Here is a 72,089-nt window from a genome sequence, read left to right as displayed (position 1 = left end):
AAATGCTGAGTTTTTGAGAAATGGACTTGCCCATCTTAAGGGTAGCGCGCGGCGCGCTACGCGTTGAGGGCAAAAACCTGTTTTTTGACCAAAAAATTCAAAAATGACCAAAATTGCTCCAAATTATCTGAAATTTGAGCTGACGGTGTGTAATTTAGTACCATGCTCCTACAAGGAAGCCTCAGCCAAAATATGAAGTGGATCGGGCCTTTTCCTCCATTTTAGTGCCTTGGCCAATCGTCCTTTGAGTACCTTCATTCTTGCTTTGCACACATGCATGTGAGACTAATAATGCTGTTTCAAGTGATTGGCCTTCGCCAACAACTTCTCTAAATGGATGTTGACCATCTCAAGATTAGCTTCTCGATCCTTACTGACCTGTTGCTAATGAAACTGCTTCCGGTGTAAGAGTAACATTGACTCCAGCTAAGGTAACTTGGTCTCCATGTAAATGCAAGACAAAGAGGCGAGCCAATTCATGATGAAATTGGACCTCTGTCACCTTTGTGATACCTCCTTGGCACACTTACCTCTGGTGTAGAATCACTATCAAAATCCTGCTCATAATCTGTTTCGGTTTCTGACATAGTTTTGAAGGCAAGATAGCTGAACTGTATATGCTGACTATGCACAAAATTAACTGCTTTTTGACTTTTTTCAAATCTTGTATTGTCTTGAGCTAAAAGAGGATTTTGAGAGCTTGCAGGCAGGTGACTGGGCGAAAAACCCAACGTGTAGCGTGCCTTTCCCAACACGTAGCGCCCCTCTGATGCGTAGCACACTTGTAATTTTGCACTGAGAAATGTGGCCTGATGCGTAGCGAGCTCCTGATGCGTAGCGCGCCTGGTTCAACGCGTAGCGCGACTTTCAGATGCTTTTTGGAGGCCTTCCCGATGTCCACATTGGATTTAGGATAGCTTATTGGAAAGGTATTTAAGTCTAATTTCCAACACAACAGGAATTTTTCAATTTGGAGTTCATTTTCCCTGTCAAAAATCAAATCCCCCAAGACTGGTCAAAATATGCCAAATGAGGCTGCCTCAAGGCAGAGTGCTGTTGCAGTCAACTTTGGAATGCCTTCCTCAACTCCAAATTGAGCTCATGATAGCTCATTGGAAAGCTATTTGTGTCTAGTTATCATTTGACTCATCAATCAATTCATTTGGCCAACCCAACTAGGAGAAAACTTTATTTTACTAAGGTCACTTCAGAGATGCATTTGATTCTCTCGAGGCGATTGTATTTTTAACATTTCTATAAAACCGTGACACCTGTGTAACAAGTGAGGGAGGGTTTTCGTCCTTGGCATGTTTTGGACAAAAACCTCTCTCATTTTTCCAAAATTCATCTTTGGTTGCTCAGAAACATCATGTGAGTAAAACCTATCCCGATGTGTGAAACAAGGAATTTTGTGGAAATGAAGCGAAATGAAGGGGATAAGGGGCTTCTAAATTCTTGGGGAAATTTTTGGAAGTATAGAGGGATGTTAGGAAGTAGGAGAAAGTGGAATTGTGGAGATAGAGTGAGGGGAAGGGGTCCAAACAGGCAAAACACAGGCCCAACCTAGAAAATTGCCAAGTTGTAGCAAGAAACTAGGGTTTGTGCGAAAATGAGGAATTTGGGGGATCTCAGTGATGTGAAGTGTTTGATAAGGTACTTTAAGGATAGGGGAAGGTGTATGAACATCAGGATACAAGTTTTGCCGATGATTTGACCATCCAAGAAAAATTGCCTTCAAAACCCTAGGAGAGGGAAATGACCTTGCCTAGGCGCAACTGAAGCATGAACAAGGTGTAAAATGACCCAATGGAACATGACATGATGAGGAAAACCCTATGAATGATGATAGGCTCAACTGCATGATGACATGGACCGACATTTGGGCAATTTTGAAAGGAGTGAAAGCAAACCCTAGACCTAATGCCTAGTGACCAAATTTTGCTTGAAGACTCACTGAAATGACAAAATTTGACCTTGACACTCTGAGACCACTTTGTAAGAGCATATTTGATCACTGGAGGAAGGCTGGAAAGACTGACACTAACATTGGATCCAATGGGGATGGTAGCTCCTTGGAGGTGCCAAGAACGGCAGATCTTTGGGATAGCAGACCAACGCCTTATCCATTGTGCAATGGAGTCAAAAACTCAAACTACAATGCATGACTGAAAACCGACACAAACTAACTTAACAACAAGACTGAAAATTGACTCACAAAGGACTCATGACTCAACTAAAAACTGACTCGATACTTAAACATAATCGACCAACTGAAAATGATGCTCAAAGTGGATCTTATTCATCAAAACCTACTCTAACAGTTTCATTCATCACCTGATCAAGTGAAATGAAACAACCAATGCAACCAAGTAAGTATTCCATCTGCTGTTCGAATTCTCTGCAAGTGCTCACTTATGAACAACAAGAGAGAACTACTCAAAGGACACTCCCATGACAACTTGGAAACAGATACGTAGAATGATATGAATTCTCTCTCCACCTCCAAAAACACTGCATAAGGATCTTGAAATTCAAGCACACTAGAACCTAGCTCATCTAATGGATTACTTCTCGTTTCCTCATACCATGAATGCAAACTTTGATCTGAGCCTTGTGATGAGACCTCTGCTAAAAATGACAAAGAAACTGGCTGCCGGATCAAGTTCATGTCAGCACATGTTTCAAGCTCACATGTAGTCAATGGGGAAAGACTTTGAATGCAAACCTCATCCAAAACATCAGCTATTGGATCATGAAAAACTTGAAAAGATTGCTGTAATGTATCCATTGAAAATGCATGACATCCTTCTAGATGTTCATCTTTTCTTGAGATATTTTACGAAGATTCTGCCTTATAAACTGAAATGCTTCGAAACAAAAGGGTATAGAATCTTCCTGCATCATCAAATCATGTATTTCATCTTCCACAACTTCATCTGTAATCTGCCCTTCAATTTCATTTGGTGGCTGCACATCTGATGCTACAGGCTGCTCAAGAATTTTGTTATCTGTCTCATCATCAACATTAACACTGAGAGATTGCTGATTTGTTATAGGCTATTCATTTGAAGATTTACTGTGCAATCTACCCTTCAAAAACTGAAATGATTCAAAACAGAATGTTACGGAGTCTCCTTGAAACATTAAATCATGTGTGTCCTTTTCCAAGTTTTCAGCTGCAACTTGACAATAAATGGCTTTCGGGGGTTGCAAATCTGAATATGAGAAGTCTTGAACAAAATTTTCTTTGCTCTCAAGATGCTTCAAATCAAGACTTGTTGACATTTGATTTCGGATTGCATGGTAGTTATCTCTGATGAACTGAAACGAATCAAAACAAAAAGGCAAAGATCCTTCACTTACTTCAAACTTTGATGCGCTTTCCTCGTCAATGTCATAGCTGATATGTGATGGCTGAACATTGTATTCAAGCTGCTGAAAATGAACTTTTTCCTCCCACAAACTAGCTACTTGTTTGATTGCAAGATTAGCTTCTGTTTGGAGAACATAATCATCATCATACTGATCAAACTGAGGTAATTCATCGGTATAAAACATATCATCAAGCATGTAGGTAATATCAACAGTTCTTTCTTCGCCAAGGTGATCTACAAAACAATCATTATCAGATCTATGACAACTAGGATAAGAAACAAAATGTTTTGGATCAACAACTTGTTCTTCTTCAATCAGCGCGCCATTAGCTTGAACATCACAATCATTTATCGTGTTGATCTTGTCCATCATCTTTTCCACTGCACTTACCAAAATGTCAAGCTTCACCTCTAGAGATGTTGATTTTTCCGGATCTATGTTTTTCATCTCTTCTTCCTTCATCCTTGCCCTTCGGATCAACAGATGAGCCTCTACATTTACTGCACTGTTTTGGATCTCGTGAAGTGTTGCAATATTCCTTTCTCTCAGCTGAAACTCCATTTCCGGATCAAAGGCACCCGGATAGTGCAAGAGAGCAGATCTAGGAGTAGGCCTTATATCAACTGGCATCGAAAAATAAACTTGATTAAATCTGGCAAAAAATTGTTGTACTGTCTCCCCTCGTAGTCTTTTCAGCTGGTTGTACTCTTCTACAATCAAGAAAAGGTTCTGCCCGATCATCCACCTATCGAGAAAAACTTTGATGAACTACCGGAAATTTGAGATGCTTGCATCAGGCAGGGTTTTGAACCAACTCTTGACCTTGGCTTGCAAAGAAAGAGCAAAAAGCCTTATACTAACATCTTCTTCATCAACTTCAAAAAGATCTAGAAAATTCTCAAAATTTTGCACATGTTGCTCAGCGTTGACATTCTTACTTTCACCATCAAACCTCGGCAAGTATAGATCATAGTTCTTGGGGAAAGCATGGAGAACAGAAGGTAAAATAAGAGGTTTATACCGATCTGGAATTTTACAAGGTGTAGGGGTATGTACAGCAGGTATAGAATCAGTCTTGGTCTCTTGAGGTTCATCAATTTGAAGATGGTCATCACAAAATTTAGAAGAAAGGTCTTGATCAAGCTCAAAGGTATGCAAATCTTTGGTATTCACAATCTTCAAAGGGAAAGAATCAACTGCAGACCGAGGATCTTTTCTCAAGTATAGTATACTTTGCAAAGCCTTCTTGACATTCTTGGGAAAAGAGAAGAAATAATTTATGACAAAGAACAAAATGTCTTGGATGAAATTCCAACTTGAATACCTGATCTGCCCATGTTGTCCTTTCATGTTTTTGCTGATCAAGATCATCCTCCAGTGGAGTCTTTGGATCTGATCTCGAAAATGATTTAGAGTCGCCAGGTGAATGATTTCAGCCTTGGAAGTGTCTGATCGTTGTCCACCATCAACAATCAGATCTGAACTTGATACATGTACTGGGGTAATTAACAAGTTAGATGTCACGTTTACAAGCTAGACTGGAGATTGACTGAAGCAGCGTTTATCTACTTCCGCTAATGCAAAGCAAAAGCGTTTCGAAGGCTACCTGGCATAACTTCAGGTTCCGTCTGTAGTTTATAAAACAAACACATCAACCCACAAACAAGTTTGTTCTCCCCAGTATGGTCGCCAATATGTTAGCGCTTGAATTTGGCCTCAGGCTGAAAAAGACAAAATCCAAGGCAACATCAAACCACTTAGCCTCGTAGCTAGCCCTACGGGGCAGGAGAGGGCTCTCTCCTGGTCTATCTCGACAAAAGATCTTCAAAGGGAAGAGATGACCAATAAGAACACTGATTTTAGGTTAGTAAACTGATTGAGAAGGTTTGCTTTCAGATTTTTAGGGTTTTCGTGGAAAACAGGGGGAGAGCAATTTTGGGTGCGGGGATGGGACACAGCTTTTGCAGAGGTCTTTTTGGGGCGAGGTAGGAGATTGTCTTGATGCCTTTGAATTAAGTGAATGGATAGGAATGACCGGTGAGGAGATAAAGAGAGCAAGAAACCATCGAGAGTTCTCTTTAGACAGAGGAAAACATAGATATTAAGCAAACTTAAAGGCAGAGCATATAAATTATGAATTCTACCTTAACACTTCATTTACTTAATGTGCAGAAAAGAGAAATAGGAAATTGATACACATAAAAAATCTTACAAGTACATGAGAGAACACACCATCAACACAAATAACCACATGAATCCCAAATAGTGCTGCAAAACCCTGGTCTTTCCTTTGCCAAAATTGCAGAGATACAAAGTGTAATACAATAGAAGCTAATCCCTCCAGAGTCCAACCATGAAAATGACTAAGAAAATACATAATATAGGCAAGCTAACACCTTTCCTTGCCTCTAGGGGTTGAGCTCATCATCCTAGGAGCTGTTTCAACCAATTCTAAACTGAGCACTACAATCTAGGCAATCAAAACAACTTGCCTCTATAAGCTAGGAAACCAATTCATTCATTAAATTTTTGACTTTTTATGAATGAATCTTCTAGAAGAGATAAATAAGTGCCATGAAATCATAAAATTACATCAATTACATCAAGGAGGATGAAAAACCACTCCAAAAAGTCAAAACTAGTCAAATCTGCGTTTCGCTGAGCTGTAGGTGAAAATCTGGCAAACTTCCCTGATGCGTAGCGCCCCAATCCTCAACGCGTAGCGCGCCTTTGAGCCAACTTTTGAGGCACTTTCCGGCATCCAAATGAGGCAAAAGTAGGCTTGTTGGAAAGGTCTAGATGTCTACTTTCCAGCGCAAGTAGAATTTCTCAATGTGGTGGTCATTTTCCTCTCAAAATGGCAATCTCCCAAGACTGCTCCCTGTGTGTCCAAAAAGTGGCAGAAAGTCATTTTTTGCATGTTTTTTGACCTTCTGAGGGCTCAAAACCTGATGAAATGTCTTGATAATTGCTGAGAAAGTGTAATTTGTCATGAAAAATCCAAAAATGCTGAGTTTTTGAGAAATGGACTTGCCCATCTTCAGGGTAGCGCGCGGCGCGCTACGCGTTGAGGGCAAAAACCTGTTTTTTGACCAAAAAATTAAAAAATGACCAAAATTGCTCCAAATTCTCTGAAATTTAAGCTGAAGGTGTGTCATTTAGTACCATGCTCCTCCAAAGAAGCCTCAGCCAAAATATGAAGTGGATCGGGCCTTTTCCTCCATTTTAACCAATCGTCCTTTGAGTACCTTCATTCTTGCTTTGAACACATGCATGCGAGCATAATAATGATGTTACAAGTGATTGGCCTTCGACAACAACTTCTCTAAATGGATGTTGACGCTCTCAAGATTAGCTTCTCGATCCTTACTGACCTGTTGCTAATGAAACTGCTTCCGGTGTAAGAGTAACATTGACTCCAGCTAAGGTAACTTGGTCTCCATGTAAATGCAAGACAAAGAGACAAGCCAATTCATGATGAAACTGGACCTCCGTCACCTTTGTGATACCTCCTTGGAACACTTACCTCCGGTGTAGAATCACTATCAAAATCCTGCTCATAATCTGTTTCGGTTTCTGACATAGTTTTGAAGGCAAGATAGCTGAACTGTATATGCTGACTATGCACACAATTAACTGCTTTTTGACTTTTTTCAAATGTTGTATTGTCTTGAGCTAAAAGAGGATTTTGAGAGCTTGCAGGCAGGTGATTGGGTGCAAAACCCAACGTGTAGCGCGCCTTTCCCAACACGTAGGGCCCCTCTGATGCATAACGCACTTGTAATTTTGCACTGAGAAATGTGGCCTGATGCGTAGCGCGCCTGGTTCAACGCGTAGCGCGACTTTCCGATGCTTTTTGGAGGCCTTCCCAATGTCCAAATTGGATGCCGGATAGCTTTTTTGAAATTTATTTGAGTCTACTTTCCAGCACAACTAGAATTTTTCAATTTGGAGTTCATTTTCCCTATCAAAAATCAAATCTCCCAAGACTGGTCAAAATGTGCCAAATGAGGCTGCCTCAAGGCAGAGTGCTGTTGCAGTCAACTTTTGAATGCCTTCCTCAACTCCAAATTGAGATCAGGATAGCTCATTGGAAATATATTTGTGTCTATTTATCATTTGACTCATCAATAAATTCATTTGGCCAACCCAACTAGCATAAAACGTTATTTTACTAAGGTCACTTCATAGATGCATTTGATTCTCTCGAGGCGATTGTAGTTTTGACATTTCTCTAAAACCCTGACACCTGTGTAAAATGTGAGGGAGGTTTTTCTTCCTTGGCATGTTTTGGACAAAAACCTCTCTCATTTTCCCAAAATTCATCTTTGATTGCTCAGAAACATCATGTGAGTAAAACCTATCCCGATCTGTGAAACAAGGAATTTTGTGGAAATGAAGCGAAATGAAGGGGATAAGGGGCTTCTAAATTCTTGGGGAAATTTTTGGAAGTATGGAGGGATGTTATGAAGTAGGGGAAAGTGGAATTGCGGAGATCAAGTGAGGGGAAGGGGTCCAAACATGCAAAACACAGGCCCAACCTAGAAAATTGCCAAGTTGTAGCAAGAAACTAGGGTTTGTGCGAAAATGAGGAATTTGGGGTATCTCAGTGATGTGAAGTGTTTGATAAGGTAATTTAAGGATAGGGGAAGGTGTATGAACATCAGGATACAAGTTTTTCCGATGATTTGACTATCCAAGAGAAATTGCCTTCAAAACCCTAGGAGAGGGAAATGACCTTGCCTAGGCACAACTGAAGCATGAACAAGGTATAAAATGACCCAATGGAACATGACATGATGAGGACAACCCTATGAATGATGATAGGCTCAACTGCATAATGACATGTACCGATATTTGGGCAATTTTGAAAGGAGTGAAAGCAAACCCTAGACCTAATGCCTAGTGACCAAATTTTGCTTGAAGACTCACTGAAATGACAAAATTTGACCTTGACACTCTAAGACCAGTTTGTAAGAGCATATTTGATCACTGGAGGAAGGCTGGAAAGACTGACACTAACATTGGCTCCAATGGGGATGGTAGCTCCTTGGAGGTGCCAAGAACAACAGATCTTTGGGATAGCAGACCAGCGCCTTATCCATTGTGCAATGGAGTCAAAAACTCAAACTACAATGCATGACTGAAAACCGACACAAACTAACTTAACAACAAGACTGAAAATTGGCTCACAAAGGACTCATGACTCAACTAAAAACTGACTCGATACTTAAACATAATCGACCAACTGAAAATGATGCTCAAAGTGGAGCTTATTCATCAAAACCTACTCTAACAGTTTCATTCATCACCTGATCAAGTGAAATGAAACAACCAATGCAACCAAGCAAGTATTTCATCTGCTGTTCGAATTCTCCGCAAGTGCTCACTTATGAACAACAAGAGAGAACTACTCAAAGGACACTCCCATGACAACTTGGAAACAGATACGTAGAATGATATGAATTCTCTCTCCACCTCCAAAAACACTGCATAAGGATCTTGAAATTCAAGCACACTGGAACCTAGCTGATCTAATGGATTACTTCTCGTTTCCTCATACCATGAATGCAAACTTTGATCTGAGCCTTGTGATGAGACCTATGCTAAAAATGACAAAGAAACTGGCTGCCGGATCAAGTTCATGTCAGCACATGTTTCAAGCTCACATGTAGTCAATGGAGAAAAACTTTGACTGCAAACCTCATCCAAAACATCAGCTATTGGATCATGAAAAACTTGAAAAGACTGTTGTAATGTATCCATTGAAAATGCATGACATCCTTCTAGCTGTTCATCTTTTTCTTGAGAGATTTTACGAAGATTCTCCCTTATAAACTGAAATGCTTCGAAACAAAAGGGTATAGAATCTTCCTGCATCATCAAATCATGTATTTCGTCTTCCACAACTTCATCTGTAATCTGCCCTTCAATTTCATTTGGTGGCTGCAAATCTGATGCTACAGGCTGCTCAAGAATTTTGTTATCTGTCTCATCCTCAACATTAACACTGAGAGATTGCTGATTTGTTATAGGCTGTTCATTTGAAGATTTACTATGAAATCTACCCTTCAAAAACTGAAATGATTCAAAACAGAATGGTACGGAGTCTCCTTGAAACATTAAATCATGTGTGTCCATTTCCAAGTTTTCAGCTGCAACTTGACAATCAATGGCTTTCGGGGGTTGCAAATCTGAATATGAGAAGTCTTGAACAAAATTTTCTTTGCTCTCAAGATGCTTCAAATCAAGACTTGTTGACATTTGATTTCTGATTGCATGGTAGTTATCTCTGATGAACTGAAACGAATCAAAACAAAAAGGCAAAGATCCTTCACTTACTTCAAACTTTGATGCACTTTCCTCGTCAATGTCATAGCTGATATGTGATGGCTGAACATTGTATTCAAGCTGCTGAAAATGAACTTTTTCCTCCCACAAACTAGCTACTTGTTTGATTGCAAGATTAGCTTCTATTTGGAGAACATAATCATCATCATACTGATCAAACTTAGGTAAGTCATCGGTATAAAACATATCATCAAGCATGCAGGTCACATCAACAGTTATTTCTTCGCCAAGGTGATCTACAAAACAATCATTATCAGATCTATGACAACTAGGATAAGAAACAAAATGTTTTGGATTAGCAACTTGTTCTTCTTCAATCAGCGCGCCATTAGCTTGAACATCACAATCATTTCTCGCGTTGATCTTGTCCATCATCTTTTCCACTGCACTTACCAAAATGTCAAGCTTCACCTCTAGAGATGTTGATTTTTCCGGATCTATGTTTTTCATCTCTTCTTCCTTCATCCTTGCCCTTCGGATCAACAGATGAGCCTCTACATTTACTGCACTGTTTTGCATCTCGTGAAGTGTTGCAATATTCCTTTCTCTTAGCTGAAACTCCATTTCCGGATCAAAGGCACCCGGATAGTGCAAGAGAGCAGATCTAGGAGTAGGTCTTATATCAACTGGCATCGAAAAATAAACTTGATTAAATCTGGCAGAAAATTGTTGTACTGTCTCCCCTGGTAGTCTTTTCAGCTGGTTGTACTCTTCTATAATCAAGAAAAGGTTCTACCCGATCATCCACCTATCGAGAAAAACTTTGATGAACTGCTGGAAATTTGAGATGCTTGCATCAGGCAGGGTTTTGAACCAACTCTTGACCTTGGCTTGCAAAGAAAGAGAAAAAAGCCTTATACTAACATCTTCTTCATCAACTTCAAAAAGATCTAGAAAATTCTCAAAATTATGCACATGTTGCTCAGCGTTGACATTCTTACTTTCACCATCAAACCTCGGCAAGTATAGATCATAGTTTTTGGGGAAAGCATGGAGAACAGAAGGTAAAATAAGAGGTTTATACCGATCTGGAATTTTACAAGGTGTAGGGGTATGTACAGCAGGTATAGAATCAATCTTGGTCTCTTGAGGTTCATCAATTTGAAGATGGTCATCACAAAATTTAGAAGAAAGGTCTTGATCAAGCTCAAAGGTATGCAAATATTTGGTATTCACAATCTTCAAAGGGAAAGAATCAACTGCAGGCCGAGGATCTTTTCTCAAGCATAGTATACTTTGCAAAGCCTTCTTGACATTCTTGGGAAAAGAGAAGAAATAATTTATGACAAAGAACAAATTGTCTTGGATGAAATTCCAACTTGAATACCTGATCTGCCCATGTTGTCCTTTCATGTTTTTTCTGATCAGGATCATCCTCCAGTGGAGTCTTTGGATCTGATCTCGAAAATGATTTAGAGTCGCCAGGTGAATGATTTCAGCCTTGCAAGTGTCTGATCGTTGTCCACCATCAACAATCAGATCTGAACTTGATACATGTACTGGGGTAATTAACAAGTTAGATGTCACGTTTACAAGCTAGATCGGAGATTGACTGAAGCAGCGTTTATCTACTTCTGCTAATGCAAAGCAAAAGCGTTTCGAAGGCTACCTGGCATAACTTTAGGCTCCGTCTGTAGCTTATAAAATAAACACATCAACCCACAAACAAGTTTGTTCTCCCCAGTATGGTCGCCAATATGTTAGCACTTGAATTTGGCCTCAGGCTGAAAAAGACAAAATCCAAGGCAACATCAAACCACTTAGCCTCGTAGCTAGCCCTATAGGGCAGGAGAGGGATCTATCCGGGTCTATCTCGACAAAAGATCTTCAAAGGGTGGAGATGACCAATAAGAACACTGATTTTAGGTTAGTAAACTGATTGAGAAGGTTTGATTTCAGATTTTTAGGGTTTTGGTGGAAAACAGGGGGAGAGCAATTTTGGGTGTGGGGATGGGACACAGCTTTTGCAGAGGTCTTTTTGGGGCGAGGTAGGAGATTGTCTTGATGCCTTTGACTTAAGTGAATGGATAGGAATGACCGGTGAGGAGATAAAGAGAGCAAGAAACCATCGAGAGTTCTCTTTAGACAGAGGAAAACATAGATATTAAGCAAACTTAAAGGCAGAGCATATAAATTATGAATTCTACCTTAACACTTCATTTACTTAATGTGCAGAAAAGAGAAATAGGAAATTGATACACATAAAAAATCTTACAAGTACATGAGAGAACACACCATCAACACAAATAACCACAGGAATCCCAAATAGTGCTGCAAAACCCTGGTCTTTCCTTTGCCAAAATTGCAGAGATACAAAGTGTAATACAATAGAAGCTAATCCCTCCAGAGTCCAACCATGAAAATGACTAAGAAAATACATAATATAGGCAAGCTAACACCTTTCCTTGCCTCTAGGGGTTGAGCTCATCATCCTAGGAGCTGTTTCAACCAATTCTAAACTGAGCACTACAATCTAGGCAATCAAAACAACTTGCCTCTATAAGCTAGGAAACCAATTCATTCATTAAATTTTTGACTTTTTATGAATGAATCTTCTAGAAGAGATAAATAAGTGCCATGAAATCATAAAATTACATCAATTACATCAAGGAGGATGAAAAACCACTCCAAAAAGTCAAAACTAGTCAAATCTGCGTTTTGCTGAGCTGTAGGTGAAAATCTGGCAAACTTCCCTGATGCGTAGCGCCCCAATCCTCAACGCGTAGCGCGCCTTTGAGCCAATTTTGAGGCACTTCCTGGGATCCAAATGAGGAAAAATTAGGCTTGTTGGAATGGTCTGGATGTCTACTTTCCAGCCCAGGTAGAATTTCTCAATTTGGTGGTCATTTGCCCCTCCAAAATTGCAATCTCCCAAGATTGCTCCCTGTGTGTCCAAAAGGTGGCAGAAAGTCATTTTTTGCATGTTTTTTGACCTTCTGAGGGCTCAAAACCTGATGAAATGTCTTGGTAATTGCTGAGCAAGTGTAATTTATCATGAAAAATCCAAAAATGCTGAGTTTTTGAGAAATGGAATTGCCCATCTTCAGGGTAGCGCGCGGCGCGCTACGCGTTGAGGGCAAAAACCTGTTTTTTGACCAAAAAATTCAAAAATGACCAAAATTGCTCCAAATTCTCTGAAATTTGAGCTGAAGGTGTGTCATTTAGTACCATGCTCCTCCAGGGAAGCCTCTACCAAAATATGAAGTGGATCGGGCCTTTTCCTCCATTTTAGTGCCTTGGCCAATCGTCCTTTGAGTACCTTCATTCTTGCTTTGCACACATGCATGCGAGCCTAATAATGATGTTTCAAGTGATTGGCCTTCGCCAACAACTTCTCTAAATGGATGTTGACCCTCTCAAGATTATCTTCTCGATCCTTACTGACCTGTTGCTAATGAAACTGCTTCCGGTGTAAGAGTAACATTGACTCCAGCTAAGGTAACTTGGTCTCCATGTAAATGCAAGACAAAGAGACGAGCCAATTCATCATGAAACTGGACCTCCATCACCTTTGTGATACCTCCTTGACACACTTACCTCCGGTGTAGAATCACTATCAAAATCCTGCTCATAATCTGTTTCGGTTTCTGACATAGTTTTGAAGTCAAGATAGCTGAACTGTATATGCTGACTATGCACACAATTAACTGCTTTTTGACTTTTTTCAAATGTTGTATTGTCTTGAGCTAAAAGAGGATTTTGAGAGCTTGCAGGCAGGTGACTGGGTGAAAAAACCAATGCGTAGTGTGCCTTGCCCAACGCGTAGCGCCCCTCTGATGCGTAGCGCACTTGTAATTTTGCACTGAGAAATGTGGCCTGATGCGTAGCGCACTCCTGATGCGTAGCGCGCCTGGTTCAACGCGTAGTGTGACTTTCAGATGCTTTTTGGAGGCCTTCACGATGTCCAAATTGGATGCAGGATAGCTCGGTGGAAAGGTATTTGAGTCTGCTTTCCAAAAAAACTAGAAATTTTCAATTTGGAGTTCATTTGCCCTATCAAAAATCAAATCTCTCAAGACTTGTCAAAATGTGCCAAATGAGGCTTCCTCAAGGCAGAGTGCTGTTGCAGTCAACGTTTGAATGCCTTCCTCAACTCCAAATTGAGCTCATGATAGCTCATTGAAAATATATTTGTGTCTTGTTATCATTTGACTCATCAATCAATTCATTTGGCCAACCCAACTAGGAGAAAACTTTATTTTACTAAGGTCACTTCAGAGATGCATTTGATTCTCTCGAGGCGATTGTATTTTTGACATTTCTCTAAAACCATGACACCTGTGTAAAAAGTGAGGGAGATTTTTTTTCCTTGGAATGTTGTGGACAAAACGCTCTCTCATTTTTCCAAAATTCATCTTTGATTTCTCAGAAACATCATGTGAGTAAAACCTATCCCGATGTGTGAAACAAGGAATTTTGTGGAAATGAAGCGAAATGAAGGGGATAAGGGGCTTCTAAATTCTTGGGGAAATTTTTGGAAGTATGGAGGGATGTTAGGAAGTAGGGGAAAGTGGAATTGTGGAGATTGAGTGAGGGGAAGGGGTCCAAACAGGAAAAACACAGGCCCAACCTAGAAAATTGCCAAGTTGTAGCAAGAAACTAGGGTTTGTGCGAAAATGAGGAATTTGGGGGATCTCAGTGATGTGAAGTGTTTGATAAGGTACTTTAAGGATAGGGGAAGGTGTATGAACATCAGGATACAAGTTTTGCTGATGATTTGACCATCCAAGAGAAATTGCCTTCAAAACCCTAGGAGAGGGAAATGACCTTGCCTAGGCGCAACTGAAGCATGAACAAGGTGTAAAATGACCCAATGGAACATGACATGATGAGGAAAACCCTATGAATGATGATAGGCTCAACTGCGTGATGAAATGGACCGACATTTGGGCAATTTTGAAAGGAGTGAAAGCAAACCCTAGACCTAATGCCTAGTGACCAAATTTTGCTTGAAGACTCACTGAAATGACAAAATTTGACCTTGACACTCTGAGACCACTTTGTAAGAGCATATTTGATCACTGGAGGAAGGCTGGAAAGACTGAAAATAACAGGTTGAGCCGAGACTCAACTACCTTTTGACATGGGAGCTGATTGATCTGTGATCATGGGCAACACATGGATAGATGAGACAGGTGTATACTTGTTTCTGTGGCAGACTTGAGGGATGACACATTGCAGATATGATGGAGGTTGCTTCATGGACCTGGATGTGGCACACCAAAAGTTGGTGTTTCATGAGATGGTCTCTTCATATGGAGGAGATACACATATGGATGATGATGTTGGGATAGATGTGGCTGATTTCGTGTAGCACATTGACACCAAACATCATGGATGAAATGTTGCAGATGAGATGAGGACTACTTCATGGACCTAAGCATGGTTTACTTATATGGATGTATTCTTGATCGAGTTGAGGATGTGGCGGGATGTTTTTGGAAACAATTGATGGTGGTATGAGAATGTGCATTCTCATGGTTTGAGCGCGACAGTTGGATTAGCTACCCAACTAGTTCATACATGGGGGATATCAGTGTACAGAGATGTGTTAGCATTTGTGTTGGAGTATCATGGCAGCAGTTCACATGATGAAACATGAGGAAGTCGACATGATATGTTGCAGTGAGCATGTAGCTTGGATGGAGGGACCAACCTTCCATGGTGGAGAGCAGCATGTGGAGATTGTGACAGGGTGATCGATGGTCATGGATTGAGATGATATCTGATGGATGACATACCGATGAGGTGCAAACCTTGGTATGGTGATCTTGGAGACAGATGGTTTCCGGGGCGAGACATGGTGGAGATGGAGTCCTACATATGTTGCAGGGATGTTTGCCATATGTGAGGGGAGTTGACATCATGGATATTGATGCTTGGAGGATGGTATGTTTTCGAGGATGACAACGACTTCAGGTGGAGGAGGATGTAAGGTCCTCGAGTTCTAACTGAGGCGAGCATACGATGGGTGCACGATGGGCGCGCAGTGAACAAAGGCACGACAGGCGCGCGGTGCATGAGCTCGGGCAGAGAGGCGACGAAGTGCGACGGTAAAAATGACTAAGGGAAAATATGCGATGGAGACTTATACCCCGTGTGCGTGGAGAAGATATGGGCGCAGGCCGACTTATGAACATGGGCGGGCCGACGCATATCTGGGCGCATAAAGGGGTGTGTTAACCTCACTTTGGGGGTCGGCTGGAATGCCACCACCCACACATAGAACGCATATATATTAATGCGTTGGAACCTCATTTGAACAAGGCAGTTTTGCAAGACAACTCGCACTAGCTCAGGGGTAAAGGAGTGTGCGCAGATTTGAAGAGGAGTGCGCATACCTCATGCGCATTATTCAAAGGCGCAATCTTATTGTTACTTAGAGCCGGTTAAGGGTTGGGCAAGGTGTGCCCAGGGCTGTCTTATACGCAGGTTTGTGCCGGGATTTGGCAAGGGTGTCTTGGTGGCTCGGGTGAGCACCCACCCATTGTGCAAAGGCGTGCACAAGGTTCTTGTAAAGGCTGATGTGCCTATGTTGTAAAAGAAGCTAAGTATTGGCTTGGAGTTTTCCAAGCATTACTTGTGATGATTGTATTATTATGAATAAAGATTGATTAATATATCTTGTCGGGCAGACTCATTGTTCAGGGAGTTGCCCCTCCCTTTATACTGTGCAATTGTTGTTGTCTTTTATAATTGCTGTTGATAATGAATGAGTATGGGTGTTCATTGGTATAAAGGATAAACTTAATTTTACTTGGTTGCGAAACACAAACTAAGTAAGGACAAGTGAATTAGGCATAGTCCACGAATGTTAGTATTGGTGAATTAACTTACAATTTTTAATTATTTATTTCTAACTAACTATTATCATGAATGATTTTTAAATACTAATTTAACATAAAATTTTAATTATTTATTAATAATTTTTAACTAACTATTATCATAAAATTATTTTTATTTATTTTAAGGGATTGGTCCCCCTAGGGTAACTTTTTTTCCCTTAAATTATTAAAAAAGTTTTGATCCCGGTACCATAGTCAAAAGTAGCTGTTGGTCTTTTTAGCCGTTGGAGGCTCTGCTCAGTCTATTTAACTTGCTAAGCTGGATCTGTTTCTTCAACTTGTCCTGACGATGAACCACACTGGTTGGTTCGAAACGCGTTGACAAATGGTGTTTCATGTGATCTTCACCGAAAAATCTTGTAAATTATGCAACTGTCTGATCAAGCCAGAACTAGTGATTTGTACTTGTACCAAAACTACACTGAAATAAGAGTGTATGGCTATGAGTTAGCCCCCTACAAGCTGCCAAAGTTCCTCCCCATGAGGATCTTTGCATTGGAGTACATCAGACAGATGATTAGCGTAGATGAGATGCATTTTGTATCATCCAGGAAGAAATACCAATTCAGGATCAAGTCCCAAATTGGTCCCAGCATTTGTAATAGCAGAGCTGCAGGAGAGGAGGCAGACAAAAGATTAAGAGAGATGAATTTCACCGATAGCTTCAAATGGTCTTATGACCCATGGGGCATTATTTCCAAGAAGAGAGTGGAAAATAAGTCCACTACCTACATCCATACTCAAAGGCCCGAAATCGAGAAATATATGAATAAGATAGAATGGATGCTTAATACATTATAGGAGGCCGAGGAACAAGTAATTTCCTCTTCTAGTGCATAGACTCCAAGATAGTAGGAGAAACAAATTACTGAAGAAAGGACTGAAAAAGGAAAAGAACAAGAGCAAGGGATAATAGGGAAGAGGTCCAAAGAAGATTAGTCACCAGGAACTGATATTTCCATGAAAGAATTCAAGTTGAAGTACATGAAGAAACCTAGGAAACATATGGACATAGATAAAGGGTCACCACAGCAGACGGTGATCAACATAATTGATATTCTAGATTCCTCCCTCGCTGGAGGATAATCATTTCCTTCTACTTTGATTTTAGAAAGACAACAATATCTTCAAGTGTCCTCAACTTCAAAGGTGACTGAAGAGAAAGAAGAGACAATTTTTGATACCTTCAGAGAAATCAAAATGAGAAATGAAATACTAAAGAAGAGCACCTATGCTCAGTTTTGGAAGCAGAGTGAAACTGCACAAGGCAAACTTCTCTCTGCCTTTGACTGTTATGAAACCAGCTCACTAAAAGATAGTAAAGAAAGATCAATGCCTTAGAATTCAACCTCTTCGAGGGGGCAACCTCCTTTACATTACACAAATGAACAATTCTTGGATGATACAAATGACAAAACCTCCTTTCTATATATAGGAGTCTAAGGGGTCACAATATAACCAAAGCCGAACTAACAATAATAATATAAGGGCACAAAAATAACAATAGTGGGATTCTATGGGGCACAATAATAACAATATGGGGATAGTAGGGCACAACAATAACAATAAGAGATATAATGACAATAGTAATGGGGGAATCACTAGCATTATAGGGACCTAACATGCCCCTCTCCTTCAAAAAAGTGTTGTCCTTAAAGCTTGAGTAGTTCTGGATGCTTCTGTATAAAATTCTCATCCTCCCATGTGGAATCTTTAATGGGTAAGTTATTCAACTTGATGAGATACTCTGAAATTGATCAATTTCGTAGCTGTCGATTTCTTGTTTTGTTTGACTGCTTCAGGTTCCAATATGATTTTTCCTTCATCATCAAGTTCTGGCAATATTGTTTGAACTGGGAGCTTGTCACCTATAACCTTCTTTAAGCACGACACATGGAAAATTGGGTGCCTCAGGAAGCTGCAGGAAGCTCCAATTTGTATGCCATAGTACCTATCTTTTGCAACACCTTGTACGGACCATAATACTTTGGTGATAATTTATTATCCTTCTTAGCTTGCTTGAGGGAAATTTGTTTATATGGTTGAAGCTGTAGGAATACCCAATCAACTACATCACAACTTTTTTCGCAGTGATTTTGATCTGCCTATTGTTTCATTATATTCCGCGCAAAGGCGAGGTTATCCTTTAAGAGTTGGAGAACTTGTTATTGATGCTTGATGTGATCTTCCACTACTTGAACCTTAGAATTTCCTCTTAAATATGATGTGATGGATGGTGGATGATATCCATAAAGTGCCATAAATGGGTTCATTTTTGTTTCCATATGGAAGTGTTATACCACCATTCAGCCAGAGGCAACCATTTGATCCATTTTGTCTGTTTATCAGATACAAAGCAATGAAGATATCCTTCCAAACATTTGTTTACTATCTCAGTTTTCCCATCAGATTGAGGATGATAAGATGAGCTATGAGCTAACTGAGTACCAAGACAAGAAAATAATTTTGTCCAAAAATTTCCAGTGAAAATGGGATCTCTGTCGCTTACAATAATATTTGGGTTTCCATTTATCTTTTGAATTGTTTCCATAAATTCAATAGAAACTATACTCGCTTTAAATTGATGAGATAATGCACAAAAGTGTGTATACTTGGTAAGTCTGTTAACTACCACCATGATAACACTCTTTCCTTCGGACTTGGGTAAACCTGTGATAAAATCCATTGAAACTTCCTCCCAACATTCGCTTGGAATGGATAAAGGTTGTAATATATCTGGGTTCTTAATTGTTTCAACTTTATTTTGTTGGCAAACCAAAAATTCCACCACAAACTTTTTAATATCCGATTTAAGGCCATCCCAAAAAATTCCTTCTTAACCCCGTGGTAAGTTTTTAGAAATCCCGAGCGCCCTTCTAAGGGAGAGGTGTGCAATTCCCTAAGAATCTTTTGTTTGAGTTGGGAATTCTTACATAGGTATAACCAATCTTTGTACCATAACGAATCATTTTTCTAGCTAAATGTATCAGATGTACTGGGATCTTGTTGTAACTTTTGAATGAGTGCCCACATTCCTTTGTCATTCTTCCCTTCATCTCTTGCTTCGTTTATCCAATCTTGTTGGATAATAGAAATGGCACAAAGAAATTCTTCCACATCCTCATCTTTTCTTGAGAGTGCATTCGCCACAACATTTTGCATCCCTTTTCTGTAGATGATTTCAAAGTCATAACCAAACATCTTTGTGGCCCATTTTTGCTTCTCTTCTAAAGATAATCTTTGTTCTAAAAATTATTTAAGACTATCATGATCTGTTTTTACCTTGAAGTGTCTTCTCATTAGGTATGGTCGCTGTTATCACTCCAAGAAACTCTCCTAGGTTGTAGCTCGGAGATGCCTGGAAACATATAATCTTCAATATTGTTCTCTGAACTATTGGAATAAATGATGGTTTGGATCAAGTTAGATAACCATTTCAACTTTGTTTTCACTCAATGCATGCATGAACGCTCTCACCAATACAAGTCTTTAGACCACTAATGCTCAATAAGTTATAAATTCAAAGGATAGACGGAGAATACTGACTATACCCACAGATTGCATACATAAACATACATCAATGGTTAGCTACATGCAACAAAAGAGAATACTGACTGTACTGGTAGATGCATATATGACCACATATGGATGGCTAGCTACAGGAAGCAAAGAAGCTTGCAAATCTAATATATCAAAGCAGAGATAAGATGACAATTATATGGCCTTAGACACAAAGAAAACATGAACAAACTGTTCAAGTGCAAGCATAGAACAATGAAGAGAATGGAAATTGAACATATAATGGCAAAAGAAGCTTATATTGCTATAAATAAGATGAGAAGCTTGAATGGACAAAGGAGGCATAATCTCCAAGAGTTGAACCCTTATTACATCTTAGTTTCATCTATTTATATTCTCTTTACAATGCTCCTGATCTCTCTAGAAGGCTCAGAGTCTTAATCTACCTGATACACATGGTTAACTAATTTGATGCCCCTTTATCTCTTAACCGTTTGATTCCCTGAAGACAAGCATGGCTTGGAGGTTTTTCCTCCTTCTGACAGAGGAATAACTGCTTTAGATATTTTTCCTACTTGTTGCGCTGTCTGGGAGTTCTCCTGTGCCAGAGAGGCTCCATGATGATTCTGTTATTTTATGGATGAGCTGCGCTGTCCATTGATGCTTTCTGGCCTCTGTTGGGTAGTGGAAAGGGTCTGCGTGCCTTTGTTTTCTTATTAAACTGCGAATTGTGATTGTTTCTGTTATAAACAGAAAGCACAACCATACTATGAAATCCCACCATTCCTTTGTCCTTTTCGGACTTCAAATATCTTCAAACATGGTTCATTTACCCATTGGGTCCACCCTTGTCACTGTCGCAAGTCACATTCGGCCCTGTCCACAGTCTTCCTTTTATATTTTGAAATGTGTTAAAAACACAAAAATGTATGCAAAATAGCTTTGGCGCGGATCTCAAATATTATATATTTTGCTTCCTAGACCCTTTTGGGTCCGGGTCTCATCGCATATCGCAAACCCAGCTTCCCTTTGTATTTCGTTTATACAATGAAAATACACCAAAAACCATTGAAAACGGCCCTCCACGGATCTCAAAATATATACATTCCCAGCTATAATGCCATTGGGTCCGGCTCTTCGGGTCGCCCGTATGTATGTGTGGAGGTCCCGCCCCATGGTAGTACACCGATGCGATACAGCGATGCGATCCGATCGCAATCGCTGATCGCTCAATACCCGGGCCCTTTATATATATATATATATATATATATATATATATATATATATATATATATATATATATAACCAATGCCACCCACTGATCTGATCATCGGCGATGTCATGCACCCACCTTTAGACTGTCCCCTCTACCTGGTTGATATGTGATTTTACGCTTAGATTGGGCCGTTGATTGGCCAGATCTAACGACTGCTATGTGATGCCCAATTTAAGCCTGAAATAATGATTTTTCATGGTTTTAAAGGGATTTGAGCCTCCCGATAGTGTATTTTCTCCCTTCCAAGGGGTTTCCTCTTGCACGGATTTTGATCGATGGACAATTTTAAGAACTTTTGAAGACTCAAAGAGAATTTTTGGATCCCTTTGCGTGATTTTAAAGCACAGTTGGAAACTTCAAGAGTGTTAATGGATCCATCTGTGGGCCTTTTTCCAGCAAGGCTAACATTGGCTCCTCCTAGGGATGAAATCCTCCCTGTGAGGTTTCAAGGATCTCAGATCAATGCCTTTCCTGTAAAACAAAAATTAAATATTCCTTCTAGTGTTCCATTAGGCATGGAGTCTTTTTAGCATAAACATAAAAACTGAAAGAAAAACATATTTACAATACCAAGGCTTTAAGGCCTTAAATGAAATAGAGTTTCAAGAATTGCCCATTTACTGGGCTACCAAAAGTATCTCCTCCTTCCAGATTGTGCAGGATGAATTTATTGTTGTTCTAAACTTGAGCGATGACAAAAGGACCTGTCCACAAGGAGTCAAACTTGCCGTGATTACCTCTCTTTTCCTTAAATGCATCCCATTTAAGCACCCAATCACCAACTTGGAAATTGTCCACTTTTTCCTTCCTGTCAAATGTTTCTTTGATTGCCTTCTGATAAGCCTTTGATTTCTCAACTAGATGCTCTCTTATCTGATGCATTTCAACCAGGTTATTCATTCTTCTTACCATATCATTCTCTTCATCTTGTTCTTCTTGCAACAACTTAGCCACAGGGAGAATGAGCTGGATGGGGAAGACAACATCAGCACCATAAACTAGTTTGAATGGAGAATTCCCTATGGAATTTTTGATGGTAACTCTGTTAACCCAAAGTGCAAACTTCAACTTGGAATCCCAACTCTTTTTGTTGTCCTCTAACAACTTTTTGATTATCTTTACCAAACTCTTGTTAAATGATTCCGCCAGGCCATTTCCTTGAGGATAATAGGAGGTAGAATGTACCACCTGAATGGCCATGGATTCAGTCATGTCCACCAATTCTTTTACCTTGAAAGCTGCTGCATTATCAGTGACTTGTTTGGTTGGGCAACCAAATCTAGTGAAAATATTCTCATTCAAGAACTTTATGACAAATTGATGATTGGAATTCTTAGTGGGTATAGCCTCAATCCACTTGGTGAAATAATCAGTGGCTACTAAGATCCATTTGTGTTGGCCACTGGAATGCGGGTTGATCTCAACTATAATGTCCAAGCCCCACTGCTCGAAGGGACCATTGACATGTATTGGCTTCAAGGGCATATATTTTAGCTGTTGTCTTCCTGCAAACCTTTGGCGCTTGTCACAAGCTTTTACAAAATAAAACACATCAGAAAATAGAGTAGGCCAATAATATTCAACCCTCAAGATTTTGTGAGCTGTAGTTTTCCAATAATGATGCCCTCCACAGATGCTAGAATGGAACTGGTGTATGACTTCCTTATATTGTTCTTTATCTAGACACCTTAAGAGGATTCCTGATGGTTCTTTCCAATAAAGTAGATTTTTATCAATATAGAATTTGGATGATATGAGTTTAATGGCACGAGCTTGACTTGAGCTAAGCCCAGGAGAGACTTTTAGCTTTTGCAAAAAATGAACTATGCTGTAATACCATTCACATATGGCTAGATTTTCAGCCAAACACTGATTCTGCATTTTCTCTTTTGCCATTCCCTCTACCTACTCATTATCTGAATTAATACTCATGGAATTTATATCTAAGAAGCTGTAATTTTCTTCAGCGATAAGTTTAGCCAAGCCCTGGCCTTTGACAAGATTAGTGGGCTTCACCTCTATGTTATACTCTATGAATTTTGCAATCCATTTAGCTCTCTTCCCATCAATATCTTGCTGAGTTAAGAGATCTTTTACCGAAGCTGAAGGTACATATGCAAGTACTTTGGAATGAAGAATATAAATTCTGAATGCCTTTAAAGACTTTATGAGAGCATAAGCTTGTTTTTCAATAAGGTCATACCTTAGTTAAGCATCCCTTAAGGTTTTGATAAAAAAGGCCACGGGGTGCTCTATGCCTTCATCATTTTTCTGCAACGGAACTGCTGCAAGTGTATTATAAGAGGCAAAAGAGAAGATACAGAAATCCTTAGTGTAATCCGGGCTGATTAGAGTGGGAGCTTCCATGATGACTTGCTTGATGGCTTCAAAAGAGCTTCTTGAAGCCTCTATCCATTTTATTTTTGATCCTTTCTTCAGCAAGGAAGTGATGTGCTTTACAAGCTCTGAAAAGTTTGGAATGAACCTCCTTACAAAATTAATCTCACCCAAGAAGGATTGGATGTCCCTTTTTGACCTTGGGATGGACAATGTCTAAATGGCTTGAACCCTTGCTGGATCAATCTTCACACCTTCAGCAGAAACAATATGTCCCAGAAGTTTGCCTTCTTCTAGAGCAAACTGTGACTTCTTTGGGTTCACTGAAATTCCAAATTGTTTACACTTTAGGAAGGCCTTCCTCAAGTGCTATAAATGGTCTTTGTGGCTACTGGAGAAGACTGCTATGTCATCGAGATAAATAAGGACAAACTTGTCCTTATCTCCCATAAAAGGTATGTCCATGGCACTTTGAAAAGTAGCCCCAACATTCCTCAGTCCAAAAGGCATTTTGGAGTACATGAAAGTGCCCCAAGGAGTAGCGAAGGCGGTCTTTTCCTGATCTTCAGGGTGTACAACTATTTGATTGTAACCTGAAAATCCATCTAAGAAAGACATGACTCTAGCCCCTGATACTCTTTGCAGCAAGTGTTCCATCTTGGGCAGGGGGTAGTTATCTTTTTTAGAGCACTTCTTCAGATTTCTGAAGTCGACACAAAGCCTGATTTCTCCATTTTTATTTCTTACCACCACAAGGTTGGCTATCCACTTTGAATACCTTAGGGGGACTATGATTTTGGCATCCAACAGCTTCTTGATTTCTTTCTCAATCAAAGGCGATAAGAAAGGGCTGATAGGTCTTAGTTTTTGCTTAAAAGGGATGGTGTCCTTCTCCAGTGGGATCTTATGCTGAATGATGTTTGTGTCATAGGTCTTAAGATCATTGTACTCCCAAGCAAAGATATCAGTAAATTGCTTCATCAGGGTGCATTACTTAGAACTTTGGGCAGCAGACAAGTGGGTGGACAAATTTATGTACTTTGGATAATCTGGGCCTCCTATATTATGTCTATGAATGACAGACTCACTTTCTTTTTGGGCAGGCTTATAAGGTACATCATTATGATCGAAAAACCTCTCTAGAGGCACCAATCCTTTTGGTATGTGATTGCTGGGCAGCTGGATGATGCTTCTTTGGCCGATTTCGCTTTTCAGTTTGGACTGACCGCATTCTTCCATGGTTTCTTTTTCTTGATCGATGTGCATTTCAGAAAATTCCCCAATGACTTGAAAAAACCTGTTAAATGTGAAATAGATTTGGTGCGGATCTCAAATATTATATATTTTTCTTCCTGGACCCTTTCGGGTCTGGGTCTCATCGCATATTGCAAACCCAACTTCCCTTTGTATTTCGTTTATACAACGAAAATACACCAAAAACCATTGAAAATATCCCTCTATGGATCTCAAAATATATACATTCCAAGCTATAATGCCGTCGGGTCTGGCTCTTCGGGTCGCTCGTATGTATGTTTGGAGGTCCCACCCCATTGTAGTACACCGATGCGATCCGATCGCAATTGATGATCGCTCAATGCTCGGGCCCCTTATATATATATATATATATATATATATATATATATATATATATATATATATATATATATATATATATATATATATATATATATATATATATATATATATATATATATATATATATATATATATATATATATATATATATATATATATATATATATATAACCAATGCCACCCACCGATGCGACCCGCCAATCTGATCATCGGCAATCGCTGATCAGTGATGTCATGCACCCGCCTTTAGACTGTCCCCTCTAATCAATCAACACTATTACCTTTTTCTTCTTGATATGCCCTTCTATCTTGATAGTTTGAGTGGTAATTCCAGCCAATGCATTACAAGATATGGTTGGATTCATTTCTTCTTTCTCTAGGGTTTGTTCCTAGTGTATATCCTCTTCTTTTGACATTTCTTCTTCCTTTTTTTCCTCCTCTTCACAATCTATGTAAAATAATTTCTTCTTAGCACACTTACGACCTTTAATGTATTTTCTATCACAACTATAACAAAGCCCTTTTGCTCTTTTTTCTTCCAATTGTTGTGGTGTGAACCTTGTAGGTTGTGGATGGCTAGGGGCAACAACACTTCCGTCTTCATGATTGTGAGTGGTAGGCTTCCTTGTTGTCATAATTTTTCTTTCCATTTTTATTGCCAACCCGAATGCCTTCTCCAATGAATCAGGTTCCCAAAGGCGAACCTCATGTTGGATGTTATCCTTTAAAGTCCCTATGAACACATCAATCCTATGCTCTTATGGAATATCTTTTACACTTATATTCAATTTTTGGAAGTCCTCAATGTGCTCCATCATTGAACCCTTTTGTTTGAGATTTATCAATTGGCTAAAAAAAGTGTTTCTTTTTGTATCCTCATAATGTGCTATCATTTCATCTGTAAAAATAGCACAAGTGACAATTTGTTTACGAGAGCAAAGCCATCGATACCATACAAATTGATTTGGTTCCAAATATAAAGTTGCAATGCGTACCTTTTGTGTGTTTTGGACATTATGGAGATCAAAAAATTGCTCCTTCTGTAGTATCCATGTTGCGGGATCCTTGCCATCAAACTTCCTCATATCGATCTTTGGAACATGGTGGTTCTTCGATCCAACGTTAGAGTCTACGAAATCACGATTAACATTTATTTTGTTCTCATCATGTGTTTCCTTTACTACCATTTCACCATTAGTAAGCATTTATTGTATAAATTTTGTCAAATATTCCATCTTAGCTTCCACACCTTTCTTTAAATCATCCATCTTATCTTCCACACCATCCATCTTAGCTTCCACATCATTCATCTTAGCTTCTACGCCTTTCTTTAAACCATCCATGTTAGCTTCTACGCATTTCTTTAAACCATCCATATTAGCTTCCATGCCATACATCTTAGCTTCTATATCTTTCTTTAAACTATCCATTTTAGCTTCTGTTACTTTTTGTGCGAGTGACATTTGTTGCACTTGGTCTTGTAATTTTGATATATCATGTTGCATTTCTTCCTCTTCTTCATGAGTCATGTTAGAGCTTTCAAGTTGCTTACTTGGTGTTTCCATTTTATTTCTTCGGGGCATCAATTACTGATAATAATGCTTTACTATGCCCTTTGAATTCCTTCAAGCTATTTTTTCAAACCAAACTTATGAAAAAATTAAATACTACACACCTTTTTCACTTTGTAGGAGCTTGATATTGAAATCACTGTAATTCTATAATTTTGGATCTCCAGGGTCTTAAATTGTGACCTGCAGTATCCCTATAATACCTCTTTCCAATGCTACCAGTCTGATAGAAATTGGATTCTCCAAGAAAGCGTTATGCCCCAACTCCCAAGATGACATGCTCATGTACTTTTTCAGTAGAGAGAACTTGTACAAAGTGCCACGTGTTACTGTTTCAACCTTCACTCCTAAAAACAATACACAACAACCCATATGCTGTCCTCCTTCTGTAGCTTTTACAAAATTTCAATCTGATGCTCAGAGAGAAAGTTATGACGATTTTCTCAAGGTCACCTGTTTAGAATGTAATTCGAGAGTTGGAAAGAACCCTAACTTCCTCAGATTATATCTCTGAACATATGGTGAGGAAAGATTTGAAATTATGATCCTAGTTTGACCACGATTTTTGCTCAAATGGGTTTTAATTTCAGAGTTTGAACTTTCGTAGAAAACAAATTATAGCGAAACTTCCACGATGACCTGTTTGAGATGAAATTATGGAGCTTTCAAAAACCCTAACTACATTAGATCATAGCTCCGAAAATATAGAGAGACAAGACCTGAAATTTAGACCCTAGGTTTAGACCGATTTCTTATCAAATGGGTTTTTTTTTTTAGCTTCTGAAAATTCGTAGCGAAATTTCCACGATGACCTGTTTGGAGCAGCAAAGCCCTAGAATCCAAAGTTATGATACCAAATGTTATGAAACCAGCTCACAAAAAGATAGAAAAGAAAGATCAACGCCTTAGAATTCAGCCTCTTCGAGGGGGCAACCTCCTTTACATTACACAAATGAACAATTCTTGGATGATACAAATGACAAAACCTCCTTTCTATATATAGGAGTCTAAGGGGTCACAATATAACCAAATCTGACCTAACAATAATAATATAAGGGCACAAAAATAACAATAGTGGGCTTCTATGGGGCACAATAATAACAATATGGGGACAATAGGGCACAACAATAACAATAAGGGATACAATGGCAATAGTAATGGAGGAATCACTAGTATTATAGGGACCTAACATTGACTCAGAGAAGGGAAAAATGCATATGGCATTTTTGGAGGCACAAACATAAGAGCCAAAAACTACAATAGACTACAAGAAGACTTCCTTTGAGTTTGATGTCAAGAATTTCCATCTAATAGATCAGCTGGAGATGCACAAGAAAACAGGGGAAATGATTTCATCTACTTTAACCAACACTTCGATGAATTTATTCAAAATGCAGGTGGCCGTATCAAATGCTCAGTCTCATTTGAAGATGGAGAAAATGTCATCATTGTCAAAGGACACCAGGATTAAGTCTTTGGAAGACTTAATAATAAAAATTGGATATGATCCCTTAGATACAAAAGTAGCTGAAGAAGTAATAAAGAAAAAAGAGTTAGACATTGCAGCTCTGAAGAAGTAGCTCAAGTTGCCTTACTACACATGACCCACTGACCAAGGAAATAGAGGAAACATGGAGCATAAAGGATGACATGATGAAACTAATAGTGGAGTAGTCCATCCAAATCAAACAGATGGAGATAGAGATGGAAAATATGGTGCAGGAGAAAGAAAAAGCAACACAGATGGCTAGCACAATAATGGAGGCCCTTCCTCTAACAACCCTACCCATGACTACTCCAGCAGGTGTAGCCACAAGAGTAGGAAGTAGTGCAGAACAGTTGGAAAGATCTATGGAAGGAATGAATCTGCAGAATGAAGAAATCAAGAGGCTAGAATCCCAAGTTGGTGTGCTACAAGATCAGATTAAAAGAGCTGAAAACAATCACTTGGTAGAGATGCAAAGAGAAAAGGCATTGATAGAGAAGCTTCAAAAGTCAGAAAAAGAATCCTCCATTGGAAATACTCTAGGGAGGGTTAAAGAGATCATTTGGCACAAAGTAATAGATCGTATGAATGAAATTTGGCCTAGCATCCAAATTATTTTTGAGCAGAAAGAGTTAGTAGAGAAAGCTAAAGAAGCCATTTAAGCCACCAAAACAGAGTTGGGAGATATACCAACAAAAACAAACAGAATTATCAAGTTTCTGAATGCAAGAAACATATATGAGCTGGAAGAATTGGGAGTAGCAGATAGGACATAGACCATACTACAAGTCAAAAAGCTGTTGATAAAGAAAAGTTTAAATGTGCAGCTTCAAGAAAAATGCCAAGTTCTAGAACTGACAGTTAACAGGTTTTTCAACAGAATGCAACCTCTACATCAAAAAGGCCTTCCCTCTTTGTTTGTTATAAATGAAAATCTCATGGACAGAGGGGATAATGTCAAGAAATTACAGGACATAGCCATAGATGCTGCAAATCTATCCAACATCAAAGGTGACATAACAGGAAAGGCTTTACTAGAAGCAATCGAAAATCAAATTTACATTGAACATGAGCTGAAGCATGTGTTTTTGGTCAAGCCATCATTTGCCAAATACATTGATGCTGATGAGGTTTTTTGAATATTAACCAAGATCAAGATCCCAGAGGGGGAAGCATGGAGTGACTTATGTGACTACCAGGAAGAACGAGACAAGGATGAATAAAGTGACCATACAGGCATGAGTCAACACCATCCACGTTAGCATAACCAATCCAGTCAAATAAATACTTTACGCAACAACATCCTAGGAAAGAGGGACACCCGTCCTAGTTTTCTTAGCGTGGCCACTCCTTGGCTACATTAGTCGATTTTTCCTTCATTGTAATAAATAATAGATTTCCAAGTGTACAAGGCAAATCGTTGTAGTTTTTGTTTAAATATTCCATGCATTGGGAGTATTAGGGGTTTGACCCTAGTCATTGGAACAACTTTTCTATTTGGAGCATTGTAATTTTGAGCTGGAGCATCAATAAAAAGGACAGTTTACAGGATACTTGATCTGTTTTGACCTGGTGATGTTTTTCCTTCTATGTTTAATGCATTTCTATTTATCCATCCATGCATCTTTCATTCTTATTGTGAAACAAAATTATAGTTTAAGATATGTCGTTGGAGCACCTTACTATTATCTATTTTACAATCTATATGGTTTCCTCTGAAGTATGATTAAAAAATACTTGAGTGCTTTTTAATCTCAACAGATATCATTTTTTTGCCATTCCATTTATCACTCTGCTTTAAATATCTAGTAGTAACAGTTAGCTTGCCCTGCAAACACTCTGTAAGATTGATGCTACCAGCCAACCTGTGACTCCATAGCCCAATGGAAAATATTAAAAAATGACGTTTTCTCCAACCAAATGAACAAACAAACAAACAATATTTTATTCTTAATATCTAGCGTAAAACATTATAGCACTAAAAACAAAGTTAAATCATAATTACATAAAGAGAACCCTCTCTGAGTCTAGGAAGGCTGGGTCCTTGACTTACAAGTGGTTTGATGTATCTTTTATGACTTTTGTCTTTCCAATCTTCAAAATAATAGAATGATAACATAGTGGTGACCATTTTGGGGACACATTGAAAAGTATCCTTTCATTCAAATTCAGAGTACCCAGTTAAATAGATTTGTATGATATTATAACTCCTAAGATTGATTTATATTTTGCTTTTGAATATTCTATTTGTCTGTGTGTTAGATCTGAACACTGGCTCCTAAAAGAATCTCTACTAGATCCCATCCAGATCCTAATCCTCCTATCATAGTAGATAATCCTGAAAAGATCCTAAGGAAAACTCCTAGAACTGAGAGTCAGACAAGCAGTAGATTTCTTCACAGAGCCAACTCACTCCCTGAAAAATTTATCACCTTCCAAGATATCTAGTTTGATTTACACTTTGAACAAGGCCTATTCAGGACTAAATCAGAGAATTGGAAAGACCATATCATCTTTGATCCATCAATCTTACCTAAGATCCCAGTAAGAGAACTTTCCTCACAGATTGAATCAGATCTTCAACTGTTACAACATTTTGATACACTGCAAGATCTAGTGACAGATCTCTCCTCAGAAATTGATGATGCTTACCTTCGTCAATTAGTAAAATTAAGTGCTTTAAACCTCACAGCTTCCTCCTTCACATCTCCACTTGCATATATTCAGTCACTAAGTCCTACTGCCTCCATAATCCCCACCCCTTCTTTCATCCTTCAACATAAGGTTGCTTAGATTCCCATACTCTCATTCCCGCCTAGCACTAGTCCAACTTCATCCACTGTTCAAATTCCTTCATCCACTGTTCAACTTCCTTCATCCATTGTTCAACTTCCTTCAAGTGGTCCTCCACCACCACCACCAATCATGGCTGCCAGATATGCTCCTTTGGTGCTACCTACACCATTGGCCAATATGCCACAAGACTATCAATCCAAAATTGTATTGTTTGATGGGACAGGTCCTTTAATAGCCCAACAACATGTGGACAAAATTAATGACCGTTTTGACCTATAGGAGGTAGATGATGAAATTATTAAGCTCAGAACGTTCACTCAAAGTTTATGAGGAGAAGTCAAAAAGTGGTTCAAATCTTTGCCTACAAATAGTATAATTGATCTCCCTGCATTTCACCAAACTTTTCTCAATAGATGGGAAGTCAAGAAGAACCCTTTACAAATTCTATCAAAATATGAAAATATTAAAAGGGAGGTAGGTGAAAGTGTACAATATTATTGTGCTAGATTCAACAATGCCTATAATGCAATACTGTAAATCTCAAACCACCCCAGGATTTAGCCTTGATAAAGTTCCCAGATGGTTTTGATGCAGATATTTCGTACCAGCTTAGGGAACGAAATTCTCCAAAATTACAAGTAATTCAAAGAGACACTGTGAGTGTAGAGGCCAATTTACAGGCTAAAAGAGCTAGGATGGGAACTGAAAGACAAGTGACTTTTAAGGAAGAAGCTTCAACTTTCGCTGCAGAAGCCAAAATTGATTCCTTAGTAAGGTCTATGGAAAGGATGATGGAGAGAACTAGTAAAATGATAGGAATGTTCCTAGGGAAAATACACCTGCCCAACAGAATCGATATCCAAACCCTAGGAGAAACAATCCACAAATTAGACAAAGAGATCAAAGAGGCCCAGATCAACAAATTAGGCCACCATTTCAAGAAAATTATGTTGATGATACAAGTGTAGTTGAAGAAGTGGAGGAGAATTAGATAAATTTAATGGGAACTAATGAAGATGATTATGTTTTTCTTACACAAGAAGAACATGAATTTTTTTTTTTGACTCATACAGAATTGGAATCTAGAGAATCTAACGATTATAAACATGGTTTTGAAAATGCTATACTGGAATTCCACAGAAAATATAATCTTAGGAGCAAGAAAAATAATGTTGAATCAAACAGAAAAGATCTGAATAATTCTACTAAGAAAAATTTAGAATCTGATCCTAAGAAAACAACTGAAAGCTCAAAGAGAAATGACAACAACTCAGAAAAGAGAAATACAGAAAATATTATCAAGAAAACAATTGATGTCTCAACAAAATCTGTCCAAACTAAAATACCTACTACAAGTAAACAAGCTGAACTTGTAACAAAGACCATAGCTGACAAAACAGATTTCTCAAACTTGCTAAAGAGTCAAATACCCTTCAGTATTGAGAATGAAATTGCAAAACTCAAGATCTCTATCCCCCTTACTGAATTGGTGAATACGAATATCTATAGGTCTCAAGTCCTAGAGGCACTCAATGTGGGTGAGAAAATAGATACAGTGAATTTAAATGATGACCAACCTGGACTCTTGTTTGGACCAGAAGTGGATGGTAAGCCTCAAGAAGGGGGTGTTCCTCCATTTTATGCTAGTCTTAATATTCATGATAAGATCCTTCATAATGCCATGTTGGATTCAGGTGCATCACATAATCTCATGCCAAAGACTGTTATGGAAAAACTTGGACTGGAAGTTACTAGACCATACAAAGATCTCTATTCTTTTGACTCCAACAAGGTTAGATGTCTAGGTCTAATTAAGGACCTTTGTGTCACACGAGCCCAGATACCAGTGAAAAGTTTAGGGATGGGTATTCTAGTAGCAGATATTCCTCCTAAGTATGGTATGTTATTATCAAAGTCTTGGGGGGCTAAGTTGCAAGGAACACTTCAAATGGATATGACATATGCCACAATACCAGTATTTGGTCAATCAAGGAGACTATATAGAGAAACATTAATGAAGTACATGGTGAGTAGTCAAGAAAGACCAGACAATTATCTCCTCTACTCAGTTCACACTGATCTCGATTCCTTTATTCTGAATAATGACAATGATGGAGACATAGATACGCAGGTAAAACAAGAAGAAAATGAATTCAATGAAAAACATGATACTCAAGTGCCTATTATGTAGCAAAACCCTGAAACAGAACGTCTTTGGAATACAACTTTTGATGGCTCATGTGGTAAAATAGGATCAGGGGTAAGAATATGGTTATATAATCCAACAACTAATCAGGCTCAAGGTTACTCTTATAAACTGAATTTTCTATGTAAAAACAATATAGCAGAATATGAGGCATTATTATTAGGCTTGAAGTTTCTTAAAAATATAGGTGCTAAAATGATTTCTGTCCAGGGAGATTCTGAGCTTATCATTGGACAAATTAAAGGACAATATTCGGCTAAACACCCTAGACTGAGAGAACATCGAAATGCTATAATTGATTTCCTCAAAACATTTGAAGAGTATGACCTTGCTGTTATCCCTAGGCTCCAAAATGCTCTGGCCAATGGACTAGCTTTTTAAGCCAGCACCTACAAATTACCTCATCCAAACAAACAATACACAGTTGAAGTAAAGCATCATCCTGCAGTTCTTGATAACATGAGATACTGGCAAGTTTTTGGGAAAAACAAACAAATTGAAAGCTTTTTGCTATCAAAAGATGAATTTGAAGATTGCAACATAGATTTGGAAAATGAAATAGACAATCACACTGCTGTACATAGTGATTTGGATCAAATCGCTACCGATTTAAAATGAAACTGCTGTTTATGAGGAGAAATTTCCTGTGAATAAAACTGTACAAAAAATCGAAATACATAAAGATCCAGAGAAAGAAGAATTCAAAGTATTGCAACTCAAAGATAATGTTCTGCCTATGGGACTTGCTCCTTTAGAGGAACTATTTGATTTTAATGATGTTTCTATAAAACCAAAATTGGAACCAACAGGAACAAACATAGAGGAAAGCAATATAGGTAGTGAACAAAGCCCCAAAATCCTAAAACTGTCAAAATCACTACCTCTCATGGCTAAAAGAAAATATATAGCTCTATTCAAATAATTCATAGATGTATTTGCATGGAATTATGAATATTTAAAATCCTATTGTACTAGCATTATACATCACAAGATTCCAATCAAAGAAGATGAAAATCCCTTCAAATAGAAATTACGCAGGGTAAATCCTGTCCTAATGCCTCTGGTAGAAAAAGAAATAAAAAAGATGTATGAAGCTAAGATCATAGTTCCAATTAGATATTCTAAATGTGTATCCAACATTGTGCCTACCAGAAAGAAAAGTGGTGAAATAAAGCTATGCATTGACTTTAGAAATTTAAACAAGGTTTCTCTTAAGGACAACTATCCCTTACCGAAAACGGATCACATATTGCAGAGGGTAGTAGGTTCTAGTAGGATTTCCTTGTTAGATGGTTTCTCAGGATACAATCAAGTTTTAGTACATCCTGATGATAAAGATAAAACTGCTTTCACTACCCTTAGGGAACTTTCATGTATGTGAAAATGCCTATTAGATTAATGAATGCAGGTGCTACTTTTGTGACACAAATGGACATTGTTTTTTCAGAAGAGATTGGATATTTCATTGTGATTTATCTTGATGACATCACAGTGTTTTAAAAAAATGATGAAGAACACTTAGCACATCTAAGAAAAGTATTTTAAAAGTGCAGAAATTTTGGTATTTCACTCAATCCTAAGAAATCATTGTTTGGTCATGAAGTAGGAAAGATTTTAGGCCATATCATCTCTAAAGATGGAATTAGGATTGACCCCAGTAGGTTTGAAGGCATCCTTAAAATCAATCATCCAAGAAAAGTGAAAGAACTTCAGTCTTTTATTGGAAAAATCAAATTTTTAAGAAGATTCATACCAAATCTGGTTGAATTACTTAGGAATATAACAAACATGCTAAAAAAGGACACATAAATCAAATGGAATGTGGAAGCCAAGCAATATTTTGAACTAGTCAAACATGCATTAACACAAGCTCCAGTTTTGATTAGTCTGAATTTCACTAAGGATTTCATTATATTTTCTTTTGCATTTGAACATACTATTTCTACTGTGTATTGCAGAAAAGCAATGATGGACATGAACAACCAATAGCATTTTTTAGCAAAGCTCTAAGAGATGCTTCTTTGAAGTACAATATCATGGAAAATCAAGCATTTTCTTTAGTTAAAGCAATCAAATATTTCAGTGTTTATGTTTTACATTCTGATATCATTGCTTATGTGCCAAATATAGTGGTCAAAGATATTCTTACTCAAAATGGACCAGATGGGAAGAGAGGCAAATGGATAGCTATGATATTGGAATATGATATAGAAATCAAGCCCACCAAGTTGATCAAAGGACAGGGATTAGCCAAATTGATGGCTGAATCAAATTTCAATGCTTTAGACATCAACATGGTGTTTGCTTTGGATGATCTTGAGGAACTGACGACTCCACCAATAGATGAGGCATATTTAAATTCTCCCTAGTATGTAGACCTTTTATATGTTCTTTTCAATTTAAATGCTCCTCCTAGATTATCCAAAACCAAAGCTAGATTTCCCAAATTAAAAGATGTCAAATTTTGTATTGTTGATGGTATATTGTATTCAAAAGATGTTGGAGGTGTTTTACTTAGATGTTTTTTAAAGGATGATGCTGACAAAGTTATGCAGGAATTCCATGAAGGTGTCTGTGGAGGCCATATTTATTGGAAGACAATTGCTAATAAAATCCTTAGAGCTGGTTATTATTGGCCTGCATTATTCCCAGACATCCATAAGATGGAAATTTCTTGCCACAAGTGCCAACTCTATGAAGGAACGAGAAAATTACTACCTCTGCCTTTGAAACCTATCTTTGTTGAAAGCCCTTTCCAATAGTGGGGATTGGATTTCATTGGCGAAATTAATCCTTCATTCTCTGCCCAACATAAATGGATCCTAACTACCAAATATTAATTCACCAAATGGATAGAAGCCACTCCTTCAAGAGATGCTACTGATTCCGTCATAATAAAGTTCCTTGAAACCAATATCCTTTCTAGATTTGGATGTCCTAGGAAACTAATCGCTGATAATGCTATAGCTTTCAAGTCAAAAAAGATGGTGGATTTTTGTCACAAGTATCATATATCTTTGGGACATTCAACAACTTATTACCCTCAAGATAATGGGTTGGCTGAATCTTCCAATAAAAGTTTGGTAGACATTATTAAGAAGATATTGGAAACAATAAGAATTCATGGCATAACAAATTGATCTATGCATTATGGGTTGATAGATTGACTACAAAGAAATCAATTGGCATGTCCCCATTTCAGTTGGTTTATGGTATAGACTTAGTATTTATTTCTTCCATGGGAGTACCAGTTATGAACATCATCCAGGAGATACAAAGTGAGCCTAATGATATACAAAGGAGGATATATTAGACTATTCAAGTACATCAATCCAAAGAAGAAGTATACAATAGAACTCAAGTTGTCCAAGAAAATATAAAGAATTTTTTTGACAAAAGAACCAAGGCTGATGATTTCAAAATAGGAGACAAAGTGTCAAAGTGGGACTCAAGAAGAGAAGACAAAGGAAAACATGGAAAATTTAAGAATCTTTGGAAAGGTCCATATATCATTTCAACTTTTAGAGGGAATAATGCATTTTTTCTTAAAGAATTGGATGGAATAGAATTATCAGGAGGTCCTATCAATGGCAGGATGCTGGAACATTATTTTTCATAAGCATAAAGATTTCCTGACTATATTGTAAATATCACAATTTTCAGGTTTAGTTGGTTAATTCTTTTAACAAGGAGAAATCAGATTGAAGACAAAATAGATTTGAAGGACTCAAGGCTACTGGTCATGTGTTCTTGACACTTCAAGCTGAGAAGTGCCATCCCCAGCTGGAGCCAATGTTAGGGTCCTATAATTTATAGTATCTTAAGGTGATTAAGAATTTCGCATTTTGCAGCTTTCAAATTGTTCGTAAGATGTCAATTTTCAATCGATTTCATTTAAAAAAAAGCGAGAAAAAAGAGAAAAGAAATGAAAAGAGGGTATATAAAAAAGAAAAAAAAAAGAAAAAGAAAAGAGAACCCCAAATATTGTTCAAATCATACAGTCTAAGCATGATTGAAAAAATTTCAATTTATGTTCATAGGTTAGAAAATAAAGATTTTCCAAACAACTTAATCTTGGAAAATCAGTAGCTAGGTAGAAAATAAAATTGGTTCAACTGTTTAATCTAGACCAAGAGGAGAAATAAGTGATAGAGTAGGTTTAGGGTATGCAAGTCTAAGTGCACCCTGCAAATGGAAAATAACAAAATGTTAGGCTATAGAACAAGGGTAGGTAGATTGAGAATAGAAGGACATAGGCTAATGTTGTCCTGAGGTCGGAGAGAAAAAAAAAACCAAGGAAGGGGCATTATATTACTTTGATATCATTATTTCCCTAAACTTTAAATATTTACCACCTTATACCTATAGTCTGTCCCTCATTTATCACCCGAACCCACCATGCACTCACCCACCGCATCGTGTTTAATCCACCCACCAACTATCACTCCATCCTTGCTCACTCCAATCGATCTAATGGCCCACATCCTCTTTCGGCCCCCCCTCACCCTTCGAAAGTTAATCCTTTGGTGGGGGGGGGAGGGGGAGGTCTAAAGCCGACAGTTTCTGCTCCCATATGTGTAACACCCTCATGAGTTCACCCCCCCCCCCCCCCACTCTCATACCACCTACCACTCCCCAGGTCCCCTGAAAATCTGTGTTCGATACCACAAACCGCTCACCCATTCGATCATTGGACACCTGCCACCTCACTGCGCCAAACCATCCCATCCACCCAATCACTTCCATTCCCACCGATGGGAAATAAGTGGGTTGGGCCATTAGCCAACAGAACCACACCAAATCTGGCCAATCCAATGACATGATTGCAAATCATAAAACCACCAGTACATCGATTTCAAATTTTACTTGTTATTGTGCACTTGCAGGTGTTTTTCCACTCCATTCAACCATTACCAAGAATGCACGGTGAAGACAAAAGCACAATAATACAGTGCAAGATAACTCATTTTCCTGTAACGATCATCATTTCGCACTCTTGAATCCCATTTTTTTTTAAATCCCTATTCTTTCCAACTCACTGAAGTCCCGCTTCTTTTATCCCTTTCTATTATAGATTTAGCATAGAACAATTTTCAAAGGAAAGCTATAGGGAAAACAACAATGGCACCAAAGAAGAAAGAACTAGAAGTATTCAACCCAATGGTGCACCCACCACTGGATTTATATTATTTACCGTTGGCCGATAGGGATTACAAGATCCATGAAACCCTCTCAGAATTTAATCTGTTTAATACATATTTATGGTGGGAGGACAAATTCATGGAGGAAATGGATGACATAGGACTTTAGGACACCAACCTGCCTTTGTATATCTTCCCTAAAACACATAGTTTTCCAAAATTGATCAGAAAGTTTCATTCATGTTATAATCCACAACAAAGAGCAGTGATGGCCCCAATAGGACATATTTTATTCACAATTGATGCTCAATCCATCATGTAGATGATGCAAGCCTCGATTATTGAAGGAGTTGTTCCTTTTTCACATGAAGTTCTGATTGAAATGTACCAAAAGCTGGATTTCTCCAAGAGAGCTAAAACATTAGAACTTTTCATCGTTGAGAACACACCTTTGCCAAGCAAAAGCCCTCCTTATTCCTCCTTTGTTTTCCCTGACAGAACCAAACATATTGCCATAGTTCTTTCCTATTTACTTGGCTATTATTCTGATCAATGGATTGATGAAGCTATTATAGCTTTCCAATCTATCCTCTTAACTGAATCCAAGCCTTTTATCGTTTTCAACTTCAACCAGTTTCTAGCAGATGCAATCCATGAACAACTGGTCAATTTCTTCACAGATGAAGTTTTCCATTACTCCTCAGTGTTGGTTTACATGGTTTTGTATTTTCAGTGCAGACAGATTCTAGTTCTCATTAACCAAAATGAATGAGGAAGGTGAACCTCAATCAATAATATTTTTGACAACATTGGTAATGAAAGATCAAAAGGACTTCAGTTACAAGACATTTGTGGAAATGTTTGTCCACCCAGTAATGAGCCTCCTTAGTGGGACAACAAAACTAAGGATAAATAAAGATATAAATAGAATTATGCAACTGTCTTATCACCGGTGGAGTAATAGCACCGGCGGAGTAACAGCACCGGCGGAGTAACAACACTAGCGGAGTAACAAAAACTGTGGAGTAATAGCACCGATAGAGTAACAACAACTAGTGGAGTAACAACAACAGTGGAGTAACAGAACCAATAGAGTAACAACAACCAGTGGAGTAATAGCATCAGCAGAGTAACAACAACAGTGGAGTAACAACACTGGTGGAATAGCAACAACTAGTGGAGTAACAATACCAACGGAGTAACAGTAACAGTGGAGTAACAACACTGACGGAGTAACAAAAACAATGGAGTAACAACACCGACGGAGTGACAACAACGACTGTTACTTGAAAAATTTCTCCATTTCTCCTTGTCATAATTTAGTTCTTATTCCTGCAAAAAGACAAACAAGTAAGTAGTAACAACATATATTATTATTTTATTATTTTTATTTTTATTTTTTTATATTTTTTAAAGCGCAGAGGGAGAATTCTTTGCACCAACAACCATCAAACCAGATGTATCAGAAAGATGTTATATGAAGGCATCTTTAGACGTTGGATGGTGGTATAACTTCAGACGGTCTCCGTTCACTAGGAAGGAAGTACGATTTTCATCTACTGTAACCAATCTGACTATTCAATTAGCGAATACAATGTCCACTTCATAGGGTCCCATCCAACGAGTGCAAAGCTTTCCTTTAAAATCCTTGAACCAGGAGTCATATAACAATGCCCAGTCCCCTATATGAAACACCTTATTCTTGATAAATTTATCGTGCCATTTCGTTCTCTGCTGTTGGACAACAGTAGTTCTCTGGACAGCTTCTGAACGAATCTCGTCTAACTCATTGAGTTATTCTAGCCGGTGTTTCTGGGCCTCTGATAAGTTTAATCCCACTTCCAAAGCTATTCTGAGTGTACTGATCTCGAATTCAACTGGAAACAAGGGAGATTTCCCATAGACTAGCTCAAATGGTGAAAACCCGGTTGTATTTCACCATGTCATCCTATACGCCCAAAGAGCTTCTGGGAGTTTCTGTGACCAATCCCGGTGATGACTTGCTACAGTTTTTGTCAAGATATTCTCCAACACCTTGTTTGTACTTTCTACCTGTCCATTCGCTTGGGGATGGTAAGGAGTTGTCACTCTGTGTTTGACCCCATATTTTTGCATAAGCCTCTCTATCATGTGGGATGTGAACTGTGCTCCTCCATCTGAAACAATTTCTCTTGGGGTACCATATCGGGCAAAAATCTCTTCAAAAAGGAAGTCTGCCACCACCTGTTCTGTTGCTTTCGCAACCACTCTGGCTTCCACCCACTTAGTCACATAATCAGTATAGACCGAGATGTGACACTTCTGATGGGAAGGTGGGTTGATGGGTCCAAAAAAATCGATGGCCCATTTCTCAAAAGGTTCCAAGACTATTTGGGGCTGTAATGACATTTCATCTGATTTCCCAGGTTGTCCCATATGTTGACAGCTGTCACATCTTCGGACATAATCTCTAGCATCTCGAAAGATAGAAGGCCAGTAGTATCCCATTTGCAGCACCTTGTGGCCTATTCTTTTATCTGCAAAATGTCCTCCACAAGGCCCACTATGGGCGGCCTTCAATATCTCATAGATATCATCCTCTGATACACAACGTTGAATCTGTTGATCCACCCCCATATGAAAGAGGTATCCTGCCATCCATGAATATCGGGTACTATGATGAATAATTTTCCGTTGGTCCTTGTATGACAAATGATGAGGTACCTTTCCTGTAGCAAGATAGTTAGCAATATCTGCATACCACAGAGTGTTAGTGGAAATTGCAAAAAGATATTCATTTGGAAAGCTATCTTCAATAGGTGTACCTTCAGTATTGTTTTCTAATCTAGACAGAAAATCTGCAACCATGTTGTCCTTTCCTGGTTTATCTACTATGGTAATATCAAATTCTTGAAGTAGCAAAAGCCATCTTGTAATACGACTAGGAGTAACAGGTTTATTCATCAGATACCTGATGGCTGCATGATCCATGTGTACAAAGGTGGGGTAACCAATGATATAGTGTCGAAACTTGTTGATGGCATAGATGATAACGAGGAATTATTTCTCTGTCACTGTGTAGTTTAACTTGGCAGAGGCCAAGTTCTTGCTAACATAGTAAACTGCATATGGTACCTCATCCACATGTTGCCCTAACACTACCTGAACTGCTGTTTGGGAAGCATCAACATGAATATGGAATGGTAATGCCCAATCTGGTCCTCAAAGGATCGGAGCACTACAAACCAGTTCCTTGATCTTCACAAAGGCTGCATCACATTCATCTATCCACACAAAGTCTACATCTTTTGTCAGTAATTGAAAAAGCGAATGTGCTGTTTTAGCAAACTTTTCTATAAAGCGCCTATAATAACCAGCACAATCGATAAATATACGTACCTGAGTGGGTGTTTTGGGTATTGGAAAATGCTGTATTACCTTTATCTTGGCTGGATCCATCCAGATTTCTATAGCCGAAAGCAAGTGTCCTAGGACTATTCCTTCATTCATCATCATATGGCATTTCTCCGTACTTAAGGAGACATGCACCTGCTTGCATCTTTCAAGAACTTTTTCTAGCTTCCCCAATGCTTCTTCGAATGAATCTCCATATGTTGTGAAATTGTCCATGTAGATTTCAACACTATCATCCATCAAATCAGAGAAAATCCCCAAAATTTCCCTCTGAAACATTGCAGGTGCATTACAGAGACCAAATTGGAGGACTCTGTATGCAAATGTTCCCCAGGGGCATGTAAATGTGGTCTTATCCTAATCTTCAGGAGCTATCTGGATCTGGTTGTACCCACTAAATCTGTCCAGGAAGGAAAAAAACTTCTTCCCCGCTAATGTATCCAAGACTTGGTCAATGAATGGTAACAGAAAATGGTCTTTCTGAGTTGCCTTGTTTAATTCTCTGTAGTCCACACATATTTTCCATTTACCATTTTTCTTAGGGACCATTACCAATGGGGAAACCCATTGGCTGTCTGAAATGGGGTAGATAAATCCCACATCCAACAACTTTTGGAGTTCTTCCTTAACAACTTTTTTAAGGGTAGGGTTCATTCTTCTACGGGGTTGCCTTACAGGACAACGATTCTCCTTAATGTATATGTGATTAGTGCATAGATTAGAAGGAATTCCCTTAATATCTGAGTAGTCCCAGGTGAAGGCTTCTTTGTGTTTCCGAAGAACATGCAGGAGTTGTTTTTTTCTGGAAATTTGATAGCTCTGGATTGATATTCAAGGTTTTTCCTGGTTCTATTTCCATGGAAACACTATCATGGGGCGTAGCTGTAGGTAGCTCCTCGAATCCATCTGTTGCTCCAATACTTTCCTGAGTCTCACAGCTCAAGATGGACTCTAGGATTTGCTAATTCAACTTTGAAACATAACAAGGATCAGTGATAAAGGTAGTAATTGCGTCATCTTCTGTTTCATCTTTCAACTAGAGGGCCTGCCCAATAGTGAGAATTGGTCTTAACTCCTCATTTTCTAATTCAGACTCTTTCTTGTGTACAAATTTCTTGTGTCCTGCTGATTTTGCTGATGGGTTAGGTTCTGTAGGAGGATATAACACTATATTCTTAGTGTTTTGTCCATTTGAGATGATCATATGCTTAGACTGACACCCAATATAAGTGTCTGCGGTTGCCAATCACGGTCTTCCTAGAATCAAGGGATGGCCTCCAGCTAGAGATTGCATTTGGAGTACTAGGAAGTCCATAGCGTAGTGCCATGAATCCAATGAAATCGTGATATCTTCTAATTTCCCTACTGGTTTTACTGTAGATTGATTTGCTAGTTCTAACACCGTAGGTGTATGTTTTAAGTTGCGAAGTACTAATGCATGCATGGTTTTAGCAGTGATGACATTTATGGCAGTGCCCAAATCTACCAGTACATTTGGAATTTCTACCCCATTAATGTGCACAGTCAAAATTGGGTTCCCAAGATCCCCATACTTTACAGGCATGGACCTTCCCATCATGAAATCTGATAATTTCCCCATTTAGTAATATCTCTTATAACCTGAATGGCTTCAACAAGAGGAATCTTGGTGAATAAGGACACTACATCAAAGCTAACAAGGATGTCATCACGTTCTATCTTCTCATTTCTAATTCTTGGGAAGATAGATTTACCACTTTCATTTTTAGTTTAGTCTCAGATGTGTTTTTTAGGCCCTGATTGCTGTTGTTAATTCTGGTTTCGACTGTGGTATGTGTATTACTTTTGTCTGAGTTCTGATTATGCGCCTTATCATTAGACAAGTAATGATTATGCGTATTATCATCCTTGTTGATGATGCTGGCTAGTTTTAGGTGTGCTGAGAACGCTGAGCATCCAAGATTATCCAAAACAGTTCTCATTGCTTCCCATGTGGTGATAGACCTTCCCCCAAGACCCATAAACCACCACAGGGCTGTCCCTTTTAGCGTAGCAGGGAAGATTTTCAATTTCTGAGCATCCATTATGTAATCATACCCTCGACACACAATGTCAAATTCAAACAAAAACGTGTCAGGGTCTTCTGAAGTAAGCCCATGGAAACTGGGTAAAGTTGTTAAAGGGATGGGCTTTGTTGGTGCACTAGTCCCCAAATCCCCAATTGGGAAGTCAATAGTAGAGGTTGTAGGTGCCATGAATATCCTCCAATACTCACTAGGGATTTCAGCTGGCTCCGCAGGAAGGGCTTTTATCATAGGGGTTCGAGTTGCCTTAATAATGCTTCCTCTATCCTTTGGTGATAGAAATGTTTCTACAATCTCTTCCTCCCTGTCACCGTGGCTGGACCCTTTAGATCTCCTCTCTGCAATTCCTTCTTCCCTACTGGGATGGAAAGTTCCCCCGGATGCTTTACTTGTAACTTCTTCTTCTTCTGTTGCAAGCAATGGGATTCCTTTAGCAGGCGTACTATTGCTTGTCTCTCCGGCTGCTGGAAGGGTCTGTTGTATTGAACCGGTAGGGGGTGATGTGAACAACACTGGTTGATCTAAAAATTGTCCATCCGATTTTGTTCGTGCACCTAGCTTCACGGCTACACAGGAAGACTCCTTCGACTTAGCTTTTGCAATGATTTGCTGGATGTATGTGTTCCTTCCCAAATCCTATCTTCCCTTCTTTGGGGCTCTCCCTTTGGCCCTTTTATTTGGCTCTCTGTTCATACAGTTGGTGTGGCTACAAAAATCAAACCATAATGCTCAAGGCCTGGAGTAGGGTGTCAAAAGACCATTCCCTCCCTAGGACAAGAGATCATGTTGAAGGGAGGGCAGTTGACAAAAGAAAAAAAAGAAAAGAAAAGAACACAGGAACCTAGGGTTCAGGACATGGAGCAGGGCGTCAAAAGACTCCTCCCTCCCTGGAAAAAGACCCCAATCAAGAAATAACACACACACACAAGAAAACCTTAATACTTCAAGACTTGAAGTAGGGCGTAAGAGGACCCTTCCCTCCCCAGGGCAAGAGATTGGGCTTCTCGAAATCAAAGCAAAAATTCTAGGGAAAAATCTAAGCTCAGAGCCTGGAGTAGCGTGTCAAAAGACTCCTCCCTCCCCAGGGCAAGAGATCGACCCTACTAAAACAAAAAAACAATAAAAGCTCAAAATAAATGAAATACCTGCGCTTAGACCTGGAGTAGAGTGAAAAAGCTCGTTCTCTCCCCAAGACAAGAGATTGACCCTCTGGTTAACACAGATCGTGTCTTGCACCTCGTTAGCCTCCCCGACAATGGCGCTAAATTGTTGGTGTCCAGGTATGAACAAATTGTCCACTCCTTTTCCTACATTAATGTATCAATCCGAGTGCGTATTCTTTTCAAGGCAACACGCAAGGTATATGCAGGGGCAAGGTTATGATCTGCCCTCAACCAAGGGTTCGTGATTGGCAATCAAAACATTGCTGAAACAGAAGTAAAACTCAACTGCAGAACGTAAAAAGGTATTCATAGTTATCTAAGAGATCTGTAATAGCGACAAGAAATAAACACAACAATAGAAAATACACACAACACAAGGAAACATGCAGCACCTGATCAGAAGAGCGGGCCCAACTCTCTGATCAGGGCTACGTTACTCACAGCAAGCGATAGATCAGCAAAAGGGTTTATATCTTATTAATCTGAATAATGCTGTTACAATACCATACCGGGGTATCCTCTTGATACAGGAATGACCCATCTTTTATACAATACAAAGGAGAATAATTCTCCCTAAAACCTAGCAACTATATGCCCAAAGATATACATTAGTTGTATCGTAGCACTAGCACTGAGAGAGCAAGAATAGAAATGGTCAAAAATGGGTTGAGCAGCTACAATCAGCTATGTTGCTTTTTCATGGTCGATATGCTGCTGTGAATCACGAAACTGCTGCGATATGTTGCATGGTCAACACCTGTGCTCCATAATCTACAGTCATCACAAGTTTTAGTGATTTGTGTAGGTAGAAACCTTCATGACTCTACTTCATTAATTAAATATCCCAAGAGATGATAAAGGGGAATTACCTCATAATGTTACACAGTAAATATATGCGAATGAATGAAAAAAGGATGAAAATAGGAGTGGAAATGTAGGGAAAAGATAGGCCAATTTGGTGCCCAACAGTAGGGCCAAGCTCTTTGTGTACCTATATATAGGCCCCATTTTTGAAATATCAAGGGGGCATAAACCTTGGTTATAGGGGAAACTTTGCCAAATTATTTAGTGAATTTCTAGGAGGTCTTGAAGCATTTTCGTAAATATTTCTGAAGAAACTCATGGGCTGTCTATTTTCTTATCATGTATGTTTGCTTACCACCTTATGCTTTGAAGTTTACAACCAATTTTCATGGCATTTTGAGTTGTGAACGTGATATGTTGTGCAAATTGTGTATAATTGTATTAAAATTTTAAGTTGAAATTAATTATGGCATTAGAATGATGGGTTTTTTAAGTTTTACAATATCTATCAAGTTAGTTTGAAGAGTATCTTGGCTTTCTTGATATTTCTTGCAAGGGTTTTAAAAAGAAATGGTAAATTTCAAAATTACGTGTTTCTAATGGCTGAATTCTTAATTGCTCCTTTAAATTGGGAAAGTTCTAATTCTCCATATCTCATCCATATTTTATTTTTCAAATTTTTGTGTCAAATCCAAGGGTTATGAATGCTCCTACTCAAAATCAACAGAAATGCAACTCAACAAAAACAGTTAATGCATGGTGTTTTCCCCCAACCTTGATTCCCAAACAACTTACTGATTAATAACAACCTTAAGCATGATTTAAACTGAATTTGAAGGATTTTCTCATATGTGTCACGTTTTCTTGAAAAATACTCAACGAGGGTTGAATATGAATAATTCTCTAGCGTACTGGTGATTTCATTTTCATTGATTTACTCACTTGCATCTCACTATTCGAAGAACTATATATGCATGAAGATTGAATCAAATGGTTGTGATAAAATTCATTATGTAATTTCCTTTTCTTGTGACATTTAAAGGGGAAAACGAAATGCATGTATCTTGAATGTGAAAGAGAATGTTGTTATACTAGCTAATTCAAATTTGAATGGCACAATCATACATAATTGATTTACATAAATGAATTAATATACAGTTTATCCGCGTGCTTTAAAATGATCCTATATTGACTATCATCAATTAAAGAACGTGAGCTAGCACAATGTAGCAAGAGTCTTTAAAATAGAAAGAACATCTCCATAATGATAAGATGATCATTAATAAAATTCAATTCCAAACCTTTTCCATTAACCTAACGGAAGGTAGAATCACACTTAGAGGTTCCCAAGCTTTCATTACAACATAACGTAGTGTGACTCTGGGGAGCTAACATGATCTTTATTTTTCTTCATTCTAACATTCAAAACATTTTTAACATCATTTTATGTGATCTTGAATATTATGTTTGAAAATTTTGTTCTTCCTGGAACAACTTGGTTCCTAAAAGCTTTGTCTAAATGTTATATGTTTTTGAGTTTCTTGCTAGAATATGGCGAAATATTTTTTAGTCAAATCATGATATTTTGTTTTTTAAAGTGTGTTTTCCACTGCATGTATGGATTCAACAAGTGAAAAACCTTCAAGTCACTTGGATTGTGAAAAGTTCACAACTCAAAATTGTGATTCCAACTCCAGAAAATATATCCTAAAAAACTCCAAACATATGATAAAAAAACTATAACATCTTAAATGCTTCATGAATTTTATTAGGTTTCCAAATTTTGTTTATGTCTAGTGTTTTTTTATTTAGGACTTTTGACTCTGGCTTTTTGGAATTTCCTCTCACAAAAACTTCTTCACATATAAGTTCTCTTTTTCGAAAAAACATGGTAACACATTTAGCTGAATATTCTTTCGAGATTGAGTGTTTAGTACCATTAAATTTGCAAGCGGCCATAAATTTTTGCTGGACTCCACACATATATATATATATAGATATCACGTCCATGTCCATGCCCATATATATATATAGATATATCACGTCCATGCCCAACATGCAATGCATCCTGCGTAGGGCTTGTTGCATATAATTCCAGATTCATAGCAAAGATGCTGTGTGGATTGGATAATAACAGGGTAAACATTCAAAGGCCAAATTTACACAATACACTATTTATTTATTTATTTTAGGTTAATATGGTGAATATGGATTTTCATCAAAGCCAAGTGAGACATGTTGCTATTCAAAATTTTGAAATCCCCATAATGCATACGTCTTCATAGAATTAACATGTGTAGAATCGAAATGACCTGTTACAATATTGAATGTGGGGATTGCTAACATTGGCTATTGAGTAGATTTGGAAAGGCAACATTGGTTATTGGGATAGAGCGTTTTATTTTAATAGAATATGGTAAATAGACTTTATTCTATGGAATTAATTTGAATGTTAAAATTGAAAATATTAATCGAAATTATTATAATGGAATATGCTAATTTACAAACACATATCTATGATAATTAGAATAATAAATATGTTAATTGGAACTTTCAAAGTATTATTGATTTTATATTAATTTATATTAATTTAGAGATAACAAGTTAAATGTTAAAATCAATAAAACCTATTTCGTAGACTAAAAATAAGAACTTATACAATGAATTTAGAAATAGACACAATGGACATTAGTCTTTGATCTTAATACATTGTCTTTGTATGAATAGAAAAGTAAAATGAATTTAGACATAGACACAATGACACATCAATTAAAGGCATTAATATTTAATTTTAATGCACCTTCCTTCTATGTATAGAAAAGTAAAAAGTGAGGTGTGATACACCTTCATTTGAGATAAATTGAGGCATCCAAGCATGTGTCATCCTAAAGATATGTGTTATTTATTGAGATTGATAATACGTATTCATGATTGCTTCGTTTAAGTAAAATTGTGTTTGTGCCCTCTAAATGTGTGTGCATAAACTTATAGTGCATGCATAATCTATATTTACTTCTATAAAAGTGCTTGCATTTTCGTCATTGAAGTACAAAATTGTTGAAGGAGAATTATATGAAATTATTGTATTGTTGTACACTCTTACTATCTACCTCACTGGAAGAAGAAAAATGTCATATTTAAAACACTATGCAAGCAACACATAAGTAATGTTAATGCTTCCCCTTAGTGGGAAAAACATTCAAGGAATTTTGAGGTGAAAAAATGGATTGAAAACAATAAAATATATTATCAACATCAAGTTTAAAAGAGCTAGTTGGGGTTAATATGATGATATCATTTATATGGGTAAATAGTTTTGGAGGGAAAGAAAAACAATTACTATTTTTAATTGTATTGGATTTATCTTTTTATATGTCTACTCAAGTTTCAAGTGTCGATACTTGTTTGGAATATAATTAAATCATGTATTTAACAATTACTCATTGTGCATACATTTTCATATATATTTTAGATTCGAGAAACATGCATTTTTCCATGTATTTTTAGTGTCAAGAAACACATACTTTTCATGTATTTTCAATGTATTACTGTGGTGCATCAAAAAATATGTAGAGTAGGTTCTCAGTAGATTGTAATTTAATTATGTTTCCAACAAGTGTTTAAAATTGAAATTTGAGTAAACATATAAGGAGATAAGTAACAAATATAATTAGAACAAGTTTTCATTTATATGTATTTACATTTTTCTCTTTCAAAATTTGTCTCTTATTTTATTATTTTAACTGATACTATATTGCTTTCCTTGAGGCAAATTTTACACCTCAATTTTTTTCTAATTGTGATATCCATCACATAATGTCGCTCTCAACATTTCAAAGTTTCCATTTACCATGAGTTTTGTCAAGATATCAACAACTATTGATTTGTAGAAATGTATTGAGAAACCAATTTTCCCTTTTGGTCTTATGTTTCTAAAGTGGTATGCGATCTCAATATGTTTGGATTAATCATGGAAAACTAGATTTGTAGTTGGTTTGATGCAATTTTGATTGTTGCACTAGATCATGGCATTGGTGGGCGGTGTTCAACCTCTTATTTTTCAACTCTATTATAGTTAGCAAAGCTAGTTGGCTTCACAACTAGCAAAGATGGTTGCTTTGTACTCTACCTTTATTAAAATAAGTACAACTGAAGCTTACTTCTTTATGAGCTAGGAAATCATACCTAAACCAAAAGGGAAACAACACCTTGAAGTGCTCCCATTGTTTCTAGCATTACCTATGAAAATAGAGTACTTAATCCAATGTAAAACTACCTCTCTATCACTAACATATTATAGAGAAACATGCATTGTTTCCTTCTAGTATCAAAGCACGTGTGATCCTGAATGGATCATTATATAATTTTTCATATATCTCGGTATTGTTTGGGTGGAATAGTTGGAAGAAGTGGCTAGCATGACCTATTTTAGGGATAGGTCCCAACTTCATGATTAAGGTTTGAAAAATTTCTCAGTTGGTTTGAGGAATCAAACAAGATTGTTTTGGGTCAAAAATTTTCGAGTTTAATTCTATATCTTTCAAGATTCTTCTACACATCAAAAATTTTCCAATTATATAATAATCACCTTAATCAAAGTTCATATTTGGAAGTCATACCTCCTACAAATTTCTCTAACTTGTTGATCACCATGGTATTAAGTGGATGTGACATCAACCCCCATTTACCCACCTATGTGGGGCTAGTCATGTGGGCTTTCAAAAATATTCTACAAGGTTCAAACCTCAACATTACTAGAGAGTTGAGGATGCAAAAAACCTAATCCCAACCTTAGAAAACTATCAGGTGCTTGACCATCAGGAAACTAAAAAGTTCTATTCTTTTGTATTATTATTGCTTTGTAATTGAGCAAAACATCTAGGAGTGGGGTGTTGAAGCATAACTAATATGTATAAGATTTATGTAGTAATGATTCATGCCATAGTGTCCATAATAAATCGAAAGTGAATTCCCTTCTAGTGGTATATATATAGGAGTTTACAAATCAACATGTTTTGTAGCAATTCAATATCCCTATTTGGGCCCCACCATGCATTAGTTGAAGAAATTGACTGCAAAAATAAAAACAAATTGTTAGGGTTGGTATTTACCAAGTAAAAGTGGGAACCTATCAATTAATTATACATAGAAAATCCAATCAATGTCAAATTGAATGAAAAAATGCTTTAGATTTGCTACGATAGGAGTAGCCATGGGTTTATAGTCCATAATTTGTAATCTCTTCAAAATCTCAATCACATACTTTATTTGAGGAAACCCACATGTGGATTTTTACACCCTGCTAGACCCAAGAATGAGTGCATCATGCTGGTGCCATTTATTAAATCCAACCAATTTTTTTTTAAACTATATATAAGGTTATCTACACACATACCTAAAACAAGCAAATTAGAATAATCAAACAAATAATAAAGATTGGACTTTTCTCTATTTCATATAATCCCAATACTAAAAATAAATCAGTGATCCTAGAGTACCATGCACTTGCTTATGCTTTGACCCATAAACGACCTTATTTGACTTGCAAACATTAGTTTCGTATCCATGCGCCTCAAATCACTTTGGATGATTTATGTACATCTCACCCTCTATCAATGCATTAAGAAATGATGTCATTACATCCATTTGATATAAAAGCCATCTAGACACTCATGCTAAATACATAATGAATTTGATGGAAGGATACTTAGCAATAGGAGTGAAAGTCTTCTTATATTGAACTCCCTCTTTATGGGAGAACCCTTTAGCCACAAAGCATTAGAAGAAATTTCAGCCTAAAAATAGCCTCCTAAGGATAAATAATAAAATAATAAGAAAATAATAAAATAAGAGCTATGAATTTTGGAGGAAAAAAAAGAAAACTACTTTTTTTCATTGTACTTTTGGCTTATCTCCTTTATATAGGTTTACTCAAATTTCAAGTATAGAAACTCATTGAATGCAGAATTAAATTCGACATCGAACGAGCACCCATTATGCACACTTTTGAGAAGACCCACATTGATAAAAAATGAAGATAAATTTTAAAAACATGTTGAACACATTTTTTTAATGTATCTTCAATTTTTATCAATGTGGTTCTTCTCAAGAGCATGCATAATGAGTACTCATTAGATTCATAATTTAATTCCATATCCAATGAGTGTCTACACTTGAAATTTTAGTAAACCTACAAGGAGATAAGAAAAAAATACAATTAAAAACCCAGTTTTATTTTTTTTATTTTTTTTTGTTTTTGTTTGTTTGTTTTTTTTCTCTCTCTCTCTCTCTCCAAAATATTTACATGTATTTAAAGGATTTTGATTGGTTTACATATTATGTACAAATAAATTTCATGGGCACTTTTAGGCTAAAATTTCCTCTAATGCATGCTTTGAAATTATCAATCTTATCATATGTTTCATGTTTAACCTTGCACAACCCTTGGAGTCTATCACTAACATCTCCTTTGGGCTAGGCATAATATCCGACACATAATTTTTCATGATGGAGTTGCACTCCTCTATCATGGCAGACTACAAAACTTGTCAACTCACTGTGCCTTCAAAACTAGAAGGATTTACATCAATGATGGTAGGCATTGATGACACATAATATATAAACTTATTATTATGGTGATTTAATTGTAATGAGGTTTTAGGAGCTTCAACCTACTTTGTTCATACTTTAACATTTATGTAAACCACCTAGGGTTTATTTTTGCATCGAAAGGAAAAGAGGCATCCCTTGCACCACTTGAATCTCATTGATTTAAATTCAATTATTTTTTAAAATATGTGAACCAACCTTTGAGGAAATGAGCTCCTCTACCTACTTAGTGCATGCATACTAGAGGTTTATGAGATTTGGAGGACCATGCATCCTCTTCAAACTTGAAATCTCTCCTCACGACTACTTTTCACGAAGACATATTATAGACTCTATAAGCTTTAAAAGTCTCATAGCAACCCAAAAAATGTACTCTTAAAATTAGAAGGTTATATTGTAGCCCTTCTCTCATTAGGAATATGGATATAATAGGATAATATAAAGCATGAAGGTGTGCTACTCAAGGTGTCTTCCTTGTGAATTCCTCCTTTGGTATTTATTTTTCAAAACTTTGTGAGGACCTCCCTTTAGAATACAAATCATTGTAAGGCATGGTTCTACGTAGAGACACATGGAAAATCCTAGACCATTAATAATATATTTAACTATGTTTATGATGGATGTGTTCTTCCTCTTTGCAACTCTATTTTGTTTAGGGATGTAGGGCATTATTAATGCTTTCTTGATTCATGTGTGCCTGCAAACATTGTAAAAGTCCTTAGAGGCATATTCTCTTATATTGTTAGATATCAACACCTTCATATTATTTTGTATCTAATTTTCCACAAGAGCTCAAAAGTCTTGAAAATTTCTTGAAGACCTCATCCTTATTATTCTTGAAGTAAATAGAGGGTTCCTAGGGAGATCAACAATAAATGAAACATAATTATTGTTCCTAGATAAAGAGATTGAAGTCATAGGTTTGCACACATTTAGGTGGATTTGGTCAATTTTCTCTCTTGACCTATTCTCATTGCTAGGAAAAGAAACATTGACATGCTTCTTGAGTGGAAAACCTTTGTACACTCCTTTTATTCTGAAACTTAAAATTCAATGATTATTTCACTACATCCTACAAGATTGACAACATTTCATAGTGCAAATGACCATGTCTCTCACATTGAATCTTACACATTTTGTCATTGACATGCATTAGGACTCCCAAAAGTGATCTTTGCAACTTGTAAAACCACCCTCTCAAATACCCCTTGCCAAAACTTGACCAGGTTCTAGGCAACTCTTTTGGATGAGGACCCATTGTTAATTAAACTTAGTGATATATCTATGATTTATCATCATTAAGATAAAAGGGGGATTCTTAGTTAAATATACATTAGAACACTATTGAGATAAAGGATATCCCTTGATGACATTCGGATTAAAATAAATCCCACTGGATATGTGGCATCATCACCAAAATCTACCTTTATCCATGCATCACGTATATAAAGTTTGTTCAAGGAACTCAAGATAAAGATCATATGTTTGAAGGCTCCATTATCCACATCCATCTACCATTAGTGACAATTTTAGATGAAAGGCACGAGAATATGGAGAATTTTGTCTCTAGCTTGGATAAAAGCTCATCCAATCCAATAGAGGATTTTCCTCTCTTTGCACACTACTTTCCCACCACTATTTATTTCCCTTCACATTCTTCTCATGACACTAAGGAGCACAATGAACAATATTCTAACACTGGAAATATTTGATGTGGCTCAATGTTGGGCGCGTGATCCCCCAAGGGAAGTTTTGGGGATTAAAGCCCAGGTTTTGACTAAATTCAAAGTAAAGACTCCATGTTTTGTGGGCGCGGAGCGCAAAATTGTAAATGAGTCATAGGGTTGTCCACCCTCATTTTTGTAAATGTAATGTCGGCTTTAAAGATCCACCCATGGTCCGCGGACCATGGGATTGTATAAATAGAGTGAGGCTTTAAGTTGTAAAGAAGTAATAGAATAAGAATCAATATAGATGAAGAATTGAGTCTTATCGAAGTGTAGAGTTGAGTCTTGGGTCATAGAGTAGGAGAAGGCTCTACAACTGAGTGCGTAGAGGCCTAGTAGTCCGCAGCTGAGTGCACGGATCCCTGTAGCTGAGTTCGCAAGGAGGGTCGAGTCTGTAACATTTGGAGAAGTAATAAAGAGAAGTTTCATATCATTTCTATGTATCTTTTCCTATTTTATGCATTGAGTATATTGGCTATGAATTGCATTTTTATTGTTTATATGCGCGAACTTATATGTTTATGTTGACTAAGAGAATATAAGACAAAGTATCTGTTTATGTGAATTTAACTAACAAGTATAAGAAGATAAGTAAGATCCGTGGTGTAACTTGGGAATTAGCGCAGATTGCTACCTTAGCAGCGCAAAAGCATCCCAATCCCTGGTTAGGGCTACACAAAGGAAACTATAACAGATCGCGAAGGCCTCGCAGGAAAGGGCAGTGAGCGAAGTAACATGCACAAAGGTATTCACAGTTGGACTAAACCGACCCCTCAGACATCTCAAGGGTGTGGAAACTTGGTTCCAACATCCCCCCATACTGCTTCGGGTGAGACCTCAGTCCGCGCTCTGCGGGCTGTTGCTGAAAGGACCTGTAGTATAGGGATTTGTTTGGCTAATTAACTCTAAACCTAGGTCAGGCCCCCTCAAGCCAACAAATGGTTCCATTGCCGAGACCGAAATCTGTATAGAGATGTCTGATGTCGTATCATTGGAATCAAACTAAGAAGGAAATAAAAGGTTGGTTGGACAGGAGAATTCATGAGTTTGCGGTGCAGGAGAACATGAATCCATGACTATTAAAGGAAGAGTGGTAGGACTACTACCTATACACAGAGATCCATTAAATCTTCTTCGCATCTATCCTCCTGAGCTATACGAGTGGATCACGAAGCTAGCAGATAGCCAAGGAAGTTGGAAGCTTAACGGTCCTATTGTGTGGACCCCAGAGTTGGTGTGCAGATTGGAAGCATCGATAGATAAGATCGTGCATGCTGTTGATCACTGGCTCGATTGGATTATAGGAGGATTCATTACTGAGTTCACGGAAGATACTTCAGTCAGCTATAGTGAGGTAGAGCAACGCTTCCTCAAAGGACCGCGAGGTAAGTACGCAATGTCTCTGAATACTTGGATTAAAATGCTATTGTGTGAAAAGAGGGTTATGTAATTACCTTGATGTTTGGAGCTATGTGGAGTGGAAAAACCTACAGAAACGAAGGAAGTAAGGGAGTAGAGAATAGCCCTTTGATTTCACCTCCATGTGGGGATGAGGAAGAGCTCACGAAGGTCTCTTCGCGAAGTGCAATCCATTTGATAAGGCAAAGGATTCCGCACATACCACCCCTACCCACACCGCCACCAACTTCACCGCCTTCACCTCCATCTTCACCCGTATCGCCTTCGCCACCACCGCGAGTCAACATGGCAAGCGCGATAAAGTTGCCTGTGTTCAAGGGAGTAGGAAATGAGGATTTAGACTAGTTTTGGTTTGTGATAAGAGCTATATGGGAAGCACAGGGAGTTACAGATGATAATATAAAGAAAGAGATGTTGGTTAGTGCCTTGTAGGACCACACACTGACTTGGTATATTAAGCATTCTAATGAAAATCCGAATGTGGGGATCATGGATATCCAAACTACGCTAAATAAGGAATTTAGCAGGACGAAGTCAGAAGAACAATTGATCATTGGGTTCAAAGAGATCACAATGCTACCAAGCGAGACTCCTTGGGAGTTGGACCAGAGGTTGAAGTGCATAATTCGTGAAGCTAATATGACTTTGATGGATGGAAAGCACCGCAAGTGGTTTGTAGCATCGCTAACACCGCATTTGAGGAATGCGCTGTCGTAACAGAGGTTAATGACTTAGGTAGAGGACTTAGAGATCGCGATGAGGCTGCATGAAATCCCAATGCAGGATCCTAACTTGAGAGTTAAATAGATCCACACGCAGTTGAAAAATTTATGCAATGAGATGGAGAGTCTGAAACAGGACAGGACAACCCAACAAGAAGTGCACGAAGAGGTATGGTGTGTTAAATGTAAGGGTTAGGGTCATGATAAGGACCACTACCCGATGTTCACGAATTACCTCATGGGAGGAGGACCGATGCCATTAAGGCCAGAAGTGCAAGTGGGACCTAGTGCAGTGCCTACTTTGTGGTGTGTGATTTGTCAAATAGGAGGGGAGCATGCTACGAAAAATTGCCATTGGTTACAAAAGTATACACAAAATTTGTAGCAATTGTTTTGTAACTTTTGTAGGTTAGTAGGACACGATGAGCACACTTGTAGAAGCTATGAGTTAATGATGGATAGAACTCCCACCTACAGAGTTCATGTAGAATCGCGGCCCCTAGACCCAAGTGCAGGGATGGTGCAAACAGGATTTCAGGGACGCGGACAAGGCTGAGGTGGAGGAGGACTAGGAAGAGATTGTGGACAACTGATATTCTACAATTGCAGAGGTTTGGGACATTATGCTCACGATTGTATGAATCTAACATGCCCATCATGTTTGTATTGTACCTTCTTCGATCATGATACGGAGGATTGTCCTACGTTGATATCTAGGATACGTGACAAGGGAGCACTACCACCTCCCCTGACTTAGAACCTACAGATGATGAGGTCTGAGCTTCATGGGGAAGATCTGAATGTGAATATTGTGCTTCGAAGTGGAATTAAGATGAGAGATGATAAATGCAAACAACTCAAAGATAACACTTGGGTTCGCAAAGCTCCAGCAAAGGAAGCAAAGTTTGATTTGGAGTGCACTAAGGAAACCTTCATGGAAGCTAAGAAGAGCTTCGCTGATGCCTCCACTTCAGAAAGCAAAGATAGACCAGAGCTGGAAATGGCCCATCTATGTTACTAAGGGGATCACAAATGGTGACGTGATGCAGTTGGTAAAATGTGCAATGCAGTTGTTGAAGTCAAATGGTGAACCCTTCCTAGGAGAAGTAAGCGATAATCGATTGAAGCCATATACAGGTGGCTTGGCCACCTAACTAGCCATGGGAAGCATAGTCTTAGTACCCCAGGTAGTTGAAAGGAGGTGCAAGAGTATAAACTACCCTGCCCGAAAGCCGTGCAATGTCAAGGCTGCGCGCAAGAGCGAAGTGTCACAGGGTTCGCGAAAGTGACTGTTATAGTCACTATTCACGATGTGATGCTTAGTTTGAGACCAAATGGAGCAGGTGACAGGAATTTAAGGCAAGCTTTATGGGCTAGATTTGGGAAAATCTGCTGCCAAGGGAGCATTAATGAACCGGATTTGGGGGGAACTGTCGAATTTGAATTCAAAAGGCGCTATAAATTGCAAAGGGTTTCCCAACAAACAACACTCGGCCATTTGAGAATTGAGCTATTACGCACCCAGAGATCTATGGACCTAGATCTGTTTTATTTTTTGAAGTCAAAAGCATTGTTTGAGCACTTACTTGAGCTGCTGCCATGTTCTGCTGGAATGATGACTATAACAAAAGCCTAGATGTATTGAAAGAAAATATGGTCACTGCACCGATCCTGGTCTTCCCAAACTGGGACAAGGAGTTTCATGTCCATGTTTACGCATCGTGTATAGTGTGGGAGCGGTACTAACATAGGATGGTGGTGAGGGCTTGGACCACCCTATCGCATTCACGAGTCGTAGATTGTCTAAAGAAAAAAAGAACTATTCCACCACTGAACGTGAGGGATTGGCTATGGTGTATGTGCTCTAGAAATATCGACACTACTTGCTAGGAGGTACAACAGGAAACTAGTCAGTGAACTGCCAAACTTGTAGCGGTTCGAGCAGAGTTGGGAGGTCTCCGCGTGAAGATCTACGCACCAACAGAGTGACTTGAGGGTGAGTCACGATGTTTGTGTTGGGGGCCTGTTGGGCGCGAGATCCCCTAAGGGAAGTTTTGGGGCTTAAAGCTCAAGTTTTGACTAAATCCAATGTAAAGACTCTGCATTTTGTGGGTGCGGAGCGCGAACTTGTAAATGAGTCATAGGGTTGTCCGCCCTCATTTTTGTAAATCCAATGTCGGCTTTAGAGATCCACCCATGGTCTACGGACCATAGGATTGTATAAATAGAGCGAGGCTCTAAGTTGTAAAGAAGTAAGAGAAGAAGAACTAATATAGACGAACAATTGTGTCCTATCAAAGTGTAGAGTCGAGTCTTGGGTCATAGAGTAGGAGAAGGCTTTGCAGCTGAGTGCATAGAGGCCTAGTAGTCCGCAGCTGAGTGCGCAGGGTGGGTCAAGTCTGTAACCTTTGGAGAAGAAATAAAGAGAAGTTTCATATCATTTCTGTGTATCTTTTCCTATTTTATGCATTGAGTATATTAGGTATGAATTGCAGTTTTAGTGTTTATATGCACAAACTTATATGATTATGTTGACTAAGAGAATATAAGACAAAGTATCTGTTTACATGAAGTTAACTAACAAGTATAATAAGATATGTAAGATCTGTACCTTAGGGAATTAGCGCAAATCGTTGCCCTAGCAGCGCAGAAGCATCCCAATCCCTGGTTAGGGCTATGCAAAGGCAATTATAACAGATCGCGAAGGCCTTGTAGGCCAGGGTGGTGCGCGAAGCTATTCACAGTTGGACTAAATTGACCCCTCAGACATCTCAAGGGTGTGTAAACTTGGTTCCAACATCCCCCCATACTACTTTGGGTGAGACCTCAGTCCGCGCTCCACGGGTTGTTACCGAAAGGGCTAGTAGTACAGGGATTTATTTGGCTAATTAACTCTGAGCCTGGGTCAAGCCTCCTCAAGCCAACACTCAAGCCATTCTTACCCCTTTAAATAAGGAAATTAAATCCCATTTTTCCCTTTTAAAACTTATTGAGTCCTCATTTCTTCTGGATCTTCATCTTCTTGATTTGTTATAGATTATATGTTTCCTTATATATACCCACAAGATTCATTTGTTTAGTCTCCTCAGATGAAACCACCCCATATTTTCCCAAATGTAGGAAGCTTTTCTCAGGCACAAATTCCATGAACAAAACTCTACCAAGAAGATGGAAAAAAATTGGAGGGTATGGATATTAACTCTTCACTCTTGACCTATTCTCTAAGAAATGGAAGATTATCACATAGTGGAATGATCTTCATCAACTAAGTGGATATGGGCATGGCTTTAATCTTATAAATTAGAAGCATCCTCCGATTGATGTTTTGGCTTTAATATAAAGCGACTAGAGCATCAAACATTTTGTTACAAACTGTCTTCTTGATGATCAAGGGATAAAGTTATCCTTTACAAATTTGAGGATGAATTGATTTGTCTTGGACATATTCCTTTTATATTATACCAATTTCCAATATCAGTGGGTTCTTGTTATGCAACTAGCTCAAAGAACAAAAGAAAAGATATATCAACGACTTAAAAGTTTTCCTCTTCGAGGGGGAAACCTCCTTTACATTACATAAATGAACAATTCTTGGATGATACAAATGATAAAACCTCCTTGGTATATATAGGAATCTAAGGGGTCACAATATAATCAGAGCCTACATAACAATAATAATGTAACGAAACAATAATAACAATAGTGGACTTCTATGGGGCACAATAATAACAACATGGGGGATACATGGGCACAACAATAAAAATAAGGGGCTACACTAATAATAACAATAAGTGGAATACACTACTATTATAGGGACCTAACATGCCCCTCTCCTTCAAAAAAGTGTTTTCCTCAATGCTTGAGTAGTTTCAGATGCTTCTGTATAAAATTCTCATCCTCCCATATGGAGTCTTCAGTGAGTAAGTTCTTCTACTTAATAAGATACTATGAAATTAATCGATTCCATAGGTTTTAGGTTCTTGTTTTTGTGACTACTTTAGGCTCAAATATGATTTTTCCTTATTCTTCAAGTTCTGAAAACACTATTTGAACTGGGAGGTTGTCACCAATAACCTTCTTTAAGCATGAAACATGGAAAACTGGGTGTACTCAGGAAGAAGCAGGCAGCTCCAATTTGTATGCCATAGTACCAATATTTTGTAACACTTTGTAAGGATCATATTACTTGGGTGATAATTTATTATCCTTCTTAACTTTCTTGATTGACATTTGTTTGTATGGTTGTATCCGTAAAAATATCCAATCACCTACATCAAAACTTCTTTCATTGCGCTGCTAATATGCCTATTGTTTCATTCGATACTACGCTAGGGTGAAGTTATCCTTTAAGAGTTGGAGAATTTTTTGTTGATGCTCAATATGATCGTCCACTACTTGAACCTTGGAATTTTCTCTTAAAGATGATGTAATGGATGGTGGATGATATCCATAAAGTGCCATAAATGGGGTCATTTTTGCTGCAGTATGGAAAAAAGTGTTATACCAACATTCAAATAGAGGTAACCTCTTGACCCATTCTGTTTGTTTATTAGATACAAAGCAAAAAAGATATCCTTACAAACATTTGTTCACTATCTCAGTTTTCCCGTCATATTGAGGATGATAAGATGAGCTATGAGCTAATTGAGTACCAAGACAAGGAAACAATTTCCTCCAAAAAATTCTAGTGAAAATGGGATCTATGTCACTTAGAATAATCTTTGGATTTCCATGTAGCTTTTGAATTGTTTCCATAAATGCAGTAGGAACTGTATTGGATTTAAAAGGATGAGATAATGCACAAAAGTGTGCATACTTAGTAATTCTATCAACTACCACCATGATGACACTCTTTTCTTCAGAATTGGGTAAACCTGTGATAAAATCCATTGAGACCTCCTCCCAATGTTGACTTGGAATGACTAAAGGTTGTAACAGACCCGGGGTCTTAATTGTCCCAACTTTATTTTTTTGGTAAACTAATTTAACATTCTTCCATAAACTTCTGAATATTAGATTTAAGGCCATCCCAAAAAATTTCCTTCTTTACCTTATGGTAAGTTTTTAAAAATACTGAGTGCCCTCCTAAGGGGGATGTGTGCAATTCCAAAAGAATCTTTTGCTTGAGTTGGGAATTCTTACAAAGATATAAATGATATTTGTACCATAATGAATCATTTTTCCAGCTAAATGTATCATATGTACTGGGATATTGTTGCAACTTTTGAATGAATTTCCACACCTCTTCATCATTCTTCCATTCATCCCTTGCTTTGGTTATCCAATCAGGTTGGATAATATAAATGGAACAAAGAAATGCTTCCACATCCTCATCCTTTCTTGAGAGTGCATCTGCAACAACATTTTTCTTCCCTTTTTTGTAGATGATTTCAAAGTCATAACCCAACATCTTTGTGACCCATTTTTGCTGCTCTTCTGAAGATAATATTTGTTTCAAATTTTTTTTAAGGCTATCATGATTTGTTTTTACCTTAAAGTGTCTTCCCAATAGGTAAGGTCTCCATTTCTTTAGTGCATGTAGTATTGCGAATATTTCCTTCTCATAAATATGTTTGTGTAAATACTTTCCTTTGATTGGACAACCTTAAAAAACAATGGGTCTTCCTTATCGCATTAAAACAACACCAATTCCATTTCCTGAGGCATCACATTCCACAATAAAGCTTTTTGTGAAGTCAGGCATAACTAAGACCGGTGCTTGGCACATTTCCTCTTTAAGATGTTCAAAGGCCTTATAGCATTCTAGAGTCCAAGAAAATGCATATTTCTTCAGCAATGTTGTTATAGGTGCTACTATTCTCCCATAATTCTTAATAAACTTGCGATAATAACCTGTCAACCCAAGAAATCCTTGAATATGCTTTATGGTTGTGGGGATTTTTGATTCCTTATTGGCTTTAATTTTGTTAGGGTCTACCTTAACACACTCATGAGATACAATATGACCCAAATATTCCACCTCATGTACTCCAAAGAAATATTTGAAGGTTTTTGCATATAATTGTTTCTCCTCCAATAGTTTGAGCACCATGTCAACATGTTGAACATGATCCTTCCAACACTTTCTGTAGATTAGTATATCATCAAAAAATACTAACAAATGTTTTCTAAGGGCTTGAAAATGGAATTCATCAAACCTTAAAATGTTGAAGGTGCATTAGTAAGGCCAAAAGGCATGACCAAAAATTCATAATGACCCTCATGAGTTCTAAATGATGTTCTCAGAATGTATTTAGTCTTCTTTCTAATTTGATAATATCCTGAACAAAGATCTAGGTTTGTGAAGTAAATTGGTCCTTGTAATTCATCAATGACATGAATGGGAAATATATATTTAATAATGAGCTTCTTGAGCTCCCTATAATCTGGACACATACACTATGATTTGCCCTTCTTGTACACCAATACTACCGGAGCAGAGAAATAACTTTGACTAGGTTGAATTATCCCAACCTCTAGCATTTTTGTAACCATACGTTCAATTTCACTCTTTTGGGCATAGGGATATCTGTAAGGATTGATTTTTTTTCAAGGTGGTTCACGGACACCGAGTGGATGCTACATCCACGAGAAAATCTAGGTAGATCAACCCAAAGGGATCTACCAGCCGACCAAAATAGCAAGGCCTAACCCCAAGGGCATTGAGGAGATTTGACCATGTGACCTCTCGATAGACGAGGCACTTAGCAACATGAACTCGACCAACTGAGCTATCCCTTGGGGTTATATCTGTAAGGTCTGATGTTTGGAGGAACATTTCCTAGAATCAAATGAATAACATGATCATGATCACAAATAGGTGGGAGGCCTTTGGGAGTCTCAAATACCTTGTAATGATTGTTTAATAGTTTTGGAGATCTGGAAAAATAGATGATTTTCATGTTTGAAACTCTAGTGAGCATAATTGTACAATTACACTCAATTTTTCTTTCTTCAGAAGTTTTGTCATGCCATTAGAGATGATTATGTTTCTTGGTTTCCCTGCGATACCCTTGAATTCAACTTCATTTCCTTCCCAAAAAACTTTCAAGAAAAGTTCTTGAAAATTAAAATCTATCGTCCCTAAAGATTGTAACCGTTGGACTCCTAGTACAACATCAACACCACCCATTGGAATGGAAAGAATTGTAGCATTCAATACATATTCCCCCATGGTTAGCTTGATATTATGACACTTTCTAAAGAAATTTATAGTTCCTCCATTTGCAACGATCACTTGAATTTCTAGTGCTAGATATAGGAAACAATTCAATTCCTTGATTATCTTACAATAAATAAAATTATGAGTACCACCTGAATCAATCATCACTATTATCTTTTTCTTCTTAATATATCCTTCTATCTTGATCGTTTGAGGAGCAATAATTCCTTCCAATGCATTGTAAGATATGGTAATATTCATTTATTATTTCTAAAGGGTTGGCTCCTAGTGTATATCCTCCTCTTTTGATGTTTATTGTTCCTTTTATTCCTTCTCTTCACAATCTATGTAGAATAATTTCTTCTCATCACACTTATGATCTTAAGTGTACTTTCTATAACCATTGTAACAACACCCTTTTGATTTTTTTTCCTCTAATTTTTATGGCATCAACCTTGTAGGTTGTGGAAGGCTAGGAGCAACAACACTTCCATCTTTATAGTTGTGAGTGGTAGCCTTCGTTTTTTCCATGAATTTGCTTTCAACTTTTCTTTCCACCTTGAATGCCTTCTACAATGAATTAGGTTCGCAAATGTGAACCTCATGTTGGATGTTATCCATCAAAGTCCCTATGAAGACATCAATCCTATGCTCCTCTGAAATATCCTTTACCATGATATTTAATTTTTGGAAGTCCTCCATGTGCTTCGCCATTGAACCCTTTTGTTTGAGATTTATCAATTGGCTAAAGAAGGTGTTTCTCTTTGTATCCTCATAATGTGCTATCATTTCCTTCGTAAAAATTGACCAAGTGACAAGTGGTTTACGAGAAAAAAAGCCATCGATACCATACAAACTGATTGGGTTCTAAATATAAAGTTGTAATGCATACCTTTTGGGAGTGTTGCACATCATGGAGATCAAAATATTTCTCCATATGTAGTATCCATGTTACTGGATCCTGGCCATCAAACTTCCTCATATTGATATTTAGAATGTGGTGGTTATTAAGCTCAAAATTGAAGTCTCTAAAATCATAATTCATATTCATTTTTTCCTCATCATGATTTTCATGGATTACCTTGTCACCACTGGGAAGCCTTTCTTCTAGAACCTTTTCCAAACCTTCCTTCAACCCCTCTATCTTGACATTCATCATTGCTTCCATGTATGCTTTTAAACCATCATTCAAAAATCCCAATCCAATTTTTACACCATCTATATTAACATTCATCATGGCTTCTAATTCATTTTTTGTTACTTTTTGCGAGAGAAAAATTTGTTGTACTTGGTCTTGTAATTTTGATATATCGTGTTGCATTTCTTCCTCTTCTTCATGCATTATAAAAGAGTTTTCTGGTCACTTACTAAGTGTTTCCATTTTTTTGTTTCAAGGCATTTTGGAATCAAACAATGATATCTATGCTTTAAAATTCCCTTTGAATCACTTCAAACATATTTTTCAAACAAAAGATATGCAAAACTAAAAAAAATACACACCTTTTTCTTGCTTTTTAGGAGCTTGATATTGAAATTGTTGTATCTCTATAATTGCAGATCTCCAAGATCTGAAATTTTGTCTTGTGGTAGCCTTTTGAGTCTTATTTCCAACCCCTCAAGTAAAGCTGAGATTGAATTATTTAATAAGGAGTTATGCCCAATATCCTACGATGAATTAATTATCGACTAGTTTAGTAGAGTGAATTTGTACGAAGTACTACATGTCAATATTTAAATAATTCAAATCCGATGCTTGGAGAGAAATTTATGATGATTTTCCCTAGGTCACCAATTTGAGATGAAATTATGGACCCTACAAATACCCTAACTTCCTTGGATCATATCTCCAAAAATATAGTGAACCAAGGTTTGAAATTCGTACACAAGGTTTTCCAATATTTTGGCTCCACGTGGTTCTAATTTCAGATTCTGAAGCTTTGTATAAAAACTTTATAGCGACAATTCCAAGATGGCCTGTTTGTAGAAGCGAAACCCTAGAATCCAAAGCTCTGATACCAAATGTTATGCAACTAGCTCAAAGAACAGAAGAAAAGATAGATCAACAACTTAAAAATCATCCTTTTCGAGGGGGAAGCCTTCTTTACATTACATAAATTAACAAATTTTCGATGATACAAATGATAAGACCTCCTTGGTATATATAGGAGTCTAAGGGGTCACAATATAATTAGAGCCTACATAAAAATGATAATGTAAGGGCACAACAATAACAATAGTAGGATTCTATGGGGGGAAATAATAACAACATGGGGGATACATGGGCACAAATATAAAAATATGGGGCTACACTAACAATAACAATAAGGAGAATACACTAGTATTATAGGGACCTAACAGTTCTACAACCTTGGTTTCTATGAAATTTCAACGCTCATACTCCTCCAACAACCTTTGTACTTAGTACTTTGACAAGATGAAGTTGGAGGGACCTTATAATTTTTCTTCGTATTTATCATTAATCTTCTCATACTACTACTATTGGAATACACCAATGAACAAAATTGATCAATGACCTAAAGAAAGCCTATTAAAAGTTCATGGTGCTTTTCTCAAGTATAGATTTCAAGAATATCATGGTGAAAACCCTTTGAAACCTATGTATCCCAAATAGACATAGTGCTATCCATACATGGATTATTGGAAGGTTTCAAAAAATATTCTTTGATACCATGTTCAAAATCCGAGCATGGTATGCAGACTTTACACTCGAGAATTTAACTTAAAAACATAGAAAGCTAAAATTGAAAACACATATCAAATTTATCGTACATGCATGCTAAGAATTAAAATGACAAACATGCTACTATAAGTTATCAAACTAATTTTATATTAAATTTTAAATAATACAAATTTCTATAAAATAAAAACTAAAACTCTTGAATCATCACAATGGTACACCATACTTCTCATTTATAAACTAGAAATAATAGTAGGGACAATCAATTTGGATGTATGCACAACAACTCTTCAATTGAGGGCATTAAACCCTAACCTTAATGCACCTTCCTTTCATGGATTGAAGAACCAATTAAGGTGTGCCTCTATTGTAGATAAATTAAGCATGCATGCATGCATCCTCATAGAGATTTGTTCCCTTAACTGTGATCTGGGTTGTACAAGGAATTAAATGAAAAGAACGAAAGTAAATGGAACAAATAGAGAAATATAATAGATACTAAAATAATGAAGTGAAAACCCAACTTCTATTAACAAATGAAATAACATAACATTGTAGAACACAAACTAGTTATAATGGTGGTAGCTATCTTTGAACAAGGAGAGATGGTGGCTACGTGCATTTGTAAAAGCTATCACAACAAGTTGAACTGATGATATTTTAACATAAATAATGAAACCTAGAGGTTTAAAAACCTAACCCTACAATATGAAACACCAAAAGGTTTATGGGCCTTGAGGTGGTTAGTTGGTACATCAACTTCTCATGGGTGCAACTTTTTCATACCCATTTGGGGTGCACAATAACTCCTTGGAAATAAATATTCAAGGGATACAACTTTTAATTGGGGCTATGGCATGCCATGGCAACCTATGTCCCACTAAATTGCCTAAAAACATCATTTAGGGCCTTCGAACCCAAAAATCATAGAAAAATGCCAAGAAGATGGGGAACCATTGAGGAAGTGGAAGAGGTGGGTGGCCACTGATATCCACCTGGATCAAATTGACACTAGGAATCAACATGCATGAGTGCCTAGTTTAGCTAGGAAACTACACCCTCTCATTGTGCATGCAAAAAATAATTAAATAAAAATTTTGAATTATAACTAAATTAGTAAATAAGAAAGAATATCCAATCTGATATTGATCTAAGGATGGAATATGCTTGCACCCCCATCTTTCTCTCCTCCATAAATGTTATTTCTCCTTGTTCAACATTGTATGCCATTTCTAATGGAGGGTTCCATGATAATTGATGTAATATTGTACATTTTTGTTGTCTACATTGTTGGAAGAATAGAGGTGCGATAACTAGAGAACATTGTGAGCTATACATAAGTGAAACTGGCACTATGAAGTCTTAAATTGTATCTTATAAGGTGTAGGTAACACATAATTTGAATTTTGGTGCCTTAAAGCTCATTCAATATTACTTTTGATAATTGATTCTTTCTTATCACCATCAAATATAATGGAGTGCTTCAACACTTATGCAACCTTTTCTATTTCTACTATTGTTTGATTGGAATGTATATGATTTGATTGGTCTTTTATTCATCATTTGAGAATATGAAATTTGTTTTGAAAATATTGGCCACCAAATATTTTTCTGGTTGGTCTTTTCTTCAATCCCATTTGATCTCTTTGGGGTTGAGATTCACAAGTGATAAGAAGACAATGCAATGGACTCAAGAAAAAACATAGATTTTGCAATAATAAGCAAATACATGTACACTAGAGAGTGAAAGCACAAGCACACTATAAAGATTAAAAAAAAGAACCAAGAAGAAGAGAGTGCAATAAACAGAAAATAACCAAAGCACAAGAGAGTGAAATGATTATGGTTCTCATAGGATAATCACTTTATTATTTCACAAATGAATCACTTGCATGAATGATAAAAAGCAGATTTAGTGTATGCACAACTAAAGTCTAAGGGAGATTTCCCTAAGAGGGGTTGGGAGTGTACTATACAAATTTGTTCTTAGACATAATTATAAATACAATAATGATAAATATGGATTGGCATGACCAAACGTGAAGATTACATCCTTAATCTAATTATTTGAATAGGGGGCACAAAGAGAGGAAATTACTTCCTGAGATCACATTCCTCCTTAATGTTTAACAATGGACACACACAAAGATCATTAGATATTATATCACTCTTTCATGTATCCCATGGACCTATAGTAGCAAAGATCGTGCTCCAAGGAGATAAATGTGGATGAAGCTTCAACTCAATAGATGTGACATTAACCATGGAGACAAGAGATCTTGGTGAAGGACTTTAAAGGATGCCTCAATTAGTGGGCAAGATATCTAGCAACATGTACAAACTTGTAGATATGGCCCACTTGGGAGAAGTCGATGACTTCATTTGAGAAGATGGATTGATCAAGAAATTTTCATTTGTATCTTTGAATTTTTCATCCACTGTGATAGGAGTGCTAGAAGTAGTGTCTTCTATAAAATAAGAAACCCCCCTCAAAATAGGATGATAAGAGTCAACAATGTAGAAATATGGTGATCGAATTGCAACTGCTCAAGAAATTTAATCTAAAATCTAGAGACACAATTATACCCTACTGATTTGCAGAATTTAATCGACAATTTATAACAAAATTCACAATATACATTGAGAAAAATGACACATGCACAATATGTTTTCTAGTGGAACCCAACTGGGAAAAACCCATCAAGCCTCTTTGCATTAATCAAATGAACAAAGATGTATTACAATTTCTTGCCCGCTCTGAGCACAACCTGCAAGTGAATAACCTATCTCTCTGCTCAATGAGAATCTCTGACCTAGAATTAGTCAATTTATACCTCTTCTTGAGCCCCTATTTCCTTGTGAAAATCTTGATGAATTAGCCCCTATTTTTTAGAATTTTTTCTACAATTTATTGCGCGATTCCAAAGGGTTTATCATCTGACTGCATGCAACACCTATACACTCAAACTAGTTTACAACTGCATGTTACACTACCTTGGAATCTCCACCACAGCCGGGGAACTCAATTTCTCTGCAGGCACTATTTATTTTAGGTTGATTGATCAATTAACTAGATGATCACTAAGTTAGACTGATGTCCCACTAAATAATTGACCTTCCACTAGTTCCATTAATTGTTAGAATTAATTTAATTAAACACAACTAGATATAACTGAATTGGATTACTGAAATTTAGAAACCACACATGCTTAACTGAAATCCAAGCCCTCTAACTCGAATTTACTGAGCTAACTGAGTGACAAGAGCCATGTCACCTCAGTTAACTACCTCCAAGTTTTCTGTTGATGTGGAAATTCAAATTTTCTCAATTTGACCAAGGAAAAGTCAAATTGAGACTTTCTTGCTACACTTCTCAACACTCCCTCTTAGCAAGAAAGGGATTATCAACCACCCCTATCTTGCACCTGTGGAATTCAAACTTCCCTCTTGACAAAGCCTTTGTCAAAATGTCAACATCTTGTTCCTTTGTTGGAATGTATTGTAGCAACATGATCTGCCTCTGCACATAGTCCCATAAATGAGGATACCATATAGATATATGCTCGGATCGATCATGAAATACCAGATTATCAGAGAGCTTAATGCAACTCTGATTATCATAGAAGATCATAGATGGATCCATCATCTGAACAAATAGTCCCACAAGTATCTTTTTCATCCAAATTACCTCAAATGTTGCTTGACTTGAAGTAATGTATTATGCTTTTACTGAGCTAAGAACCATAGATATTTGCTTCCTCCTATAACAAGAAAAAACTATGAACCCAAAACTGAAAATCACACCTGATTTACTCTTTCAGTTGGATGGAATCCCTTCCCAATCTGCATCTATGAAGCCACACAACTTCACTCCCTTTATCCATTTGTACCATAATCCATACTGGATAGTGCCTTTAAGGTACTGTAAAACATGCTTTGCTGCCTTCCAATATAATTTGGTCGACCTAACCATAGTTTGGCCTAGTTGGTTTACTGCATAACACATATATGGTCATGTATTCACAATATACATCAGCTAACCCACTAGCCGCCGATAAATGGTAGCATCCACCTCTTCACCCAAAGTGGCATTCTCCTTCCTCTAGTTGATCACTAGAGCTATATCCACGGGCTTACAAATATCCATGCGACATATTTTCAGTATCTCGTTGTCATACTTGTCTTGAGAAGAAAACAATTCCCCATCACCTTGCCATACTTCTAGGCTGAGGAAGTAGTGCATGAGAATTATGTCTTTCATCTCAAATTCCCTTGCAAGATCCTCCTTGCAAGAGCTGATCAACTGCTCATCACTTGTCAATATTAAATCATCAACATATAAAATAATGATAAGAAATTTACCATTTATCAAAATATGATAGAGGTTCACATCCACTTCACTTTTGGTGAAGCCCAAACTAGTGAGATATTTGTCGATCCTGGTGTACTAAGCTCGGGGTGTCTGTTTGAGATCGTACAATGATCACTTGAGTTTGCACACATGAGACTCTTGATCAAATATCTCAAAACCTTCTGGTTACTCGATGTACACCTCCTTGTTGGAAATAATACTGAGAGGGGGGGTGAATCAGTATTATCAAATCAATAAAACTTTTCATTTCTATACTTAGATACATATACACTACTTCAGTTAATAGAACCCATGTGTATACGCAACTGTGTCTAATGCAACTAACGTATATCCAGAATAATTATGATTTAGTTACTCCATTAAATGTTGATCTTTACTTAGTGCATCAGAACTTAATTAACCATATGAACAGTAAGCAGGTGCAGTAAAACAGAACAGATCATCACACACAAGAAGCACACATGAACACCATGATATAAGGTGGAAACCCAATGTGGGTGAAAATCACTTGTTGCAAGTTGTCTCTATCTTCTTTTAATAAGAAAATTCATTTTACAATAGTTCTGTACTGGTGCAGTCTTATACCACTATGCAGGCTTCTACCTGCAGAGGGCTACAACCCTCTCTCATTTTCCAGACTCTCTTGGATGGGAGCTACAACCCCCTTAGCTCTTGTACTAGCTGATCCATTTACTAGTACGTAGGTGCCTGCCTACTGAATGCTCCAATCTTCACTCATTCTCTAGCTGCTACTGGAAGGGTGCTACCACCCCCTTTGCTCTTGTACTAGCTGATGTACTAGTACATAGGCGCCGGCCTACAATCTCCTTTCATCCTCTAGGGACCACGTTTCATCAATTTTTAGACTGGATACTCCTGAAGCACAACACTATAATCTAAAGGCCACATTTCATCCAATTTTCATACTGGACCCATCAATATCATTGAAGCACAAAACAATCAATGCTAGTATCATCAATTTCTGAACCACTGAAACACTGAAACCCTGTCAACAACACAATCACCAGAACACAGAGCAGAAAACAAAACTCTGCAATAACAATCAGACCCAACTACAACTTCAAACATCATACTTCATAATGTATACGCTACTACGATGAATCAAACCCGTGTACATACGTGCTTTCGCTAAAGCCAACCCGCGTACAGATCTACAAATATTTTCTCATAACTTTGCAGCTGTACCAGACATTAGTCATACCCATAACATTTATCAAACATTACATGTGTCAGTATACAGATCTAGAATAAACAAGATCAAACCATATAGAGATGATTCATTCCCAGCCATTAGATCCCGATCTATCCATGGATCTTGTTCTCCACCAAATGTTGAGATTCCTCCTAAGCCTAGATCAAGCAATGCATCATAAAACCATAACCTGCATACTGGATCTCATGCTTCATCAGATATTCAAGACTTTTTCCAAGCCTTTG

The sequence above is a fragment of the Pinus tabuliformis genome, chromosome 9, assembly GCF_031772625.1.
Source record: "Pinus tabuliformis cultivar Carrire ecotype Pingquan chromosome 9, CPIR1, whole genome shotgun sequence".
NCBI classification, from domain to species: domain Eukaryota; kingdom Viridiplantae; phylum Streptophyta; class Pinopsida; order Pinales; family Pinaceae; genus Pinus; species Pinus tabuliformis.
Note: the sequence above shows the minus strand (reverse complement) of the source record.